A 57217-nucleotide genomic window follows, 5' to 3' on the forward strand; every position below is an offset into this window, starting at 1 on the left:
GACACAGAATTCAGCCCTTTTTACCCTTCCCTTCATGAATCTTGCTGTCTCACCCAGGTTGAAGTGCAGTGGCATGATCATAGCTCACTGTAGCCTCAACCTCTCGGGCTCAAGCAATCATCCTGCCTCAGCCTACCAAATAGCTAGGACAGTAGACACAGGTGTGCACCAGCATGCCTAGCTAATTTTTAAAATTTTTTTGTAGAGATGGGGTCTTGCTATTTTGCCCAGGCTGGTTTCAAACTGTTGGCTTCAAGCTATTCTCCTGCCTCAGCCTCCCAAAGTGCTGGGATTAAAGGTGGGGGCCACCATGCCCAGCCAAATTTACCTTCTTTGAAATATTTCTTTACCCAGTGTCAGGTATTACGTTATAGCAACCAGAACAGACTGAGACAAAGTCGGTGCTCACGTCCCTCCCATCCCCATGCTTAGGGGATCTCTCTCTCAGGCAGTGCTGCTTGGGGTTAGCGGAGGGGTGATGCAGATAATGTGAAACTGTTCTTTCTATCCTCTTCAATGCATCTTTTCTTATTTCTGTGCTATACTCAGGTGTTGTAATCTCTCATCTGGTTTCCCTGGCTCTTGTGAAGGTATTTTAATGAATGGATTGTTGTTTAAATTGATGTTTCTACGGAGGGTGGCTGCTGGAATGTCCTATTCTGCCATCTTGCTGATGTCAGCCTCAATAAATTGTAGTTATTCAAGAATGGAATACTACTCAGCAACAAATGATCTACTGATACACACAGCAACATGGAGGAACCTCTAGAATGAGCACATTTAATCTAGGTGGGTTTCTGTCAGAATAGTAATTGTTTTTATGGGGTCGAGGGGGGAATTTTCTTGAGGAAGGAGCACAGCTAACTTCTGGAGGGAAGGAAATGTTTTGTATCTTGATTTGAGTGGTGATTACAGGAGTGTATATATTTGTCAAAAAATCAAACTATACATTTAAAATCTATGCATTCATATTATACAAATGATACCTTAATAAAACAACACAAAACATGAAACAAAAACAATATATACTATACTGCCTCTATTGAGAGATGTTTTAGCAATCTCCAGGTTTTCACAACCAAAAATGACCCTGAAGTAAAGAAACACTTGGGCAAGAGCACTTATTTGCCTCCCTAAGTATTTCCTAAAGATAGATCCATAGATGGGAGACTAAATGTTCCAAATTCATGAGCACTTTTAAAGATCTTGATCTTATTTGCTTTTAGCGGATTTGTTAATACCTACCCCATCCTCTTTCCTTCCCTCCATCTCTCTTCCTTTCCTCTTTCCTGCCCTCTAGCTTCTTCTTCCTCCCACTCCTCATGTATATAATATACATTATATACATATATGTCTTTTTTGATGGATCACCCTTTGCAATAGCATTATTTTCTTTTGGTTTGTGTTTCTTTGTAACAACACCACACTGCTTTAAATACTATTGGTTTCTGGAAAGCTTTGATACCTGTAACACCTTTTAAATCAGATCAAAGTATCATATTACACTACTGAAGAGACCATTCGAAGTCTTGATTGCTATTTTTTAAAAATGGAAGTATAATAAGGTTTGTGAATAGCCCTAAAATTGTGCTTAAGGTTTGCCTGAAGCTTACAAATTTCGAAATGCTTCCAAAGATGTTAAATAATTGCACAAGTGTAGTGGAACATTATTTAAGCCTAAGTCCTTCCAGCACCAGCATGTGAAATGTGCATTTTCCATCTCACTTGGTCCATGCGACTTAGAGTGCATTCCATGAGCCAGTAATGTTGGCATCACCTGGAAGCTTGTTAGAAATGCAGAATCTCACACTGTACCCAGACTTACTGAATCAAGCTGGCATTTTTACAAGATTCCAAGATGATGCATATAAGTAGTAAAATTCAATACTTAAAGCCCTCTGTGGTTGCCAATTCTGTGTGCATTAAAAACCTCTGGAGATATTTCCAAAATGTAGAACAGGGATAAAGTGTGGATTTTTGGTGAGGCCAGGCAGGTAGATAGGATTCCACTATGACCAGGGAGAAAGTCCACACACAGGGAAGAGCTGAGGATGTCTAGATGCTAAATGTAGTATAGTACCTAGTAATAACTAATACAGTAGTCCAAAGAAGCAGGGAAGATTCCAACCTAGAACCCATGATCAAGTCAGAAGGAGGGAATATGACCCAAGAGAAGCGATTATGGGGAGGGAAATTGCCTTCTGAATATCTATCCATTTTCTGGTTGTTTGTGGTTGCTAACGAGATTGAAACATTCTCCTCTGAGTTCTGCACAATCAAGCAGCCTGCATGAGACTGGATCCTTATCATAAAAAATCTCCATATTTTCCTTTCCACCTTGCATCCTTCATTCACAGGTAATCCTTGCAAATTCTAACTCATCTAAAAGATAAATTCCCAATGAAAGGAATTAGGACAGCATAGTTAGTCTTCCTATATTATAGATGTGAAAACAAAAACACCAGAATTTTATTAGCTTCCTAATTTTAATAGAAAACTAGGCTATAAGGTTGACCCTAGTTTCTGAATTTATTGATCAAAATTCCAGGTACTTACGGTGAGTATACACTAGCAATCTTTTTTGAAGTTTAGAGTTTATATCAAACCAATATTCCTACAGCCTCTCATCACCAAGTAACCTTCAAAAGTGCTGTTCAAAATAACAATATTAGTTGGGTTGTTTTGGGCACATTGCATTGAATATAATTTTGATGGCATAATACTGCACCAAGTAAATGGCACAACTGAATTAAAATAATAAGCTGTGAGTGTGAATTGTGTTTGGCAATGGTAAGCTATAACAGCTCATGTGTTGATATATCATTAGTTTAAAATGATTAATTTTGCATTCCCTAAGGTAAAATGGCAAAATGATGCTGTATACAAACTCTTTATTTTTTACACCTACAGTTTGTACAAAGATTGAAAATATCAAGACAGGTGACCAGCAGAAGTTCAATGAGAAAACAGGACAAAACTTTACACTCTATTATTTGAAAAATGGCAATGCTAGAAGTGATTGCTAGAATACTAGAATGGCAATGCTAGATCCCGCCATAGCCTAGTGCTCCTAACCCACCCCAAAACATGGTGGAGGAATGAAGTTTTGTGGGAAAAAAATATTTAGAAATGTGCTCAAATTTTGAGAAGACTGAATAAGAAAGATGTGTAGGTAGTCCAGAAATAAATGAAACATCTGTGAAAATAAATGCTCCATCCACCCACTTTGAGGTCTCTACAGAGACAAAAAAAAATCTATCAATCTTTGCCATTTTGTTTCTCTCCTGCTGGGAGGAAAGGAGAAATAGGAGCCTAAATTACCCTAAACTGATTATTTCCAAATGTGAATAGGAAGCTAGCAGGGTAGAAAACTAAAGGGGAAATAAATATGCCAGAGGTGGGTAATCAGAACTCTGGGACAACTTTCCTTCACACTCTGGAAAACTCACAGTTCTCACCTGTACTTTCCCTACATATGTTGGAAGGATGTGAAATGGACTTAGAGAGAAGCGAGGGATACTGGGGAAGGGAACAACTGCAGCTCTTTGATGAAAGCGAAGGCCCTGAGGCCTGGTTTGAATTGGGAAAGGGATCTGAACTGTGCAGCTATCTATATATATCTCCTAGACCAGATTGAATGAACCTTGGCTCATAAAAGTTACAATTTCAAAAGAGAGAATAGAAACTAGAGTCTCCTACCCCCAACCCACTAAGCTATAGAAAAGTCCTCAATACACAGCCCTCCAACTGAAGGTCTGAGGGCAAGAGAAACCGGCCTCAGGGATCCAAGGAAAATTCACCAACATCATTTAAGAATAAATTGAAAGTTTTGATATAGGTTGAATTTGATCTCACTTGCAAAAATGATGAAAAAAGTCATAAATGAAAATAAAAGCCAATAGTCTATAAACACTTTAAAATCAAGACGTTCATCCCTAAAATACGAGTAGCTAAGAATTAATAAATCTATTACTATGACATATGCTACAATAAGAGTAAAATATGTATTGTATACATTATATACTATAAATAAACATGATACAAGTCAATATTAAATAGTAACAAAATAAGTCAATCAATTAAAGGAGAAAATTAAGCAAATTCAATGCCCATTTTTTGGAAAACCAAACAAAATTGCCTTATAACATACTTGACTATTACAAAATGATTTTAAAATGTATCAACCAATGCCAGGATTTTGCAAGGTAATATTTGTTAATTTAGGGGAACTTCATGTCTAGACGTTCTCCCTATTTGGGAAAATTTTCCTATTGAGTTAGTCAGTGAAAAGTTCCGTCCTTTCTCCCACATCAGAAATCCAGGGAATGAGATGTTCATTCCTTTTGCCGGTAGGTAGAGAGATTGCAGGTATATAGCCTAAGCTTAGCATTTTTTACACTTTTATCTAGGAATTTAAACCGTGAACCAGAGGCTGGGGCTGGGGCTCACACCTGTAATCCCAACACTTAGGGAGGCTCAGCCAGGTGGATAACTTGAGGTCAGGAATTAAAGACCAGCCTGGCCAATATGATGAAACCCCATCTCTACTAAAAACACCAAAATTAGCTGGGTGTGGTGCCGTGCGCCTGTAATTCAAGCTGCTCAAGAGGCTAGGGCATGAGAATCGCTTGAATCCAGAAGGTAGAGTTTGTAGTGAGCCAAGATGGTGCCACTGCACTCCAACTTGGGGACAGAGTGAGACTCTGAAATAAATAAATAAATAAATAAATAAACAATAAACCACGAGCAAGAGACAAACAGGAAAAAAAAAAAGAATGAACAATTATTTATTTTGGAAGAAACATCTGAGATGGTAGGTAGTGTCAAAGATAGCAGTGCCCAGTGGTGGAGGTCTCAGAAATGGTATAAAAGTCAGACAAATCTTGGTTTTGCATTCTCCAAGTCTGGTTTTTTAGCCTCTGCTGACTGCTGGAACTACTTGATAATCTTCCAAAAATTACTTCTTGACTAAGGTCACCAAGGCCAGTTTTTGTGGCTTGCACCTGGACTCTTGGCTGGCACTGGGACATGCTGCTTAATGGCGGGAAAACAATTAATAATTCCCATTTAAGTCAGGAAAAATACAAGATTGTATATCACCATTACTATTTTTAGCATTGTCCTGGAAGTAAAATGTAATTATACAAGAAGATTATGTTTGGTTTACATATTGAAAAGAAGGCAGAAAATTTATCATTATTTGTAGACCATCCTATTATCTACCCAGAAGATCCAGGAAAAAGAGAGGAACAAACAAAATATATCATAAGCAATAAGATAATTCAGAGAGGTTGCTGGTTACAAAATTAAAATGCAAAAATTAAAGTTCTCTAGCCACACATAGTAGCCAGCATATTTAGGACAGCAAAACAAATATACCTGTGGCCTGAGAAGATCATGTTCAGAGGTGAGCAATGCAGACACTAGTATGCTCTGTCTTATTGGGGAAGTTTCTATTGGTAAGAAATAAGAGGAGGTGATATACTGGGGGACGATCTGCTCTAACAAGCTTGAAAATATAATTGAAGTATAGATCTCATTTAAAAGAGAAACTTAGTTTTAAACTATAAGTAAACTTAATAGGATGCATAAAGTATTCTATTCTGAATAGAATGCATAAAAGTTATATTATGTGAAAATGCAGAAGAAATAGTGGAAAGTTTGCTAGAAATAATTGTCTTAATCCTCAGGTAGCATCCTCTAGAAGCACTAACTAACAACAAAATAAAACATAAACCTTTAAAATGGCAAGATCACCTGGACCAACTGCTGAAACTGAGTATCACTGGCACTGTAACAACCTGATGCCAACCTGAGCCAGTCTGAAGGAGACAGCATCTTCTATTAAGTGCTCTCACCAAAAATGGTGAGCCTAGCCAAGCCTTTTGACTTAACTTTAGGTTTACATGAAATAGCGATGAGAAAGTAAAACAACTCTTTGATAAAACAATCATATATTCCGCAGGAGACTTGGCCTGGTCTTTTCAAAAGTCAATGTCATAGACAATTTTTTTTTTTAATGGTGAGAAGCCTGTTTTGTATTAAAGAGATGGGAGGCATACAACAGTGAGTAAAATGAGTGTCTTTTGATTTGATTTTTCTTTTAAAACAAACCCAAATCTTCATCAATTGATGAATAACTAAATAAAATGTGGTATATATTCACACCGACTGATTCATGCTATAACATGGATGAACCTGGAAGATATTATGCTAAGTAAAAGAAGCCATACACAAAAGCTACATACTGTGTAGGATTCCATGGATAAAGAATGCTTAGAATAGGCAAATTCTTAGAGACAGTAAGTAGATTAGTGGTTGCCATGGATGAAGAAGGGGAAATGGGAGAGTCATTGCTAATGGGGATAGGATTTCCTTTTGTGTTAATGAAAATATTCTGGAATTAGAATTAGATAGCAGTGCTGGTTACACAACTGTGCTAAAAACCGCTAAACTGTACACCTTGAAAGGTTGACATTTACAGTGTACTTCAAAATAAATAAAAAAAGTAATGAAGCTGCAAACAATAACAAAACCCAAAAGGTTTATAAAAGGCATTTTTAAAATATGTGGGGAAATTTGAGCATAGATTGCATAGTTAACATTAAGGAAATTATGTAGGCGTGATAATGGTATTGTCGTTAATAGAACAATGTCTTTTTTAGGAGACACATGTTGATATATTTAGCACTTAAAGTATCATGATGCCTATAATTTGTTCTCAAATAGTTCAGCAAAAATATAAATGAATTAAATAAAAATTCATAAATATAAATAAAACATGGCAAATAACAATATATGTATTTAAATTGTGAGTATATGGCTTATTGTTGTACTCTTAATTTAACTTTTCAATATCTTTAAATTTTTTCATGAAGAAAGGTTTGGAGAGTGACTGAGGTACTTAAGACATCACTCAGGTTACTAGAAGGACACCCAGAAGGAACTGGTCATACGGAGATATCGAATCTATTGACATTATCTAGACTTTCAATGTCCTCCCTATGAGAATACTGTCAGCACTGTTTTTAGAACTTGAGCTTATGATAGGAAAGGTCAGCTGGAGAAATAAACATGTAAAAATAGCCAGAGAAATTTTAAAAATGAGAATGAAGAAAGTGGTCACCAACCTTATGAGCTATTAAAGCATTATATAGCTGGGTGTGGTGGCTTGCACCTGTAATACCAGCACTTTGGGAGGCTGAGGTGGGCAGATCACTTGAGGTCAGGAGTTAAAGACAAGACTGGCCAACATGGTGAAACCCTAACTCTACTAAAAATACAAAAATTAACCGGGCATGGTGACATGTGCCTGTAATCCCAGCTACTCGGGAGGCTGAAGCATGCATGAGAATCACTTGAACCCAGGAGGCAGAGGTTGCAGTGAGCCGAGATTGCATGACTGCACTCCAGCCTGGGGGACAGAGCAAGACTGTCTCACAGAAAAAAAAAAAAAGGAAAAGAAAAAAAGAAAAGAAAAACCACCATATAAATCAGTTTGATATCAGTGAAAATGGTCATTTTAGAGAATAAAATAGGAAGCTCAGAAACTGACCCAAATATATGTAGTTATCGCTTATATTTAAAGGTGGTTTTAAATATCAGTAGGAGAAGGATTATGTAATAACTTGCTCTGAACCAAATGGCTAGCTGTTTGTAAAAAGCACATGTGGATCTTTTATTCCTTATTCTAAATACATTCTAGATGCTGTAAATCTTTAAGAAATGAAACCATAAAAGATTAGCCTGCAGGTAATGGTATCATAGATTGTGTTTTCATAATTGAGTAGCAAAAACAGAGATTGAAAAATCACTACGTATCTGATATTTCCTCAGTGGAAATTGATACCATTGTTGCCATTGGGAAAACGAGTCGTGAGTCCCCAAGTTTAATGGTGCTGGGGATGTTCACTGCATTGCATTTGTTGAAGGCAGACTTTGTGGAGAAGTTTGCTGTTCTGAACATCATTGAATGAGGAACGTTACTGTTACTCCCTTGTTCAGAAAGAGAGAGAGAGTGTATTAGTCAGGGTTCTCTAAAGGGACAGAACTAAGAGGATAGATGAATATATGCAGGGGAGTCTATGAGGAGAATTGACTCACACAATCACATGGTAAAGTCCCACAATAGGCCATCTGCAAGATGAGGAGCCAGGAAGCTAGTCCGATTCCCAAAACCTCAAAAGTAGAGAAGCTGATAGTGTAGCCTTCAGTCTGTGGCCGAAGGCCTGAGAGCCCCTGGCAAACCACTGGTGTAAGTCCAAGAGTCCAAAAGCTGAAGAACTTGGAGCCTGATGCTTCAGGGCAGGAAGCATCCAGCACAGGAGACAGATGAAGACCGGAAGACTCAGCAAGTCTGCCCTTTCCGTTTTCTTCTGCCTGCTTTTATGCTGGTGGCTGATTAGGTGGTGCCCACCCAAATTGAGGGTGGGCCTGGCTCTCCCAGTCCACTGACTCAAATGTTAATCTCCTTTGGCAACACCCTCACAGACACACCCAGGAACAATACTTTGCATCCTTCAATCCAGTCAAGTTGACAGTCAATATTAACCATCACAGAGAAGGTCTCACTTTGGGCCAGGGGTAGGAAAGGGCAGCCTGTAGCTAGAGATGCTTGTCCAGATAGTTCAAGGTCAGCAGAGCTTTGTGAGCAAGTGTACGTGGTTTCAAAGGCAAAAATGAGTATCTGACACCCAGCATTTCGCAGCCTTCAAGGGACATGCTGGGGACCTGCATACTTAGGCGAGTTACAATAATAATGCCACTTTCTTACTTCTGAGTTGCACTGTGAACATGGAAATTGATCCTAAGAATGAGCCCTCTCTATCTTTGGTTTTAGGATAAATCCAATGTTTGTTCCAAAGGTTTCTCCAAATCCTGGAGAAGCTTATATTCTCTTGTCATTTCTGTGTCGGGCAGGCTTTACTGAAAACTTGGGAAGCAGAGGGATTTTAAATGCCCAAATAATTAATTGTCCTAACCCCAAGACTTGAAAGGTCACAAAAGTCACATCCCCCTGGTTGTTTCAGGTCTCTATCCTCTGACTTTCCTTGAAACTCAACTCCTCTCTTTCCAGTATGCAGCACAGTCTAGATAGGACAGCTCCTACTCAGCCTAAGGGTGACTTTTGCACATTCCAAACCTGATGTCCTGACCAAAAAACAGAAAGAAAGAAAGAAAGAAAGAAAGAAAGAAAGAAAGAAAGAAAGAAAGAAAGAAAGAAAGCCAGTTGCTAGCTTTTAGCAGTACCAAAAATAAAATTAGAGAAATCTTCAGAAACTTATTTTCTTTTCTTCCTGCTCCACACCCCTCCACCCCATTCTCTGTAAGTGAAAGGGAAGGGGAGAGGGAAAAACAGGTTCATTTTTTACCACACATTAAAATTTTGCCACAAACTTTTAGGAGGCAGAATTTTTGTTTTAAATAGATTTCTTTTTCTGTATCACATCACTATTCTCATTCACACACTTAGGGTTATTGAAACGGAAATAGATACTTCTGCCCCAATATCCATTCTTCCCTTCTTTCTCAAAAAGAGAAGCTCAACATTTTAGCTCAGCTTACCTACCAAGAATAAAAACATTTCTCTGGTCTACTTTAGAGTTGGGTGTTACTGTGTGACTGTTTTCCGGCAAATGGGACAAGCTACGCAAAAACACCTTGTGACTTCGGGGGAGTACATTTAATGGAAAGGATGAGCACTAATTTGCTCCTTTCTCCATCTGCTATTTAAAACATCACTGTGATGGCTGGAGATCTAGAAGCCATCTTGGAACATGAGTTGGAGTCAGCGTGCTGATGATGACAGCATAGCACAAAAAGGACTGAGTCCTTGGGAAACCATGAAGCTGCTTGCCCTGAAATGCTTCCCTCCAGACTCTATCTTTATGGAATAGAAACAAATTCTATTTTGCTTATGTCACTGTCATGTTGCATTTTCTGTCATTTGCAACCAATTTATTAATAATTTATATGTCTTTAACTATGCTGGTTTGTTTGTTGTTTTGGCCTGCAAGTCTTTATTTTCTCACGAATACATTGTATCCTACCAAGACTCTTACAGAAAAGTAACCTCCATACTGAAGGTTGCCCTTCTTATAGCTCTAAGAGGACATTCATTTCCAAGCTCCTAAAGCAATTACAGTATACACATCAGTAGGTGTTCAGCTGCAAGCAAGAAAATTCCTCACTCAAACTACCCGAACCAAAAAACAACTTGGTCATAAGTTGATGTGAAATTCAGATGCCCAGCAGGTTGCTCAATTCAGTGGCTCCATTATGTCCAGATGGACCCAGGTTCTTTTCCTCTCTTTATTCTCCCATATTCATTGTCAGCCTCAGCCTCAAGATGGTGCCCAGATGCACTTCTAGGCATCATATCTAGTCACTGTCATGTCCATAGAAGTAGAGAGACTTTGTGTTTCTTTCACGAAACAAGGTTCCTCCAGTTGACCAAATTGGGTCACATACCAGAAACTCATTGTCAAAGATAAGGGATTATCCCTAGAGGATCTGGAACTAGGGCAGTGACAAAGGGTTGCATATGAAGAACTAGATAAAGTCCCATCTGGATGAAATTTGGGTATCTAAGCAATTTAGGACTCTTTCAGTAAAGGATGGATGTCAGGCAGACAATCAAGGGCAGCCACCAGAAATATGAACCAACTACACAATTATATTACTTCTTGATCATTAATATAAAATCTTTATGTTAAGTCCAAAGATAGGAAGAGAAATACAACTCTACTTCACCTATTATTCATCTTATAAAGTAACCTTCAGTAATACAGTTGAGACCCTCTCTCTAATTGCATCCACTTTCCCTTCCTCATACACAGATGCCTACTCTTCAATATTTAATGTTTATAATGTCTATGTATTTATATAAGAATTAAGTATATGCTTGTATCTCTAAGAAACATTTGGGATTACCTAGCAAACATAAAGATTAGCATACCCTAGGACACAGCAATTTTATTCTTAGGCACATAGTATTTTGCATGTTCTAAAAATGTACATAAAAGCATAAAACCATTATATATTTTTTGCAACTTGTTTTTTTCTCAATATTATGTTTGTAAGACTTTGCCATATTGTTATGTGCAGCTTCAGCTTATGTATTCTCATTGCTGGCATTGTATTTCATTGTATAAATATGCCACAGTAGATTTACCCGTACCCCGGATGATGGAATTATGCTATTTCCAAATGTTTGCTATTATAAAATTCTCTTATGAACATATTGTATATATCTTCTTGATCAACATGTGCAAGAGTTTCTCCAGATATATTCCTAGGAGTAAAATTGCTAGGTCATCAGATAGATATACCTTTTCAGTTTTACTAAATGCTGCCAAATTCTTCTCCAAAATGTTGGTGCCAATTTACTCACCCAGCAGCAATGAATGAGAGCTCTTGTTGCTCTGCATGTTTTCCAAAGCTTGATAGCCTCAGATTTCTCATTTTAGCCAGTTGATGGTTAGGAAATGCTACTGTACTGTTTGAATTTTCATTTCCTGGATTAGTAGCAAGATTGAGTGTCTTTTCACATATTTACTGTTCTTTGCTGTTCTCTCTTCTGTAACTTTTCCTTTCATATACTTTATTCATTTTGCTGTTAAGTAGTTTGTCTTACTGATTTGTAGAAGTTATTTATATATTCTGGATTGTACGTTCTTCCTTTGTTACATGAGCTGCAGATATATTATTTCTGGCTGTGGCTTGCCCTTTCACTTTCTAATGGGATTATTAATGAACCGAAATTATAGATTCTGGTATATTCATGTTTTCTTTCAAAGTTTGCACTCTTTTTCATAAGAAATTGTTTCCTGCTTTGAGGTTGAGAGACTGTTTTATTATATGTTTCCTTCTAAAGTGTTAAGGATTTAAAACACCACGTTATCCTTATCTGTTATGTTACAGAGAGTTTTTATGATTCAGTTCTAAGATTTTGATTTCTTCTTTTACTTCTAAGAAAGTTAGAATTTTAAAAAATTTACAAATATGTGGGGCTTTTATGTGGCTTAATTTTTTAAAAAAGTATAGTAAACATAAACATAACAAAATTTATTATCTTAACCATTTTAGGTGTATAGTTCAGTACATTTACATTGTATGCAACCATCATCACCATTTCCATAATTCTTTTTATCTAGAAAAACTGAAGCTGTTCTCATTAAACAACTCCCATTCCCTAGCCTCTTACATTCTCCATTCCCCTACTCTCCATCCCCCATTCCCTAGCCTCTTACGTTCTCCATTCTCCTTTCTGTATCTATGAATTTGACTACACTAGGTACTTCATATAAGCAGAATCCTACAATATTTGTACTTTTGTGACTGGCTTATTTCACATAGCATAGCTGTCTTCTGGTTCATCCATGTTGTAGCACGTATCAGACTTTTCTTCCTTTTCGAAACTAAATAATAGTCCATTGTAGGGTAGAAATTTTGTCCATTCATCCGTTAGTGGACATTTGGTTGTTTCCACCAAAATGAATAAGGGCTGTTGTGAATAATGCTGCTATGAACATGGACGTACAGGCATCTGTTTGAGCCTCTGATTTCAATTTTTTGGAGCATATGCCTAAGAGTGAAGTTGCTGGATGATAAATGGTAATTTTATTTTTAATTTTTTTAGAATCTGCCCTACTGTTTTCCATAGTGGCAACATCATTTTACGACTCCACCAACAGTGCACAAGGATTCCAATTTGTCCACATCCTCACTAATATTTGTAATTTCTGTTTAACAGTAGTCATCCTAATGTGTGTGAGGTGGCATCTCCTTGTGGTTTTGATGCGATTCTCTAATGATTATTGATGTTGATGATTTTTTCATGTGCTTATTCATCATTTATATGACTTCCTGGGAAAAAAGCACCAAATCATGTCCTTTGACCATTTTTTAATTGGGTTGTTGAGTTGTAGGAGTTTTTTAAAAAAACATTCTGGACGGTAATTTCTGTCACGTGCATCCATGTGAAGAGACCACCAAACAGGCTTTGTGTGAACAATAAAGCTTTTTAGTCACCTGGGTACAGACAGTCTGAGTCCAAAAAAGGAGTCAGCAAAGGGAGATGGGGTGGGGCAGTTTTTACAGGATTTGGGTAAGTAGCGGAAAGTTACAGTCAAAGGGGGTTGTTCTCTGGCGGGCAGGGGCGGGGGTCACAAGGTACTCGGTGGCAGGAACCTGCCATTTTCACTTCTTTTGTAGTTCTTCAGTTGCCTCAGGCCATCTGGATGATTACAAGGAGGCTTGGGCTCAGAGGCCTGACAATTTCTTATCAGATATAAAGTTTGCAAATATTTTCTCCCTTTTTATAGGTAACCTTTCCACTCTGTTGATTGTGTCCTTTAATGCACAGAGGTTTATTAATTCTTACGATGTTCAACTTTTTTCTCTTGTTGCCTATGCTCTTGGTGCCATATGAAAAAAAAAAATATATATATATATATAGCCAAATCCAATGTCTGAATCTTTTCTCTCCTTGAAGAGGCGATGGTAACAATACTTGCTTGTATGAGTCTGTTTGGGCTGCCGTAACACCACCACAGGCTAGATGGCTTAAACAACAGGAATGAATTTTCTCACAGTTCTAGGGGCAGGAAGTTCAAGCTCAAGGTGCCGACAGTGTTGGTTTCTTGTGAGGGCTCTCTCTTTGGCTCATAGCGGCTGCCTTCTTGCTGTGTCCTCTCATGACCTTTCCTCTGCACGTGCACATTCCTGGCACCTCTTCCTCTTTAGGAAGACACCAGTCTTTTTGGATTAGGGCCTCACCTTTCTGAGTTTATTTAACCTTAATTACCTCCTTAAAGGCCCTGTCTCCAAATGCAGTCACATTAGGGTTAGGGCTTCCATCTATCAATTTTGAGAGGACACAATTCATTTCACAGCACTGACTCAAAATTCTGTGAGATAATAAAAGTGACTCATTTAGCACAGTGCTGCTATACATTTTATAGTCAATTAATGTTACCAGTGGGTATTTACACCACCACTATTATTGTTTAAGAATACAATCAAGGGTGTGCGAAAACTGAACTGAGAAGTTCAGTATGACTAAAAGTTTATGTCACTTTTAAATGCTTGAAACTCAACTTAATTCTACCTCTTAATAGCTATGTGAACTTATGCAAATTACTTAGTTCTTCTGAAACTTAGCATCTTCCACTGTAACATGGGATAATAGCAGCAGCCTCATTTCAGGCTTTTTTGGGGGATGAGGGTGTGAATTAAATAAAATAATGCATTTAAGGTGCTAAGCACATGCCTGGCAGATAGAAATCACTAAATAAATGGTAGCCACTATAGCACCCAAGATAGAGTGGATTTATAATAAATGAAATATCTGAGGCAACTGATAATTACATGTAGTGAAAATGACAGAGCCAGGATAGTATGAAAACTTCCAGACACACAGTTTATCCATTTGCCAGAGATGAGCCACTAACACAGTTTTAAACCTTCTAGGAACCATCCCAATAAAGGAAACATGAGCAGTTAAAAATTTCACAACATCTACAAGGCAAAAACCAACCAACTATTCGTAAGAGGCACAACTATTTATGATTTTACAAATGGATAGCATTTTATACTGTGAATCCTCAAGAGGCTCTCCATCTCCTTCTGCTGTCTGGGTTCTCACCGTTGCTGGGTTCCTGACCCTCCCCAGGCTATCAAGTTCTGTGAGCTTCTTTCCATTAAGTTGCCTTTTCTGCTCAATTTAGGAAAAGTAGATTTCTCTTGCATGGAACCAAAGATACCTGTTTGATCTAAATACCATTATGGGGCACACATTTTGCCTCAACTCTGTGAGAGCTACTATCCCAGGTAATTGACATATGTTAACTTTTAATCATATAAAGTAATTACTTGAAGTAGGTACCACTGGGGCTCAGAAAAGTTACATGAAGTAAATACTATTTGGGTTTGGAAAACAATGCCCTAAAGTATGGCGGTTTGGAATGCTGAATGCTTTGATCTAAAGGAGAGCCATTCTCTCTCTGACCTTCTCCCACCCCCTGTCTCTCACCCCTCTTTCCCTTTCAAAGTGCAGGGAGGGGCTTTCTCTGAAGTTCCCTTATCTGACTACAGGAAGTTCCTCCAGAGGCATGTAATTTTCATGAGCCTTCCCACTAGAATGTCATCAAACAGAGTAGATAACTCATAGGAAAGGAGACTTCTGAGGACTACTATCTGAGGGACTTTGTCAGTAGAATAAGACAGGCTATGCTCATCATGCATTTCCTCCCTTAACCCACCCATAGCTTGAGTCACCACCTCCTCACCAGAAGCCTCAAGATCCTATTTCTTTCTGTAGCTCAAAAAGCTATTTAAGCTTAACTGCCTTGCCCATCTTTAAGTCTTTTGATATTTGTCAGGCTCCTGTGTATATGCATGTTAAATCTGTGTGCCTTTTTCCTATTAACCTGTCAGCTGTCAAGTCTATACTACAGGCTCAAATTACTAAGACTTCAGAAGGTGGAAAGAAACTTCCCCTCACCCCATAGTTCAGTCAACACCTGCATTTTACAGATGAGGAAATTGAATCACAGAAAGGTTAAAACTTTGTCCAAGCTCACCCAGCTATAAGTGACAGAGCAAGCATACAAATAATACTGTCCATGACCTTGACCACTGCCTTTCCATCCTGGAAATCAAGATCAGTGCCCCCAGGCTCTTTCTGACAACATCCCTCAATGCAGGCTTAAGGCATCATGCCACAGCACACTTAAGAATAAGCAGTCTTTGTGGGGAGCAAAGTGATCTGGATCAGGTGTGTGGCTGTTTATAAATCTACCTTAATCCAGGGATACTTCAAAGTATCTAGAGGAATGAAAGGATTTCATATCCATCATGCATTTCTAATTAAATCCTGTTTTTTTTTTTTGTCGAACATTTGAAGATGTTGAGCCGCTGAGCATTCCAAATTATACACCCCATCAAGTACCAGGGAGCCAGAGGAGAGTGAGTATTAGTGCAGGTCGGCCTAGTTAAAATCACAACTCCATCATTTCCCAGCTCGGATATCTAGAAAGGGTTATTTAAGCTCCCTAATTTTCTCACCTGTAAAATAATATCTATCTTACAGGGCTGTTGTAATAATTAAATAAGAAGAAAATTTTGAGTAAGCATAGCTCCTGACAAACAGCAAGTGCCTAATGCACATGAGCTCCTGTTACTGTTGTCCATGTGTGCTACTGTTACCTGCAGGGCAGCCATCCTGTGGTGTTAGTTAACTACAGGACCATTGATTAAATGACTCAAGAGCTTGGGGGTAGGATTGTTATCGTCTAAAAGACAAGGAAAATGACATGTTTCTGGATGAACGTCTTCTCCATTTCCCCTTAAAATTGATCAGAGGAAGCATTTGTCATCCGATCCGCAAGTTCCCCAGAGAATAATCTTTGGTTGGTTTAACCACATGGAAAACCAGGCAAACTATATCTTCCAAGCATGGTTACAGAAAAATTCTAAAGCTGATCTAACCAGCAGTCACTTTGGCCATATAAAAAGTAAAATAAAGCTCAACAAATTCATAAATAGAAAGTCCAATTTTGGAAAGTCAACTTCTTCCAAAAGTAACTAACTGCAGAGTGCACACTTGAATAGGTGGTTAGTTTCATAGGGATGTTAAATATGCAGAGCTTGAAGGAAGGTAGGTAGAGATGGAGTGGTTTGACAAACCAAAGACTTTGGCTATAAATGATTGCTCTGTAGCCCTTTATCCTTATAATAACCTGTATAGGTGGTAATAATAAAACCTTGCCATCTGGAGATAATAGAATGCTAATCCTTTTATATTTACATTACCACCAAACGGCATGCACTCAGTCTAGCCAAGTATTTATGTAATATTACTAAATTGAATAAGCACCTAGGAGATGTTTCCCCAGTAAATATAGGTGGATCACAAGCATAAAGTAGACATGTGGAGCAATTAGAACCCTCACACGCTGCTGTTGAAAATGTAAAATAGGGCAGCTACTGGAAAACTATTTGGGAGTTATTAAAAAATTTAAACATAGAGTTAAATTTGACCCAGTAATTCTACACCTGGGTATATCCCCAAGAGAAATTAAAACACACATGCATGCAAAAAAACGTTGTGCATGCATGTTTAAAACACCATTATTCATTATTGAAAAAAAAACACCCTGGAAATGACTCAAATATCCATGAACTAATGAATGGATAAACAAAATGGTACGTCTACACAATGAAATATTATTCAATAATAAAAAGGTGTGAAGTATTGACATACGCTACAAAATGAATGAGCCTTGAAAGTATTATGCTGAATGAAAGAAGGCAATCACAAAAGATCACATATTGTATGATTCTAAATATGCGACAATTCCAGAATAGGCAAATCTATGGAGATAGAAGTAAAGTAGTGAATGCCTAGGGCTGAGGAGAGGGTGGAGTAGGGAGTGAATACTAATGGGTAAGAAGTTTATTTTTGAAGTGATAAAAATATTCTAAACTTACATCGTGGTGATGATTGTACGACTCTGTGAATGTACTGAAACCATTGAGCCGTACACTTTGGATTAATTCTGTGGTATGTAAATTATATATCAATAAAGATTTAAAAAGAAAGGATTAACTAGGTAGTTTGGTGGAGACTAGGGAGGGAAACATTACCCTAAAAGTAGCTATTGGGATGAATCACAGATGGAATATCCAGGCCAATAAACTCCAGAGCAGTGCCTCCCATCTGGGAGTGACGCTGCCCACCAGGGGACATTTGGCAGTGTCTGGAGACATTTGTGTTATCACACGAGAGAGGGTTTCTGCTGGCACCTAGTGTGTGGAGGCCAAGGATGCTGCTAAATAATCCTACAATGCACACAGGACAGCTCCCAACAACAAAGGCTTCTCAGCCCAAGATGTCAACAGTGCTGAAGTTGAGAAACCCTGCTTAAGGTGAAAGGAGTTAGGCAAAGCACCTGCTTCATAGGGTTGTTCTTCTCACCTCCACCCCACCAAAGGAGTCTGGGTTAAGTAGAGGTAGGAAGCTGTCACCTAATGTATCATTTATACTAAGAATTTCACAGTCTAACTGTCTACAGTCTGATTTTTAGAGTTGCTTACCACCCGGGGTCTGCCTTGTTAGAAATTGACCACCATTTGATCAGTTTCCAAGAGCTGGTAGTTTAGAAATAAATAGAAAATAGTTTATTATTCATCTGCTCCAACCAGCGTGTTCTGTGTTTAGTGCATCTTTCATACATTCTCAGTAACAAAGAAAAGTTATTGGTCATTTATTGCTAAAGACTGGAAAATAAATCTGTAATAGTTTACAAATAATCAGAATCCACTGTCTCTGTGTTATTTCTGAATCCAACTTCACAGGATCATAAGAAATTGGCAAAGTGGAGGAAGGGATTTTTAGCCATTAGGTAGACCAGAAATATTTATTTGATAGAAAATCTATACTGAAGCCAATAAAAACACATGGCAGCTGGAAGACATCTCATAGTACTTCTAGAGATACTTTATAATTAGCCACACTTAGAGACAAGCCAAGCAGCCAGTCAATCAAGCAAATTAGTGGCAAGGAATTTGGGAAAAGGATATGTTATAAAACTGGGCACATAACAAGCACATGCAGAGAATTCTCCCAGAACTTGAGAACATTAAATTGAACTCAGTTTGCCTGTCAAATATAAATAAATTGCCAGGGGGTCAGGAGGTTTGGTTCACTTATCTCCTAGAAACTTTAGGATCTCATTTTCTTTATGGTTAAAATAAAAGGGTTGAAGTAAATGAGCAGCTCTCAAAATTAGTGGAGCTTATTAAATATGTCCAGATTTTCAAATGGAATTCCTAGGAAGTCTGAATCCACTGGTCTGGAATCAGGCATAGGCACCCATGCTTCAAGTTATGAATGATTTTCATGTACATCCTGGTTGAGGAATAACAGGACATAGTCATCATATTGATCCTGGATGCTTTACCTACCCAGAGGTCCAGGGCTTAGCATAGTGAGGCAGGAATAGTCCCCTGCAGGTAAATCATAAAGGAAAATTAAAGAAATCTGCCAGGGAAGATGAGGGCCTGGCATAGAGGGTGCTAAGGGGAGGGAGGATTCCCGAGTGCTGGATGCTGTTGCTATGGCAACCCCATCTTTTCCCAGCATGTGTTCTGAAAGGCTGCCTGTGCTGTGCGGGGCGGTGGGTGGGGGAGGCTCCAGGTCTGACGGGATGCACATTGTTCATGTCATAAATTTGGAGATGAGGACTTGTGAATAGAGCAGGATAATCAAATAAAAGCACGTCTTAATATTAAGAACCAACAGCATTTCTTAGTAATCTTAAATGTTTGGATGTTTGGTTCATGTTCGTTGCAGGTAACCCAAATAGAAACCTGTTTTCTACTTTGATTTGTTTTCTAGAGATTTTTCTGAGTTTGAAACTTTAATGCTTCTCTCCACCCCAAGCCCCCACCTCACGGAGGTTCATTGTATCCTTATTTAGAAGAACAACAAAAATGACCCAAAAAGTTTAAACTAATTGGAGTGAAGCAGCATGCCTGCCCTCATAGTGAGCCTCAGGAGGACAGACTCCTCTTCCACTCTGAGTCAGTCCTTCTGCATCATTTGCTTTCCCCTCATGCTCCTTGTAAGATGGCAATGACAGGAAGGGAGGAAATTAGCTGTGGAATGGAATACTAAGTGTGGGGAATGAAGGTCCCTGGGAGATCCTGACCTACTCAGAGTTGTTTCCTCACTGATGGATCAGCAGTACAAGGTGATGGGCAGGAGGATGTCTGAAATGCACATTGCAGTCACAGCTTCTCTACTGACCCATGAAGTCTAGTGTTTATTACAGCCTGCATTATACTGAATGCTGAACTCAGCATTTTACATGAATTACTTGTTTAGTCCTCAGAAAAACCCTCTGGTTTATGTTCTATTTTTTATCCCATTTTACAGAAGGAATGTTGAGATTTAGAGGGTTGAAATTTAGAGGGTTTCCATGACTTGTTCGAGATCTCGCTGCTAAGTGTGTGATATAACAGGCCCAGACACGTGTCTGTCAAAGCCTCTGTTCTTGACTACCACTGTCTTCTAATGAGCCACACAGTTTTTCTTGTGTCTACATGAAAGGGTTGGCTTAGACAATGGCATCTTGGAGTAGGTGTCACTTGAAATAAGTTTGGGGAGTACACAGGGAAATAAATTAAATATTTTTTACAGGACTTCTCAAAGCCTATATATTATGCTGATATGTACTGATAAAACATTCATCCATTTCTCACATTTATTTGATCTTGGAATAGTTTGCTCTCATCTTACAGGACTATTGTTGAACACAACTCACTTTAGGAAATACAGAATTTGGTGATTTTTAAGAGTCCGATTAGTATTAAAGTAAAGGCTCTTCTTTCTCTGCTCATTCTGGCTGTGTTCTTAATCTGTCAAGCTTTCTCTATCCTTATCCCCTCACCTTTTTTTTATGACAACTTTATGAGGTACTTTTTGGTAATAGCCATTCTTACATGTGTGAAGTGACATCTCATTATGGTTTTGATTTGTATTCCCTGATGGTTAGTGGTGTTGAGCATTTTTCCATATGCCTACTGGACATTTCTATGTCTCTCCCACCCCAATGTCCCAAAATAGACATTTTGAGGAATGTCTATTTAGGAACTTTGCCAATTTAAAAATTTTTTGTGCTGTTCTATTGTTATAGTCCCTGACATATTGTGGATATTAAACCTTTATCAGATGTATGTATGGTTTGCCAATATTTTCTCTTACTCTGTAGGTTGTCTCTTCACTCTGTTGATTGTTTCTTTTGCTGTGCAGAAGCTTTTTAGTTTGATGCAATCTAATTTGTATATTTTTGCTTTTTTTCCTGGGCTTTGGGGTCACGTCCAAAATCATCATTGCTGAGACCAATGCTAAGAAAGTTTTTCATGTTTTTTCTTCTAGTAGTTTTATAGTAGTTTCAGGTCTTACATTTAAATCTTTTTAAGTTGATTTTTTATATGGGGTGACATGAAGTTTAAATTCCATTCTTCCGCATGTGGATGTCCTAGTTTGCCCAACACCATTTATTAAAACTCTTTCCCTCATTGTATATTCTTGGCACCTTTACCAATGATCAATTGACTGTAAAGGCATGGCCTTATTTTGGGCCTTCTATTCTATTCTATTGGCCTATATGTCTGCTTTGTTCCAGTACCATGCTGCTTTGATTAGTATAGCTTTGTAGTGCATTTTGAAGTCAAATAGTGTGAGGCCTCCAGCTTTGTTCTTATTCCTACAGATTGCTTCAGCTATTATGGATTGTTTCTGGTTCCAAACAAATTTTAGGATTTTTTTTATTTAATTTCTATGAAAAATGTTATTTGAATTTTCTTAGGGATTGCATTGATTCCATAGATCACTTTGTACTATGGACATTTCAATAATATTGATTTTTCTGATCCATGAACAAGGCATGTATTTCCATTTATTTGTGTCTCCAACTTATTTCATTTTTTTTTTTTACAGTTTCAGTACACAGGTCTGTATATTGGCTAAAGTTATTTCTAAGTTTTTTTTGGATGCAACTATAAATGGAATTGATTTTTTAAATTTCTTTTTTCAAGTAATTCATTGTTTATAGAAAGTCCATTTCACATACACACACATGTGCACACACACATACATACACATACATTGTGTATTGAAACTTTGTTGTATATAGACAGCTCATTCGTGTATAGAAAGGCAACTTATTTTTGTATGTTGATTTTGTATCCTGCAACTTTACTGAATTCATTCATTAGTTCTACTGATTTTTGGTGGACTCTTAGGGGGTTTCTATGTATAAGATCATGTCATCTTCAAACAAAGACAATTTTGTTTCTCCCTTTCTGAATTAAATGCCTTTTATTTCTTTTTCTAGCCTGAATACTCTAGCTAGAACTTCCAGTGCTATGTTGAATAGAAGTGGTGGGCCTGGAGCTCAGGACCATGGGGGCCAGCCTCACATTCACTGGGGACAGGCCTGTGCTGGGGTCCATGGTGAAGTCAGGTGCTCACTCTACCCCCATGAAGAAGGCATCTCCTTGTGCTCTGCTGCATGAGCTTGAGACAGAGGTGATGTGGGTAACATGAAACCATCCTTCCTACCCTCTTCAAAGCATCCTTCCTCATTTGTGCTCCGCCAAGGTGTTTTAATCTCTCACCTGAATTCCTTAGCTCTCCCGAAGGTATTTTAACTGTGAATGGTTGTTTAAATGGATGTTTTTGTGAGGGAATAAGCTCTGGAAACTCCTATTTCACAATGTTGGTAACATCACTTCTGTCCCTCCAGTTTTAAAGTCAGTATTCTGACTTCTGATCAAATTGAGATTTATTCCTGGGGAGGGTCAAATGTCACATGGTTTCTCAGTTGTTTTACCAGCCAATAAGAAGCTTTTTGTATTGAATTAATTTCCAGGCCTTTTTTTTTCATTTCCCTTTCAATTTCACTAACACAAAATAATGTACAACCCAGACCGCACCAGACATGTAAGTGAATTTGGCATGAGAGCTGTCATTTTGCCTGTCACTGTGACAGGTAGTTCATCAATACTCTGACCTGCAGAGGGTAAATCTAAAGCTTCCAATTTGAGGGAATTAGGGAATGTTCATCATCATTAGCAATAGTAAAGAAATTGGAGATAATTCACTGAATTCTTAAAAAAGATGCTTAGCATTTCACAGATATTTATGTAAAGATAATTAATTGTGCACTCTCCTTTTCTTTGTAGAGAAACAAGAATTTGAGAATCTGTGTCATTCTGATGAGCTGTGTGGCCTGGAGAATGTTCCTCAATTAATTCAAGAATTATCTGTGGGCTTCTATTTTGGAATTAGCACTTTGCTAGATCCTGGGGAGATGGAAACAATAAAGTAGTCCCAGCTACCAAGGAGTTCAGGTCTAATGTCTTCACATTATTAATTTTCATCTCACCATTTACAGTTTCTAGTTTTCTAGAGAGAAATGAATACAGAGGAGGTTTTACTTACCAAGTTTTCTTTTATGACAGAGCCAAATGTTTAGAGATCATTTAAACTAATACTATTAAATATCTCCTCCAGTAAGTCTGATAAAACTGATCCCTTTGAAAATAGTTTTGTCAAAAATGTCTTATTTTGATGTTGTATAGTAATATCAATATCTTCAACAGCCTTTGGCATGAATTAGCTTATGTCAATCCCCAGATAACCTGGTCCTAGGTAGCGCAGGTGTTACAATTACAAACCAGTGGGTATCTTAGAAAAATCTCCGAAGAGATAGAGGGAACTTTTCTAATGCTGGTTGAAGGATTGCACCTTACAGCTCTACAGCACCGGGAGGTAGCTGTGATCATCTCCACATGACAAAGATAAATGGTGTGTTTTGCCTAGGATCACATAGCAGGTTAGTGCTAGAGTAAAGCAAGAATTTATCACTGGAAATGAAGCAAAATATTAATATAAATTTGCTGCTCTGGGGTAGGATGGAATCAAACACCGTAAAAATAGAGGGCATGAATCAACATTAGAGGAGCCAACCCCACACCCAGAAAGGAGTGAATCTGCGTGGGCTGACCCCCTGGTTATTCCCCCACCACATTCCACCAGGCCTTCAGAGAGTGCCTCAGAGAGTGCCTGTCTGGCTTTCAAGGTGCCAGAAACCATGCTTGTTCCCCTTTTAGATTTTGACTTTTAGGCAGCATGTGGCTAGACAGAGCACTCATGCAGAACCAAGGGAAACTAAAAGGGGTCGACTGTGCCATGAATTATATGCGGCATTAAGGGAGGTTCATCTCCAGTATTTTAGTTCCAGATATCTCTACTTAACCATTTTCATTGTATTATTCTTTACTTTATTAATTCACTCACTTCACTCCCTTATTTATTTACTTTTTCATTCATTCATTCATTTACTCATTTATCCACTGTCTCCTTATTTTTGAATTCCCATATATACATAGCAAGAATAACTTCAGTATTAGTATAATGAATCAAGTTGCCTAATATTGCTCCATTTGTCAACTAACTAAAATTTTTCCACCGTGGGTCTTTTGGCTGTTACACAATATTTTTGAAAGGTTGAGGATATTTATTTTGAATGTGAACTCTAAAATTTAAATATATATGTTTTATCTGAGGTTTTCTCAGATTTAAACTATATCTTTTTCCCACACTGTCTGTTTCACTTGAACATTTAGATATCTTGAAATTGGCTTCCATTGGTTTTATTATTAGTTCTGCTTCCACACTTAAAAAATATCCTGAGCTGCTGGCTCTAATATGGTTGCGCCCCAAATATATTCTAGTTATTTGGAAGAATGTTGGTCAAAACTCAGACATCAAGGCAGTAGGTGACTTCAAAAGAAGCCAGCCAGTGAGCCGTTAGAGCACCTTTTCCCATTAAAAGCATATTGTTTGTTCCTAATCAAATTACCGTAGGCTTGTCAGGTTGTTTCTTTCACACAACTGTTTCTAGTATTTTCTTATGAATGATGTTAAGCTGGCTAGCATGTAATTAGTTACTCCAGCTTATATTCTGGTTTAAAGTAATGATATTTCTTTTATATATATATATATATTTTATTATACTTTAAATTCTAGGGTACATGTGCACAACGTGCAGGTTTGTTACATATGTATACATGTGCCATGTTGGTGTGCTGCACCCATTGGCACATATACACCATGGAATACTATGCAGCCATAAAAAAGGATGAGTTCATGTCCTTTGTAGGGACATGGATGAAGCTGGAAACCATCATTCTCAGCAAACTATCACAAGGACGAAAAACCAAACACTGCATGTTCTCACTCATAGGTAGGAATTGAACAATGAGAACACTTGGACACAGGAAGGAGAACATCACACACCGGGGCCTGTTGTGGGGTTGGGGGAGGGGGGAGGGATAGCATTAGGAGATATACCTAATGTAGAGTAATGATATTTCAAAAATTTTAGAGCCAGATAGTGTCTGTTATGAGACACATGGTTATTTAGCATTCGGGCTGCAAGACTGTGTTTTCTTCATCATCCTTGGTTCTCTAGAACCCAGCAAGTGCTGTGAATATAGTGCACACACACTTATGATGGAAAAATTATATTATTTTCATCATATTTTAGTTCTGTGATGTCATTTTCTTTGTCCCCTGGCTCTCACCATAATGGAGGTGAACTCCAAGATTTGCTTCAGGTGTGTTAGACTGGCTTTGCCTCTCAAAATGTCTTCTACACCTTCCCGCTGGCCCCATTTCCAATCCTGGGACCCCAGTAGCCATCTTATAGTTTCCTTCTAGGAGGGAAGGATATGGATGAACAGCTACAAGGTTATGTATGGTATCTCATTTTATCTTCCCAGCTGGTGCTTAGAAATAAGTCCCCTTATTGCCTTTTTACAGATGAGGAAACCACAGAGCTGAAGGAGCTGGCCTGATTTGACTCCAATAGGCAGTGGGAGACCCAGGGTCTCAGTACAGTTGTCTGACTCTGAAACTTATGCTCTTTATTTTACATAATTCTGCCTCATTTTCCAAGGATAACTTCTTCAATTTTAGAGATCAGAAGCTAGCTTTCTCTGTTCCTTTACTTCCAAACCTCTAACACTGCCACTGCTAATAAATTTCTTTCTCCAATCTCTTTATCTAGATCTACCAGACTTGTTCCTTGAGCCCCCATACCCATGTAAGTTGCTGGCTGAATATCCCACCTCTACCCAACCTCTTCTGCCTGTTGCCTCCTCCCATCTACCTTCCATTCTGTCCAACAGTCCATTGCTTTTCCTACCAGAGGTGAAGGCTACTCTCTCCATCTAGTCATGCTGAAGGCAAAAGTTGCCTCAAAGAACTTCCAAAACTGGATAAAGAGACAAGGATGCTATATACAGAAAGTTAAAATATGATTCAAGATCTCAACTGTCATTGAAGATTATCATGTGAGAATGACCACGTGAATAGGTATGATAACTATCTTTTGAATGGACCATTTGTGCTATGGAAGGTGGTCAGGGAAGAACACCTGGAGGAAAAAAATTTAGCTGGACTGTGGAGGAATACAGGACCAAAATAGGCAGAGGACAGTGTCAGGGGCATGCCAGTCAGGGACAATGGCAGGAGGAAATGTGCCAAGGCCCAGGTGAACACAGCGAGTTCAAAGAATGAGTGGGGAGCTTGAGTCAAAAGAGCTTCAGGATCTTACTATGGGAAATGATGCTTTCTTTTGAAGAACAGACTTAAAGACCATTGAGGTTTCAAGGATAATGTTCTGTTTTATTATTTTCATTATTCAGTTCAATCTTTTTTTGCAGATTGTTTAGAACATTGCTTTAGCATCTCAGAGGACAGATAAATTTAGAAACTATGATTTAAATGCTGACTTAGGTATTTATCTGGTTCTGTAGAAATGTACCTTGCATTTCTGTAACAATTATTATTTTTCCTTCAATTATCTGTAGTTTCAGCTTTGCCTCTGCTGATTCTTTTTTAGCAATGACTGAGTTGTATATATTAAAATGAAATTCTTCTCTGTCCTTTTGTAATAAATTCAGCTGCAGCCTGAGTATTCTAACTGAATAGCCTGACTGTAGCTGTGACCTGACTTCATTTTTGAGGCTGTCAAAAGTAATTAGGGACAGACAGATTTTCCCACTCAGCATCTGGAAATGCAAAGATATGGAGAAGGAGTTTCAAGTATCATTAACATCTCCTTTCTGCCTGCTTTTTATATCTCCATGTGAAATAGTCTATTTCACAGTTGGCAAGATCTATTATGGGAGCTGTCCTTCCCCCTATGGAGCATCAGATTTTCCCTCGATTGGGAAGAAGGAAATGGGTGCACATCTTTAGAAAATAGGATGGGTTTTTTTGTCACATTGGCCTGCCACTGAAAGCTGTGTGACACTGGGCAATTTGCTCATTCTTGCCTGTGTTAGTTTCCTCATCAGGGATTAGTTACTTCTATAGATTTTGTGAGGATCCCATGAAGTAACACATGTAAAACAACTTGCAAAGTAATAGTTTCCTTTAATAAATTGGACAGAAATTGTATTTCAGAAAGACTTCTTTGCCCCCAGGAACAATATGATTAGGAGTAGCAATATTTTTGGATGAGAAGAGGTGAGACACAGAATGTCAGAAAAGTGAAAAGGTATATGGGTCACTGTTGGAAACTATCTTTCATTCAATAATAAAGTCAAAGTATATTTAAATTTTTTATTTTTTAATGATTTAAATCTTACAGAAAAGTTGAAATTTGCAGTGCACCTCAAAACTCAATCAGGTAAGGGTAAAAGATGAAAAAGGAGGCTGAGGACAAAGATTATCTTTTGTGAATTCACAAATTTGCCAAGGGCTGTTCCTTCTCACCATCCTCTTCTTCAATTACTTTGCAGACATTTATTGGATAAATAGCCATACATTTGCAGGACAGTTTTGGCTAGTGGAATCCAGCAATGCACGCTCAGCTAAGCTTTGCCTCTGGGGTGCAAGATAATCCAGCTTCTCAGGATTTAAGATGGACTCTTTTAATCACAAATCCCTTTTTGTTGAAAAGGACTTAATAACAAAGCTATTCCTCCCTGTAAAACCCAACTAACTGGGCTAACCTCAGGCTAACACTATTAACTGTATTTTCTTTAGGGGCATTCCATTTTTAGAAGAAGGGACCAAATGACAAGAAGAAAGTTTAAGTTATTCTAAATGGCATTTGATTACAAGGATTCTTCATCTGAGAGTCATGATGTCTCATGGACTCATGTAATCAAACACAAAAAATTTTTGGTTACTGATATAACCCTATACAAGATAAATCAGTGTAAATTGAGCCATGAAGTACATAAAGGAGTATTTAGTTTTGGCAGGAAGCAGCATCGGATAAGACACACCTCAGCCAATGGAAAAAGTGGTTGCCATGGTGACACTGGCCAAGATTGGCAGATGTCAATCATCAGGGTAAGCTGATGGTTACCAGGGCTGCAAAGAGAGCTCACAGTGAGGAAATCCCAAGGTCTTAGGAGGATTCTGGGAGGTTGACATCTAGACAGAGTAACTGATTCATATGCCCTTATATTCTCCCTGTCTCAAAATTACCTTTATTTTATTCTGCATCTAAAAACCCTTGAAAGTTAAAGGTACATTTCCAGTTTGGCTGGACCCACCATCATGTGTCCGGACTGATCTTTTTTTCCTTTACCTAGAAAGATCTGCAAACGTTGTCCAAGAGAGACAGTCCTGTCTTCTGGGAGGATTTGAAGCCAGTTAGGGGCTCTGTATTTCTGAATTGGATTAAATGCCACCTTCCAAAATAAAGTAGGATAATCAGGTGTGCTATCACCTTCCATCCCCAAGTCTTCCTCGGTTTGCCTAGAAAATTAGAAACAGCTGAGGCTGTGGTGGTGAAAACTGAAAAATAAGCCCATTTATAGAAGACAATGTAGGATCAGCACACACACACACACACACACACACACACACACACACACACACACGGCTCTGTGATTCAGTCTTTAAATTTAAATTCTCTAAATTTGCATGTAGAAATACAAATTCTCAGGCCTCACCGCAGATTTCCAAAATCAGAAAGTCCAGAGTGAAGCTCTGCAATTTGTGTTTCAATGAGAACTCTAGGGCAGGAGCCTCCAACCCCTGGGGTGCGGACTGGTACTTGTCCGCGGTCTGCTAGAAACCGGGCCGCACAGGAGGCGAGTGTCAGCTGAGCAAGCATTGCAGCCTGAGCTCCACCCCCTGTCAAATCAGCAGTGGCATTAGATTCTCAAAGGAGCAGGAACCTTATTATGAACTGTGCATGCGAGAGATCTAGATTGTGCACTTCTTATGAGAATCTAACTAACTAATGCTTGATGATCTGAGGTGGAACAGTTTTACCCCAAAATCATTCCCCTCACCCCCGACCCCATTCCTGAAAAAAATTGTCTTCTACAAAACCCGTCCCTAGTGCCAAAAAAGTTGGGGACCACTGCTCTGGGACATTCTGATGTGTGTGGGGGTTGGAGAATTACCGTGTTAAAAAAAACTGTAAGTGCTATGAGCCAGTCCCCAGAAGGGTTCTCTTCTTTAGTTTTAGTTATCCAGGAAATTAAAGTAACGTTGGCATTATAGTTAATTGTTGTGCCTTGGGGAATGAAGGCTTGGATGTTTATTTTCATGTAGAAATGAGGCTCATATTCTCTTTCAGGTGACTTCAAGAGGAAAAAATGTTATAACCTGAAAAGTTTACATTAATCCTTTTTAACTCCCATACTCTGAGATTCCAACTTCTGTGTAGAGTAGAACTGTGGGCTCCTGTCCACTGCATGCCCTTTCTGTGAGTCAGAGGACATGCTCTCCTTGACTCCTCCCATGGAGGGGCTCTTCCATTAGCATACCACAACAGAGAAAAGAATCTGCACAATCATGCAGTCTCTCCAGGGTTCAAAGAAAGCGGCATTGTGCTGAAGTATGGAGGTGAAATTCTCATTCTCTTAGTAACTGCTACTAGAATGTTTCTTATTTGGGAAATTAACCTTTGATCTGGTAGCTGAGATCGTGAGGATAAAAACGTGCTATCTGAAGGAGGTGGAACTATAAAATAGAACCAAAGGACTTTGCATGATTCCAGAGGCGGAAACCCTGCTGTGCCCGAGGGAGGAGAGGAGACCAGAGAAAGCAGAAGAAGGTGGGAGGGGTGATGCTGAAAGTGATGCACAGGGTGATGCCAAAGCTCATCTTCAGGAAAGAGGCAGTGGTGAATCCTCTGTGGTTGGGTGGGTGAAGGAAATTTCTAGATGCCTAAAATTAAATTAAAGAACATTTGTGTTACTGCACTAGAAATACTCCTTCTCTCCCCCACTCTACTTGTAAACATTTTCTGTGTGCAGGATATTTTGTGTGTGGAAGACAAAGTGAAGAGGTCGGTTGGATTCTGAGGCAGGAAAGCAGCAGCCAGGAGACAGAGGTTGCCACGAACGTAAACATGCCGTGAATATGTCCAGAAATCCTGGGCAGGACTTTAAACTTCCACAGAGTGTGGAAGTGGGATTTGGACTGTGATTTATTCAGGTTTCTAAGGCAAAGATACCTCAGTGGATGACAAATTTGCATTTATTTGTGATGGTATTTGTTCATAGTCATCATTCCAGGCAACAATTTTACACTGACAAGTGCAGAGAGAATTTGCTGTATTGCCCTTGACAAATGAAAGGAACAACAGTCTTCTTACCACCCTGGACTTCCCTCCTCTAGGTCAATATTTGTGCTGTCTTGTCTCTAAAAATGTAGTCAAATCCACTGTGGCCCTAATTTAAACCATGATCAGAGAGCTCATATAAAGAAGACCTGGGCTCAGTGTACTCAGAACCTGTCTTCAAAATCTCTGTACATCTTGCTACTTTGACCTTGAACATTTTATACAATCCATATGCTCTTGATCCCAAGGACCTCTAAAAGCAAGTCATGAATATCCAGTGATAACTATCTTGGACCCCCTACAGTCTATTTCCAATGGCCACCATTCTGCTCAGCTTCTGACCCCTGAATTCCTTTCCTATTTATGCGTATTCTTCACTTTGATCCTTGAGCCAGGGGCTTACAAACTCACTACCTCAATGGTACAAAGTAGATAACACAAATGAGTGAAATGAGTTGGGAGTAAGCAATACAGAGTGGGAGGGACTGTGGCAAACTGGAGAGTTCATGCACCATCTAACAGGTAGTGGTTACCAGCTCCAGCAATGTGTTCCCATAGGGGAAATGCAGACCCAGGCTGATAGATCTTCCAATCTTTAAATGCTGACAACTCATTCCAAATTATTACGAATTAGTGCTTGAGCAAAAAAAAAAAAAAAAGAAAAAAAAAGAAAAAAAGAAGAAGCTGTAGAACTTAGGATCCCAAGCTTCAGAGACTTTCTGGGTTCAATTTCTGAGTCCTTCACTTCCTTACTGAGTGACCTTGGCCAAATGGCTTAACCTCCATGTGCTTCAGCTCCCTCATCAGCAAAATGTGGAGAGTAATAATCTTCACCCCTCAACGTGGTAATGAAGATGAAGTACATTAATAGGTAATATATGTGAATTCCTTAGAGGCATGCCTGGCAAACAGAGGCATGATATAGTTGCTGGCTGTTGTTATTAAGCCTAGGGGCTGGTTTGATCTATGGCATTTATGACCTCTCATGTGGAGGCTTTGGCTCTACACTTTGTAATGCCCCTGGCTGCCCTGGAAATACACTCCGCATGCCTGGCGCTCCAGCCAGAGTGGAAATGTTGGTCATCTGCTATGAATCACTCTGCAGCTGGATCCTGATGCCATTGTTCAGGCCTCTTGTGTCCTGATCCTGCAGTATCTGGACACTGACTCCACTCTTCAGTTACTTAGGACCCAAGTTTCTGCCCCCATACCCCAGGTCCTTAGCAGGGCTTCCTTAACTTTGTGACATTTCACATTCCCTCTGCTCCATTGTGCTGCTGTCCCAGACTTGAAACCTCATTTCCTGAATGGACTTGACCAGGCTGCATGGCCTTGTGCCTCTCTGCCCTGTGTCTCCCATGTTGACCTACTCTAGCCTACTTCTGCCTAAACCATGGCTAAAGAAAAAAGAAATAATAAGCTGCTAAGAAGGTAAGCTCAGCCACTGATTTTTCTACACCTACAGTTTAGTGTTGCGGGAAGTCAGGGGCCCCGAATGGAGGGACCTGATGAAGCCATGGCAGAAGAACATAAATTGTGAAGATTTCATGGACATTTATTAGTTCCCCAAATTAATACTTTTATAATTCCTTATGCCTGTCTTTACTGCAATCTCTGAATATAAATTGTGAAGATTTCATGGACATTTATCACTTCCCCAATCAATACTCTTGTGATTTCCTATGTCTGTCTTTACTTTAATCTCTTAATCCCATCATCTTCGTAAGCTGAGGAGGATGTATGTCACCTCAGGACACTGTGATGATTGCATTAACTGCACAAATTGTTTGTAGAGCCTGTGTGTTTGAACAATATCAAATCTGGGCATCTTAAGAACAGGATAACAGTGATGTTCAGGGGACAAGGGAGAAGTCTGGCTGCCTGTGGGCCGGGCAGAACAGAGCCATATTTCTCTTCTTTCAAAAGCAAATAGGAGAAATATCGCTGAATTCTTTTTCTCCGCAAGGAACAGCCCTGAGAAAGCGAATGGGTGCCTAGGGGCAGGCCTCTAAAATGGCCGCTCTGGGGACGTCTGTCTTTTATGATTGTAGATAAAGGATGAAATAAGCCCTGGTCTCCTGTAGTGCTCCCAGGCTTATTGGGACGAGGAAATTCCCACCTAATAAATTTTGGTCAGACTGGTTGTCTGCTCTCAAACCCTGTCTCCTGATAAGATGTTATCAATGACAATGTGTGCTGGAAACTTCATTAGCAATTTTAATTTCACCCCAGTCCTGTGATCTTGCCCTGCCTCCATTTGCCTTGTGATATTTTATTACCTTGTGAAGCATGTGATCTCTGCGACCCACACCCTATTCGTACACTCCCTCCCCTTTTGAAAATTACTAATAAAAACTTGCTGGTTTTACGGCTCAGGGGGCATCATGTGATGTGGGAACCCGCCGACATGTAATGTCTCCCCCAGACACCTAGCTTTAAAATTTCTCTCTTCTGTACTCTTTCCCTTTATTTCTCAGACTGGCCGACACTTAGGAAAAACAGAAAAGGACCCACGTGAAATATCAGGGGCTGAATTTCCCCTAATAGTTTAGGAGCTTTGATCCCAAGTAAGAGAACATTTTCAACTTTCTAACATTTTCAACATAACATTTAACATAAGACCTCCTGGCCACCTCCCAACACACACATATACACACACATAATATTAGACAAACCTCAAGGAAAATAAAACAGCCAAAAATAAGATACACAGTGACAAGATATTTATAAATATGAGAAAGGCAAACACATGTAGGAAGAAAAGCTGGATAGGGAAGACAGAGAGAAGTTGGTAGCTTTAGTATCTAAAGAAGTAATAACCAAACTGCCGTACAGCACCAAGTCTCCAACAGCTAAGAATAGAACTCTGTGAATGCACGATTACATTGAATATTGGACCCCAAAGATTATGAACAGTATGGCTGAAGGTAAAAGCAGTGAGAGGAAACTTTGAAAGCTAGACTTGAGGCCATACACAGTAACATTTATATTTCATTTTGCAGGTTATAAAGCAGTGTCCCCTCATGAAATTATAGTCATCTATTTCCACATCTGTCTGCTAAATCAGACCATTTGCTCTTTGAAAGCCAGAACCATGCCTTTCCGATTTTGATCTCTGTGCCAAGTGCATAGCACATCTTCCACATAATTGTTTCCTTCTGCCTTCACAATAATCCCACAAGACAGGCAAAGCTGCAGTTATACCAGGTGTTGACTTTGTTATCATTAAACTTCCTTCATGCATTGTGCCTTGTGGAAAGAAATATGGTTTCTGATCCCACAGAAAATGAGTTAGGACAGCGTAGAAACAGAGAAACAAGATGTCTTCATCCAGAAGAACCTTCAAGTTCGCTATTTATCCTCCAGTTCGGTTGCTTTAGAGGGTGTTGAGCAAAGCAAAAGTTGGGCAACAGGAATAAAACATGCTGTTAGAACAAGACAAATGAAATCAACGTTCTGTCCTGTTCTTTTGTATGCTTTGGGCTGTCTTGGAAAATACCCTATCTGCCGAGGGTCCTGGTAAGGGCCCTTCTTGCCATTCTCCTTGAGGAATGGAGAGACTGAACACCTTTATGGATCACTCTGTAGCACCAAAATATGACTCTAAATAAGTCACCCCAAATAAACCAATAGTAAACTCATGGGAAATGAGCAATCCACCTATGGTCATGCTCACCTTCTCTACTTCTCTTGAACTTCTATAGGCCTCCACTGTTTTTCCATCCATGTTTCTCCACCGAAGTCTCCACAATGATGAAGGAAGGCAGAGGAATGAGAATTCATTGGAACTTGAAGCTTGCCTTAGCAGAGATACTCAAAGTCTCATTTGAATTGTCAAAATGAGGTGGTTGTGCTGTTTATTTATTTTGTCAGCAGATTTAAATTATTAGCACTTCTTCCATCCCATGGGTAATTTAAATTTGGCCATAGAAAACAGTAAGTACATAGAACAGTTTTTGTCTTAGAGTGGTAAAGAAGGATAAATATTAAAAAGTGGACAGGGTTATTTTACGAAGGTGGAATGAATTGATCTTAACTGCATATATACTTTCCAATTGCTTCATCCCTTGGGCCTTCCATTTGCTTTTTATAATTTATAACTCACAACTTAAACATTTAGCCATGAAATTAAAATGGTCTAAAAATAAAGCAGTACATTTTGGAGCCAAATAAATCCACTGCCATTAGCGCACAGAAATTTGTATGCTGCTAATTGCTAATTATTCATATGGCTAACATAATCCAAGCAGAAAGAAAACAAAGACAAAAAGAAGGAGATCTGGGGAGGACTGAAAAAATAAGCCCCGAGTCAAGCAGAGCAACTTCATCAAATTTCCTGACAATAAATTAACAGAGCTACCTTGCCTACTCCCAGTTTCTCTTGAGAAGCCAAACTGGTTGTGTAATCTAAAGACAAACAACAGGCAGGAGAGGAGGGCACCGGATGAGAGCTCTTCTTTTAGCCTTTTCTGGGCCCAGTTGTGAAGAGGTGCGAGTTTCAGGGCCCCCCCAGATGAGCAATAAGTTGGTGTCTTTATCAGGTTGTCATTAGGGAGCACTTTTTCTCCTTTCATGTCTTTGGGCTCATCGTTGGCAAATGGAATGACTCAGCATGCATCACTAATTATCTTTGGAAGAAATTTGTGTCCAAGGAAGAAGCCAGGCCGAAGTAGGGAAGTGATGTCTCCTCCTACCTTTCTACTCAGGGGCTCCTGTATGCTTTTGTTCTTGGAGTGAGTGTCCCCAGCCTCCCATTGAATGAGGTAGACTTTCAGAGCTGAGTGGGAATTAAGAAAGCATCCACTTCAATTCTCACAAACAAACTGAAGACCAGAGAAGGGTGATGATTTACCCAGGGCCACATGGCTACTAGGAAGCAGAACAGGGATTTCAAGCCAGATTCGCTGATGTCTGGACCAAGGCTCTTTCAAGAAACCCCTGTGCCTGCCCCACCTCCCAATAAAAACATGTTTCTGTCCAATGCCATGAGGTCTTTGATACACTTTCTGTGTTTTAATGGGTGACAGTTTGTATGAAAAAATAATCTGTACTGCCATGTGAATATGGACACGTGCATTTTTTTCTTTTGAATAACAAGCATTGTTTGTCTAAATATTGCAAAGCACAAACAATGTGGTCTGAGAGCTCTACTCCTAGATAACTCCTGCAGATTTTTAAAGTACATGTACATTTTTGGTAATAATAAATATAACATTTATTAAATTATTATTATGTGCCAGACATATATTCATATAGTTCTAAAAACAGCATTCTGAAGTAAAAGTTATTATTCCTGTTTTATAAATAAGAGAACTGAGGCATGCGGAAATCACACAGCTGTTGATGGAACCTGGATTTAATTCCAGAAAGTTTGGCTTTAAGGCTTATGCACTCATTGATCGGATGTACCAAAAGTTATAAAATGTATATCAAAGCCTTCTACCATGCCCTGCTGGCTTTCTTCCCAAAAGTTAGCCAATTTTTAGTCTCTTACCAGGAAAGAAAGTAATGCTTGTACCAACATGCTATATTAATACACAGACGCACACACTACCGTATTAGGAGGTCCTCTTCTGCATGGCTGACCTCTGCCTCGTGGTCCTCCGGCCTTTGTCTCTCTCTCTGGATCACCACAGTGCCTGGCCCTGGAGTCTGGAGATTTCCCAAGCTGCAATCCCTTAGGCTGTATGAGTAGGGGTGGGAGGGGGTGGTATTCATTCCCTCTCTGAGTCAGTCAGGGGCTCCATGAGAAACAGAAGGCAGACTCGTTGCATTTGCCCGGAGAGAGTTTAATGAAGTGAGCAGGACTAAGGACCCCAGAAAGGCAGGGTGAAGCCCTCAAAGACCAGCAGCAGTAGGAAGCCGTTACCATCTCAAGGGTGGAAGGAGCAAGGGGAGAGATCATGTTATTGGAACTTCTTCCAAGGAAAATCCTTGGAAGACGGGGTTCTGGACAGGAGCAGTGGCCACAGAGGGATGCAGACAAATCTCAAAGAAGCTACACGGAAATAGGGGGAAGGAGTATAAGGACTGTTCTCTTCATCTCCACCCTCCAGTTTCCCGAGGAAGGTTCCTCTCACTGGCTAATCCAACTAACGCCAGGGGGCAAAGAAGCCCAGGAGATGCCGCCCTAGAGGTCAGCCACCCTGGGACTAGAGGAGGATGGAGATAAGCAACGAATAGAAGGGGAGCAAGTGAATAAGAACTAGCCATGGAGCCCCACGATGATGGGGAGGGCCAGGAAACCCCAGCTTTCTCTATGGAGACCTTCAGCCAATCTCCACGAGCTCAGCTGCGTCCAGCCCTGATCCCTGCTCTGCCAGATTCCTCTTTGTTGAGAGTCTGAGCAGCTCTTGAAGGCCTTTCGGCCATGCCCTACAGTGTAGATGGCGTTTCTGCTCCTCTCCCATCTGCTTCTTTCCTCCTACACTCAGTGGACACTTCTCATCCAATGAATGTTGTTTCTCTCTCATTCTCTTTGAATTTGTGGGTTTAAAGAGTCATCTTTTTTTAAAATGCCATTTTAGTAAGGTCTTGAGAAGGAGAGAATTAAAACGCATGAGGTCAAACCACTAAGTTTAACTGAAAAGTTTAATAGAGCCTTGAATCTTTAAATATATGTTTTTCTGGATAAGTTTATTTCTAGGTATTGTATATTTTAGGTTGATAATTAATTGATTTTTTAAAATTTATTTTCAAGCTAAATTCTTAGTTTTCAGATAAGGATAAGATTTTTAATATTAATATTTAATATAATATTTTGTACATTAACTTAGTTACTAGTCATCTTACTAAATGAGTTTATTTTTTAAATTGTAATTTATTTGGCTAGAGTAATCTAGGTATATGTTTTCTATCAGAGCAAATGATACATGTTGCATGCTTCTTTCACACACACACACTATATATACATGTATATATGTATATATACACATACACACATGTCTATGTATATATACACATATACACACATGTCTATGTATATATACACATATACACACATGTCTATGTATATATACACATATACACACATGTCTATGTATATATACACATATACACACATGTCTATGTATATATACACATATACACACATGTCTATGTATATATACACATATACACACATGTCTATGTATATATACACATATACACACATGTATATGTATATATACACATATACACATGTGTATGTATATATACACATATACATGTATGTATATATGTGTATATATACATATATGTATATATATACATATGTTTGTGTATATATATACACATATATGTGTGTGTGTATATATATATATATATACTTAGTATATTTTTCTTGTTTAACTTCTTTGGTTAGTACTTCCAGAATAATGTTAAATAAGTTTTAATAGCATTCTTGTCCTATTTATAAAATAGAAATATTTCTATTTTTTACCTTTAAATATGGTAATTCATATTCTATATGTGATTATTCCACTTCATGACTCATATGCCATCTATTCTTATTATACTGTTTTTCCTTTTAAATGAGAGGGAAATGTAGGATATTTGCAACTGCCTTTTTAAATTTAATGAGCTAATCTTATGTTTTATATCATTTGATTTACATTATACTATGTTAACAAGTTATGCATTATATTAGATTTTTGAATTCCTGGAATAAATATTTGATTACAATTCCCTGTTATTAACAATATGCTCCTGAGTTTTATTTGCTAATATTTCATTAAGATATTGACTTTAGTAACCATTTTCTTAGAAAACAGTTATCTTAATCTAGGCTTTCGATTTTATTTCTAAAGTTGTTATACATGTTCTGTTTTGTGATTATTTTAATTTTGTCTGTATCAATTAGTGTTTCCTTTTTTACATTTTTTTTACTTCTTGTGTGTTTCCACATTCTTGCCCCTTTTTTTCCTAGTTAAGTTTTTCATTTTCATAGTTTATTATTGCTATTATTTAAATATAGTTTTTCTTTTAAGTTTGTTTTGGTTTTGTGTATAATCTCTCCTTCCCACACCCCTGCTCCAACATTTTCTAACTCCTTATTTTATTCTATTTTCATTATTTCCTCGCTTCTGTTTTCTTTAGATTATTTTATTCTTCTTTGTCTTTTTTATTTAGATGCTACATTTATTTAATTTTGTATTTCCTAATGATTATATAGCATTTAAGACTTTAAAATGTGTTAGGAATTAAGCTTTAGCTATAATAAGTTGTGCTGATTCTTAAACATTTCTTGCTCTTTCATTCACTGAAGTTTTTTCCCCAAAACTGCCATAGTTTTGACCCTTTAATAATTTATGATGGCATCCTCTTTGTTATTATAATGTTTACTCTTTTATTCTTGGGAGTACTGTTATTATTTTGTGTGGCAAAAAAAAAAAAAAAAAAAAAAAAGAGTTTTAGCAACATGCTCTCAAACTGCCCCTGTGAGCCTCAAGTCCTGGGCATGTGACTTTTTGACATGAGTAATTTGATCTGCCACCAAGTCAAAAGTTTTTTGTTGTTGTTGTTGTTTTGTTTTGTTTTTTAACATGAGGACATGGTGACAAGTGCAAAAGAATTAAAAGATTTAAAAATATACACTGGATTGTGAGCCAGAGTCTCAAACACAGATGTGTCATATAGGTAGTGTTCTCTGATTTTGTAACTGAAAAACTTTGTGGCTCTCCACCTGTCTCTCTAGTACCATTTGATCTAGCCTATTCCTGATCTTCTCCTTGTTGAATCCAGTGATTTCTTTTCATTTACTTTTGTGTACAAGTCACAGAGTAGAACTCAGAATTTCTAGCCACCTAGATGGCTCTCATATCCCAAGGAAATTAACAGGGGCATCAGTAGGGACTGGACTGTGTCCACTGCTCCTTGGCTGAAGTGATCTTCTTGAAGCCAGTAGTGCACATGTCTTTCTCAGGAAGAGTTTCATGCTCACTCTGGCTTCTGGCTGTACTCAGTCTTGGAGCTCTAACTACATTTACCCCTGGCTTCTATTATGACATATGCAGCATGAACTTTTGATGAAATAATACATATCGTGTTGCTTAACCAAATGACCCCAGGAGCAGGCACACAGCTACTTGCTCTCTCTCTCTCCCTCTCTCTGCCAACCTCATACCAGACTTGGGGTCATGATAAACTATAGGAACCTTGTGCACACCACTCAAATCCAAGCGAAGTAGAGGTGTCTTTGACACCAAGAGGTGCCATAATGTCATCTCTCTAATGCCCTCCTTCATAAGGATGAATTGGGCAGAAAATGCAGTGTTTCCATCCACCAAAGGCCCAGACAAGAAACAGAAGCAGAGCAGTGGTTCTCTTCCACTTTTGCTTCCCCCAGCATCAAGGTGTGAGTTCACTTTGCCCACTTCCTTTTTCTAAGCCTTTCCTCTCCTTTTGTCTTTGAAACTCCCTTTTGTCTAGTAGACTGTGCCCTACAGTAGAAGGGATTTCAAATCACCATGCAAATCTGCACAACCCTACATGTGAGAATGATGGATCACTGAAAGATGGATGTAGTATCTCTGCATTAGCTATAAATTATAACTGCAGCTACCTCTTACTTCTCTGTAGAGGGCAAGTAGGAGAGAACCTATAACTACACCATGTAGGTTGAAAATTGAGCATCAGTGGATACTTCGAAATATCCTACTATGCAAAGTAATATGCTAAACAAACTCCCCCCAACCTTAAACTTTTACTGTTCCTTATCACAGACTCTTAGATTTATGTTAGGGATAGGGCTGTGTAATCTCAGAGTGGGGAATGGTACAGATTTGGTCCAGAGACTGGGGTAAAAGTTCAGAAATGGAATTAGGTTGGAATTAAAGTGGTGTCGTTGCCTTGGGTAAAAATACCTGGGTTTCATTGTCTCACTCCAAGAAGATTAAAAGAAGATCTCCCAAATAGGAGATCCAGCTTGTGGCAAGAGAACCAGATATTATAGGCAGGCTTGAGGAGGCGGTGTCTGATTTATGTAAGGCCCACAGATTGGTTGGACCAGGTGTGACGTTTACATAGCCAGCAGGGAAGGCTGCCCACCCCACCCTAATCTTATTATGCAAATGAGCTTTCCACTTGGCCAGTGTCATCTTGTCTGCTCTTTAAAGGTACACATGGCTGGCAAAGAAGGGAAGATGGAGCTGCCATGTTTGATATGGCTAGCCCCAGGTAGCCTTTTCCTATTGGCACAACTGCCATCATTCACCCTTACAAGCTTCTAGCTTGCTTGCCTATGTCTGCAGCTAAATTTTACAGGCTGCTCTTTGTTACAGAATGATTTGGGGACTGCTTTTCATTAAAAGGAAAACCTTACTGAGGACTCCTATACTTTCACCATCTGCCTAAGATTTCATCTTAACTCTTACATCAGAATTAGGTTGCACCCGAAAAGTGTGTGATGTAGAGTCATCTGTTTACCACACTTGAGGGTCTCAGGAATGGTCCTCAAGTGCCATGTTTGTTTATTCTCTGAGCATTTACAAGAATCTTGAATCATCTGCATCTCTTTTGAAACTACAATAGGTGTCTTCATTTGATTTCTGCTAATAAATAGACTTAGCTACTTATTATTAATTGAATTCATTTTATTTTCCACTTGAAGTTTGCAGAGTGTACACAACATTCTTTTCAAAGACTTTCTGGTTATGCCAACCTTATTTGGTATAGTATTTTTAGACTGTGAGGGCATTGGAGGAGTTAGTTCACAGTGGGATCTCTTATTCTCAGCTCCAGGGTAGATCTTTATCTTTTTAATCACAAAAAACACAAATTGTAAATCATTTAACCAGTACAGGAATGAATAAATAAAGGTCTTTATACTTGGATTTGGAGTTAAGATTGGGGTAAGAGACAGGCACAGAGTAATATTCAGGTACATCAACCATGTGCATTAACAGGTAATAAGAAACAGTGATTTCACATTTTAACTGGACTGAAAATGCAGCAAGTAAATGACTGCACTAACCTAACCCATCATCAAACAGGAATGCTTTTCTTGGAAACTTGGTTGTGAAGGTGAGAAGGGCAGTAATTACATGGGTCTGCATGGTCAAAAGAGTTTAACTTTTTTGTTGTTATTGTCAATTAAAGGCAACTCTTGGGATTTGTAAAAGCTGATAAGAGGAGAGATTCTTCCAACACAACTGGGACTAAATCTGCAGATGGCACACCAAGCAGAGCCAAACCCACTCCCACCCTTCTGTTGTATAGGGCTGATGTTCCTGGCTTTCCTTCAGGTACCAGATGGAAAACACTCTCGAGCAACCCTCCTTGGTGACTCACTGGCTCATTATCCTACAACCAGCTCAAGTATTTATACACATTGTCATTTGATCTGGTGAATTCTTCAGAACATTTGGACTTGATTGGTCATTTTATTGACCCCATTATTGACTATCATGTGTGGTATTTAACTGAAGAGGTATTTTTGAACACTCACATATACTTTTCCTACATAAAGGCAAGCATTTGTCCAAGGCAGCCAGTCATAGGTAAGGTAGTAAAGACTTTTGCTTCTATTCTCTCTAGAGTTCTTGCAATAAGCAGTCCCTTAATGAAGCCAGATGCATCCACTTGTACTTGGCTACAGCATGATCAGTGAAAATGACTCAGAGCTGTAATTTTAATATGCCAATTATTTTCTAAAGAAAAATATAGGACTGCTTTATATACAAAAAGTCATTTGTGTCTATTTCACACATTGTAAGTTCTTTGCACTGGGTTTGAATGTTTACTCTAGAATAAAGCCATCATATTTATAAGGTTTAGTGTTGCTGTAAAATTTCTGGCTCCAAAAATATTTGTAAAGTCTTTGTCATAAATCATTTTTAACTTTGTAAATTTGTCAATTGTATAACATATGTCAGGTAAACTGCACATGACCAGACAGTTTTATGAACATAAGCTGAGGCCAGCCTATTGTATCATGCCAGCTTATGCACAGGTTGGCAGTAGACACCTTCATAAAGAAAGAGATAAATCTGATTCAAGCTTTAAAATAGATTACTCATTTATTGGCCCCTTTTACTACCATTTATAAGCTCACAATTTTTGAAATAAAAGGGAATCAATCTGTCATTTAAAACTACATGTTTTATTTATTTATTTAAAATATCATTTCTTAGGTTTTGGGAAAAGTTTCTAAGTAAAAATCACTCAAAAATCCACCCTTCTAAAGATAACACTGATAGCATTTTTATTTTTCTTATGGTTTAGTAGTAAGAATTGGACGTGGAATCATTGTGTTAGGGGAGGGTAATGTATTTGCTTAAGAATAAACATAAAATATAACTGGTAGATTGAATTGGGTTTAGGTATGTTTCAATATGCTCTAAATGTGGTGCAACTAGAAATGATATGCGTCAAGAAAAGGACACACTGGGAGGAACAGACTGGCAAAAAGGGACTGCGCAATATTTACATTTTTGAAACAATAAAGAAGTAAGCCAAGAATTCATTCTGGAGTTCAAACAAATAAAGCAGAGGTCTTGCTAACATGCAACTGAGTAGGAACGACCCCTTTTTGTCCCAATTATGGGGGACCGCTTCTTAGGGTAATGATATTATTAGGCTGGTGCAAACATAATTGCAGCTTTTGCCATTACTTTTAAATGGCAAAAGCTGAAATTATGTTTGTACCATCCTAACACAATGAGAAATGCTGCATGCAATTGAAGTAAGCAGTAATTAGGGACAAAGGTATGTGTGTTCTAGAAAGCTCTACCAAGGGAAGGTCAGGAAAGGAGTTTGAGAGGTTTGCTCAATGGGAAAAAGAAGAGATCATGAGGGGAATGGACTGGGATTCTAAGTAGAAAAAAATGTTATGGGGCCCTCAGGTCAGAGAGGCAGATTCAGACGGTGTTTAAGTGGGTGGGCTTTGAGTTCAGACTCCCTGGGTTCAAATCGTGGTTGAGCAAGCAACCTAGCCTCTTAGTTTCCTTGATAGAAAAATGAGACTGGTAATGGCTGTGGTGAAGATTGTGAGAATTAAAGGATGTAGAATGCTTAAAACAGCACTTTATTTGGCTCATAGTAAAGTAACTGGATAAATATTAGCTATTATTATCCCACAGTGACTTGATCGTGTGCTTAGTGTAAACAAGCTGAGGTGTTGAAGCATTTCTTGGCCATTGCTGCATGGAAGAAACCTGAGGATTAAGACATGGCCAAATGGGTTTTCCTGCAGGGTTTATGAAACGGCTTGCATTAGTAACAAGGGGAGGGGGCTTTTTCTATTTCAATAACATTCTCTGCACTTTAGAAAATGTATTCTGCTCTATTTTCTACCTAGAGATTTAGGACTGGGAGATGAGAGTCAACATTTGTATATTTTTACATTTGTGGTGCCCTAACATGTGATTTGCCTTTTGATTTTTTATTTAATATTGTCATAAGCCTTTTCCAGTTAGATCTTTTTATACTGTTAATGCTTAACTAATATTAATATTATAATATTAACATGCTTATTATTAATGTCCACATGATAGAGTATTATATGATTGTATTATGATGTACTTAACTATTGTTTACTATTAGAAATTTTATGAATTCTGATATTTTCCTGTTATAAATGATGTGGCAATGAGCCTTTCTTACTCATTCATTTCCTTAGGAACTACTTATTGAACACCCACTATATCCCAAGCTCTCTGGGAGGCACTGGGAAGAGCAGTAAACTTGAAATAAATCTTGGTACATCTCTGATGTTCTTTAGGGTAGATTGCTGGAAGCAAAATTGCTGTTCAGAAGAAATGAACATTTTAAGGCTCTTGATATCTATTGCCACATACTCCTTAGAAACATGCTGATTTACAGGTCTGTAGTAATAGATCCTACAATTCATCTTGAATCAAATATAATGTTTGTCTCTCTTTTCCTTTCTTTCTTTCTTTCTTTCTTTCTTTCTTTCTTTCTTTCTTTCTTTCTTTCTTTCTTTCTTTCTTTCTTTCCACTTCCTTCCTTCCTTCTTTCCTTCCTTCCTTTCTTTCTTCCTTCCTTTTTTGAGTCAGGGTCTTACTCTGTCTCCCAGGCTGGAATGCAGTGGCTCAATCATGGCTCACTGCAGACTCAAGATCCTGGGCTCAAGCAGCCCTCCTGCCTCAGCCTCCTGAGTATCTAGAACCACCAGTGTATGCCATCGAGCCTGAATAATTTTTTAATGTTTTTTTAAGGTAGGGTCACTATATTGCCCAGGTTGGTCTTGAACTTCTGGCCTCAAATGATCCTCTTGCCTCAGTCTCCCAAAGTGCTGGGATTACAGGCATGAGCCACCACACCTGGCTAAATAAAATGGTTTTTTAGGTATTCACATAAGTTTAAAAACATCTCCACCCACTTCAGAAAGCAGATGGAAACTCAATTCTGAGAAATGGTTTTCCCTTTCTACATCAGGACTTTCAGTATAGTGAATAAACTACAGCAACTCATTTAACTTGGTGAAATCATTTTAAAAGAATGGAAATAAGAATGAGAAAGATGGAGAAAGAATAAAACATTTGCTATTGATTAACCAAGGAATATACTTTTATAAAACACATGTTTCCACATTTTGAAAGCAAAGGGACATGATTTGAGGATAAGTGTTCAAAAGATTATGACAAAAACAATACTATAGTGAGATTCTAAATGATTTCAATTTTCCCCTTTATTTTAAACTATTGGATATGTGGAAATAGGATGCATCAAAGATTGGCCACATGGAAAAGGGAAAAATGGAGTGATGGGGCAGAACACATTAGGTGCCAGCAACGCAATGAAACTCAATAGGCATTAAAAACAAATGCAAAACTTGGTCCACTGATCAAGCTATAAGCCTTGTTTCAATGTGCTTTTTATTAAAATGAAAATCTTCCTTTACATCAATGGAACCATAGATTAATTCCTGTCTTTATTCTTGTGGATTAAGGAGCTACCTGCTCAGGATTTTAAAACAAGATCACAAAAAACAGTTTCCTTTGAAAAATTTTTGTTGGAGAACATTTTCTTGGTGTTAAATTTAGAGCCTTATCAGTGGCAGAATAGGTGAAAATGACCCCTAGGCTCACAGCACATAATCAGTGTAGGTTCCAGGAGAAGACAATGAGTTGGTACCCTCCTTAGAGGTCCAGAAAGAGGTCACTGGCTCATTTCCTGAGAGGGGAAAGTCTGATACCTGCAAAAGACTACCTACAAGGCTTGGCTCAGAAGCAGGATTCCTGTTTCTGAAATGGTTAAGTGTTCAGAATCACCATACTCTCAGGAATACTGCTACCACTACCGCAGCTACCATTTAAGCTGTTACCGTATGCTGAATACTCTAACGACTTTCGTACACAAACTTGTTATACCTTCCCAAAAGCCAGGGAAAGATATTCTATTGACCTCTATAAGGCAAAGAAAGTGAGCCATGGAAGGGTTTGATTGCATGTGTAAGATCATACAACTCCCATAAAAGGGTTTGAACTCAGAACTTACTTTAAAAACTTTGAATGGAGGATTGCTCAAAGAATGTACTTGGAAAACAACGTAAGAGTCCAGTTTCCCGACCTGAAATACAGGGTGAATAGGAGCACCAACAAGGTAACTTAATGCTAAATGGATGAGATCTAGAATCCTGAAATCCCTACCAACTCAGAAGAAGGTCAGTCTCCGACCCTAGGGAATTTGTAAGGATTAGATCTTAGTTGTAATGGTTAAAATACATCATAGGGAAACCTGAGGTCATTCTTGAAACTATAAGCCTGTGCCTGTGTTCTCCCAAAAGAGTTGACGTGCCAGGCACAGTTTTCCTAATCAAAATCCCCTTCATCTTAGCTGAGTTTAAAATGATACTTCTTGGTCACTCAAACCACTAAAAAGAAACTAAAACAGGCCAAATTTGTCCTGAAGTCCTCTCCAAGTAACAAATCTTAGAGTGAAACTTCAGAAAGCAAAGAAAGGAAGCCCCTTTGAGTTGATAGTATAGAGGATACCCCCTGCAGATTCTAGTCATTTCTATAACATGCAAGGCTCAGTACAGAGAGGCTCAAAGAAAGCTCAGGTAAAGGCAACGCTCATCTCTCTCTCCTTTTCTAAGTCTTGCCTGGATTCTGTATAAGCAGATAAGCTGATCTCACTCAAAGTGGAAGTCAGTGCTTATTAACGGCACACAGTGAGAGAAGTACAAAAACTGAGAGTGTTTTGACATTTTTATGGAAATTTGCCATTGCCATGTGTTCTGGTTAACAATTGCTGTTTAACAAACATCCAAAATAAAACAAAGTGGTCTAAAACAAAAATGTATTATCACATTTCATGGTTATGTGGGTTGATTGGGCTCAGCTGGGCATTTCTCATGTGATGTCTGTCTTGTGTTTGCTTTTAGAAGGCAGCTGGAGCTGGAGTTAACTAACGACTCAGTTGAACAAGGTCTCCAGAATGGTTCCTTCATTCACATACTGGGCACCTCTTCTGAATGGCTAGAACAGCTGGAGGCTGGGTGGGCATGTGTCTCCATGCAGCCTCTCCATTTGGATAGGTTGGGCTTCCTCTCACCGTGGTGGTCTCAGAATAGTCCTACCTCTTAACTGGTAGGTGGCTTCTCCTAGAGAACACACAGCAAGAGACCAGGGCTGGGAACTGCAAGACTTCTGGTGAACTAGCCTGGAAGTCACACAGCATCACTTCTACCACATTCTGTTGCTCACACCCACAGGCACAGCCCAGATGTAAGAGGAAGAAGGGGACATATAGGGATAGGAATACCAGAAAGTGTTCTTCATCAGGGTTGTCTTTGGAAACTAGCTACCACAACATGATATCCAAGTGCATGATGACCAAACTCATCTTGTTGAGCTCTGCATAAACTGGTTCAGGAGTACAACTCACATGGCAATTTGCACATGACACGTGCTGCCTACTGGTCATATAGATTGGATTCAAGCATTACCACAAACAGTTTGAGAACTCTAACCTCTTAATCTTTGCTTCTGCCCAATCTGTCCTTATTTCTACAACTACACTCAACATTGGTTTTCAACCTCAGTATATTCCTTTGATTCTCACATATTAAATTAACTTTTTCTTCAGCAACTCCCTGGAAGCAGTTTTTTTTTTCTAGCCACATACATTTGATCTCAAGCTCTCCTCCTGCTCAACCCTCTTCTTACTTTGGCTCTGCTGTATTTTTCTTCAACCAAGCCTTGCTTTATAGCATGAGCAGCTCAGTACTACCAAACAACACTTGCAGACTTATGTGATGTTCACTTTTGCCTCATGAAATTTACATTATAAAAAAGAAAACCTTTACAGATTGACAAGAGTAAAGAAGCAGGCTTCTTTAATATCATTAATGTCATTTTTCTCTCTTGTCAGGGATTTGGAGATGCAGAGATTTCCATTAAAAAATTATTTTGAAAATGTCAGAACACCCAATAGCAGAAGAGTAAAAACACCTTTCCCCATTATCCATATTCAGCAGTCCTCAAGACAATTGATTTTTAAGAAAACCCGTTGATTTATTAGAAGACTCCATAGTCAATTTCTGTTGGGTTGGAGGAGAGAGCACATTCAAAAGTTCTGAACTATTCTGGCCTTATTCAAGGACAGAAATTTCATCTCTTGAACTTTTGGGTAATTTATCTTTCATCATATCTGGTTACCGCACAGCAAAATGTTTTGAGAAACACACCCCTAGAAAGGAGCAAAATTCCTTCCCAAGGATCAATTCAGCAGATAGAGTCCTGAATATGGGTTTTTATAAAGGTGTTAATGTAATGGCGTTGTCAGGGATGGTCAGTGTTGCAGAGAACAACTTCTGGCATCCTCAGATAGGACACACCAGAATCAGTAGAAGCATGGCTTAATCTCACACTGGCTGTACTAGTTGTATTTCTAGATGTAGACAGATTTGGTAGAGTTAAACAAAAAAATACTTGAAATGTGAAACTATTATAGATCCTCTTGCACAGTGAAATGACTTTGCGTAAATGATTCTTAGATCAAAACATGTTTAAACAGTCTTGTTTTCTAAGGCAAACATTCGCGTTGTAGTGCATAAAGAGAACACTTGGGGAGAACACAATGTTGCTCTTCAAATATTTCAGAGTCTGTCCTACAGGAAAGGAATTACACTTACCCACTCTTATTCCTGAGGTCAGAACTAGGACAAGTGGGTAGATATTGCGGGGAGGTGGACTTCACATCAACTTAACAAAACTATATTTAAAATTAACCTTTTTTTCAAAGTCGAGAGAGCTTCCATGTAAGATAGTGAGCTTCCAGTCATGGACAAAGTTAAGCACACATTGGGTAACTGCCTTCGGGGGAGGCTGAAGAGGGATTTTTATAATACAAGCGTTTATTTTTAATTATAATACCTGTGTGTGTCCAGGTTATGTACATGTAATTGTGTATTCATGGCAAACTTTGAAAACTAGAATTTTTGGTAGTCCCAGAAGAGATTAAAAGACTCAAAACAGCTTTAAACACATCGGTGATAATTATAGTACTATCATCACTGTGGCACAGTAATATCCCAAAAGCTCTATAAAAGTTAGACACAGTTTGTATGTTACTCTCTTCACTTTTCTTCTAGTACTGTGTTGAACTTTTGATTGTCACAAGAGACTCTCGTCTGTATTCACAAGCAAATTTTTAGCATGTTGTGGTATTTTAGTAAAAGCTTCATTTATCTCTAGTGTTGGGCTGATGCTACTCCATACCTTGTCAAAAACTCAGTTGATCTTAACTTTCCATCAGTGGCATTGCTATAATTATAATTTAAAATTTTTGGCAGTACACATGAAGGTTTCCAGTACACTGGTATGCCTTACCACACCAGTTGCTATGGAAGGTACATTGGGCCTGGTCATTTCTAAGGGTTTGAAGTTACTTCTCTCACTTTGTGTTACATTTGTTTTTAGAAAGTAAACTAGTAATGAGCAAATAGTACCAACATCTTATGAAAGGTGGGAGATTTTTCTCCTGCAAAGATAGGTTTATTTTAAAATTAACAAAGGGAATCCAAGAAAGCCTTCTAATTTCTTTCCTTTTTCTTCCCCCAGAGGCCTAGAATGTTATTGAGTGCCAGAATCTCAAACACATGTTTTACAAATAAAATAACATCTGTACATAAACCATTAATCATTATATTAATCATTACATGATTTGCCTTGTTTTGAAGGGTAGACGGTACAGCTTTCATGAGCAAATAGTCATAAAAGAATCATATTTGCTATGCCCATGCCACTCTCTTGAGTTGAATGCACGTGTCCTTAGAAAACTGCAGAGAATTAGCCCATTGTATTTGATGCTTTTTATGTGACTGCCTGACAAGTTTAATTTTTTTCTAATGACAGAAGAGATAAATCATCAGTGCATAAAATTTGAAAAAAATACAGATAAATGCAAAAAGGAATCACTACTAACCCAGATAATTTTTGTTAACATGTTAGTAAATTTTCTTAGGTATTGCAGCTAAATTTCCCTGGGACTGTAGGAATAGATCACATGAAGGAAAAAGAGTCACTAATAAGTCAGAAAGCCAAATCTTCTGCATATATGATCACTGTTACTATGGAAACCAACACTTTCCTGGATGTGACAAGCAAGCATGCTGAGGAAATGTGAGCTGATAGCATCATAGTAGGAAGCTGGGAGGAGGAGGCCTGTCCCTGTTGGAAAGCTGTGCCCGAAATTAGGACACCAACAGGAACATGCAGTGCACATTGGTGTCACCACCAGGCTAAAAGAACCTCCAAGGCCTGGACGTGACAGGAGACAAACCTGTCTGACCTCTCACAATACCCAAGCCCTAGCGGCAACCCAACCACAGGGGACTCTTCACTGTTGTATCTCAGCACCCAGAGCAAGGCATGGCAACAGACAGGCAGGGAAGATGCTCCCCAAGTATCTGTCAAATGTATGAGCAAAAAAGTTATGGTGCTCAGCACGGAGGTGGTCTTTCTCCACACCTTTTCGTTCACTCATAAATGAGCCATAGTGAGTATGTGTTTGTTATCATAAATACAAAAGACAATATAACAAGCTGGTTTTGTTTTTCCTAAAAACATATCTCCTTGGCTCCAGGAAAGCCCCTAGAACCAGGAACTTTGAGCACAGTGGAATTTTGCACTGAGATGCCAGTTAGAGAATCACTAGGCATGGATAACCTTCCTACTGGAAAAGTAATTTAATCATAGCATGCTCTGGCTTTGGGCTATTTGCTGTAATCCGAATAGAGAAAGCATTTTAGAAACTGAGTGACAGTCTCCTATATTTATCCTGGATCCCTCTTTCTATGAAGCTGCAGGTAAAACTACTAACTACAATTGTAATAAGACCCTCCGTGTGGTCTCTGTCACTGACAAATACAAAATTTCTATTCGAAGAGAAGAGAATGAGTTTTTACATATCCCTCCAATTTTCAAAAACTACAGCATCTCTTATAGTCTTTTTTCTCAGTTTTTTCTCCAGTTGAAGGTGATCTGTTGATGAAGTCCAGATAACAAGGCCCACAATTTTACCATAATGTTCCAAAACAAGTGAAACAACTCTTTTTAAAAACAATTTATTCATTAATTTTTATTGTCCTCAGCTTTATTAAGGTATAGCTGACAAAAGTTGTATATATTTACAGTATAGAGTATGATGTTTTCATATATGTATACATTGTGAAATGATTAAATCAAGTTATATACTAATTATTTTATAAATTAGAGCAATGAGTTTCCTAGAGATTAAGAAAATGCAGTTAATAGGAAAATGTGAGCTACTGATAAAGACAGTAACCTGAATAAAACATATTATGGTCAGATCTATAAGCTTTCATGGCTGGTTATTAGGAATTTGGGAGCCACCAGTTCTACGTTCAAGATGAGATCCAGCCTCACTTGTCTTACTTCATCTGTACTGTGGGAGTTACAGCTCTTTTTCTTCTCATTGAAAGGATCCACCCATGGTCTTGACAATTATTTTCAAGGTTCTCCCAGTCATCTACAGGTCAGGATTTACAAGTAAGATTCTCCTTGTGCATTTTCCAAAGCAGTAAATAAAATTCTAACTCTAACTGACCCTTCTCCATGATTATGTGGATCTGAATAAAACACTCACTGTAGTCAGCATCCATGTGTATTTGAGTCCCTGTTGAAGGGGAATGGCCCATTTCATGTTTTATACTATATCCGGAGCAGACATCACAATGTCACATGACAACGTTATGATCCAGATGTCAATTATATTTAAATACAGCCCTTTGAACTCAACAATTCTCTTTATTAGGAAGTTAATAATTTTGTGGGGTTTTTTTTCTGTTCTTCTCGCATGGTAGGCAGAATTCTAAGATAGCCTCCAATATTCCTGATTCCTGGTGTAAACAACTTGTATAATCTCCCCAGCCTTGAGTGTGAGCAGAACCTGTGAGTATGGTAAAATATTACTCCTATAAATAGATATATTCTATGGCAAATGTGGAGAAATTTAGAATATATAACTAAGGTCACTAATCAATTGACTTTGGGTTAATCAAAGGAAAATCATCCAGGATAAACCAGATTTCATCAGCTGATCTCTTAAAAGCAAGGTTAGAGGTCAGAGACAGGAAATCAGGAGACCTGCTTTTGCTGGCCTTAAATAAGATGAAATCTGCCATAAGTTCTATAGGCAAAAGGAACTGAATTCAGTTAACTTAAATGATCTTGGAAGAAGATCCTACACATGGCAGTCTTGACTGACACTGCAGTTTTTTGAGACCTAACTGGCGGATTCAGCTAAGCTGTGCCTGGACTCCTGACCCATGGAAATTGTGAAATCATAAATGGGTCTTGTTTTAAGCCACTGAATTTGTAGTAATTTGTTAAACAGCAATAGAACAGCCTCCTCTCTCTCTTTTTTTTTTTTTTTTTTTGAGATGGAGTCTCGCTCTGTCGCCCAGGCTGGAGTGCAGAGGCGCTGCAAGCTCTGCCTCCCAGGTTCACGCCATTCTCCCGCCTCAGCCTCCCGAGTAGCTGGGACTACAGGCGCCAACCACCACGCCATGCTAATTTTTTTGAATTTTTAGTAGAGACGGGGTTTCACCATGTTAGCCAGGATGGTCTCGATCTCATGACCTCGTGATCCGCCCACCTCAGCCTCCCAAAGTGCTGGTATCGCAGGCGTGAGCCACCGTGCCTGGCCAATGTCTCCTCTCTTACACATGTGCACGAGAACATACAGACACACACACCAATGTCTAAGCTGGCCCCTGGCCCCTTTTATTTTTAAGGAAACGTTTGTTTGGTAGGGAACTTTTCCTTAGAAGATTCCCTAAACTTCCCATGTCTACTAGGGAAAGGCTCTCTCTCTCTCCTGCTGTAGGCACCTCTGTCCCAGTCGCAACTATGAGCAGGGTGCACCTCTGTTCTCTGTGATGTCTTAGGGCTCTAGACACACACCTGGGAGCCAATGTGAGCCAAAGAGGTCCCCTGCAGGAAACACAAAAGAGGATGATAAGGAATGCAGGGTTGCACTGGAGTTTAGTCTTTTATGTCTTCCTCCTTGGAATCCAGGCTGCTCTCAGAACTTCCAGATGCTCGCCCTTGTTTAGACCTTATATACGTGTCTGACCCTTCTGCCTCAGTCTGACACCTGGAAGATTTGGTTGATAAAACTGCCTAACCCTGATGTCCTTGTTTGTTTTTCTGCCATTGCTCCAGGGCCCTGCCCTTTGACTAAGTTTGTGACTGTATTGCCTTCAAAAAATAAAACATCCCCTGGTAAGGCCATCCTACCAGGTAGATTTGCAACAAGTGAAGCCCTGGGTGAGTGGGGAAAGAAACCCCACTCATCACAAGATAGTGTAGGAGTTATAAATAAGAGCCTTGGAGTCAGACAACATTGAATTTGTGCTAAGTCTCTTCCTGAGAAATTGGAATTATTTTCTGTGCTCCAGTCTCCTCATCTGCAAAATGAGATGCCTACCTCATCTGGTGGATGGAGAATTGAGTGGAGAATGCTTGTGTGACTCTTACACAGAGATGACGAGCCATTTAGGAAGTCTTCATCAACTACTGCTGGTTCCACTTCAGCCCTGACTTGGTTTGGAGGCCACATTCCTCTCAACCTCAGTCTTCTAGAGCTTAGTCATGGCAGGACTTAGTGCCTGGATCTTTCTGACACTGGCCATTGACTGCCTCAAAATTAGAGTCAGGAAACCATTGCTTCAATAGCTTTTTGTCCAAATAGACAATAAAGTCCTGAGGATGAAAATATGGAAGCTATATTTGTCAATGTGAGTTGTATGAGGAAAAAAAATATGGATACACACACACACACACACACACACACACACACACACACACACAAGAGAATATCCCACGGAAGTAGTCAAATATCAGGTGAGTCATTGACATAGCCTCATAGTCTCAATCACTCTGCTCTATCATGGACTTACATGTGAACAATCTGGGGCCATTCCATGAAAAATCATCTAACTGGAGTCATTTTTCCAAAGTTTCTAGGGAAAATGAAATCATTTGTAGTAATAACTTTTAACATATAATTTGTTAATTTTAGCCATCTGTAACTATCAGTAGCTATAGAGAAGGGTTCTTAACTAGGGGTCTCCAGATCCCTAAGGCATCCACAGATAGAAATTGGTAGGGAAGTCGGTAGACTTGGATAGAAAGAAAGTCTTAAAAATCTTTGTTTTCCTAGCTGACATTTTCCATTTGCTTCCAATTTAAATCTAGGCCACAGTCCATAGCACTACTAGCAGTATCCCTGACTTGTCACCAACAGAAGTCATAGATATTTTCACACCATGTTTCAGTTGTTGCAGTTCACAAATCATCATTTTTACCCATCACTGCTTCAAACTTAGGGTGGTTATATATCAGGGTAGGCAGTTATTTAATACATTAAATGGGTAGTTATTTACTGCATTTATTAGGGCAGCTAGTTATTAAATGCATGTATAAGGAAACATATTTTTGCAAAAAATGTATAACCACAACCTAATCATAAGAAAAATGCCAGGTAGACCCAAACTGAAGGACATTCTAAGACCAGAACTCTTCAAAAGTAACAAGATTGTGAAAGACTAAGGAGACACAACAGCTACATGCAGTGTCAAACCCTGGATTGAATCCTGGGACAGAGAAAGAACACTAGTAGAAAAAACTGTTGAAATCCAAATAAAGTGTACAATTTTGTTCAGAGTATTGCCTCAACATTAATTTCCTAGTCCCTAAATGCGCCATGGTTATCTAAGTTGTTAACCTCAGGAGAATCTGGGTGAAGAGTGTACTGAAGCACTCTATATTATTTTTGCCACTTTTCTATAAGTCTACGTTTATTTCAAAATTAAAAATTAAAGTATTACATTCGGGAACTGAAAAAATAAAGAATCACACATATTACCCTATCATATATTTTTATAATATTTTGGTAAAGTATTTCAAAATAATTATTTTCATTTGAAATCCTGTGTATTTTATGATTTTAAAAAGCTATCCTAAGAAGGGGCACACCCACCGGCTTCCTCAGACTGCCAGAGGAATCATGGCAGATAAAGATGAAGAATCACTGATTGAAGGCAATTGAAAGTTGCAGATACCAAATGCCAAGGCTACTGGATTAAGATCTATGAGGAATGCATTGACAGAGGAAACTCATCACTTTGGCTTTAGTTTGGAATGAGTTGGTCTTTTCTTTAGCATCCTTCAATGTCATTCAACATACGTGTCCTGGAGGGAAGTCTACCTAGAATGACAGGCGAGACCAACCCACTGAAAGCTTCTGGCCATGAGTCACATACCCCATGCACTGGACACTAGCATCCCACTACTCTCCCTGCACAGCGGTGCAGAGGCTCATCTTTCTCTGTGATAACACATTTGTTTTGCACTTGGGTTAGGGTTATAAGATTAATTACTTCCTGGGATGTTTGTTTCTCAGATATGTTTCCAAACCACTAACGTGCACACACAGGCTCTATCCTTCTGCCATGCAGTTATGAAAAAACAAATGAACAAACAAACCTTGTAGATGTTACTGGCCACCTCTGCAGGTGCTGGTGATGAAGTCAAATCAATAGCAGAATCTCACTGAAAGCAACATGTTAAGAGGCATTTAGCAATGGATATTTATCCGAATTGCTGTATGATACAAGAGGCAGAGAGGAGAAAAGAGGGGTGCCAATAAAGAAAGTGGGATAAGGAATTTGGCTGCATCATCAGGTCTACTCCAAAGAGAGCCACAAAGTCTGCCTCCAAATAAGGGACGAACACCTGAAAACCAAACCTACTTCCTTCTTTCCTCTTCTGACCTAAAGAGGCCATGGAGCCCTACTGGAATAAACTTCAGTGGCTGAAAATGGAAACATAGGTTTGCTCTATTTCATGCTAAAACCTCTCTTTAGAAATAATCTAATAAAATGGAATGAAAAAGTACAAGCTGTTTTGGTGGCAGTGAATTATGTTTTGGTCAGCTTGAATGGAAGTAGGGCAATATTAAAGCACTATGTCAAGAGACATGGGGATGTTTACTGTCCTTCTGCACTTAGAGTAGGCGCTCCCACTCAGACCTCTGGAGCAGAGATGCCACAGAATTTTGCCTGTGTCTGGCCAGTTAAATGTTTTGATGCTGCCCATGTAAGGGCCATTATTAAATGTGAGAGCTAGCAATGTTCAGACAGATTTGGAACTCAGAATGGCAGAGGGAAATCTTAAAATCATAATTGAGTGTAAATGTTCACTGAGGGTTTGGAAACATCTCATTGGGGGATCTTGAAGAAAGTATTTGGAGGAACTCCTGGTAATTTTATTTAGGGATGAACAGAGGTTTAGGACATTTCTAGGCCCTCAGCAATCTTTCATAAATACCATAAGGCTGTATAATCTAGCTATGAGCTTTCTCTATTGACCAGAATTAAAAACAAGGCAAGTGTATCTTTGATTCCCTCCAAGAACTTCCTGAACTACTAAATAGAAAGTGACTTTGAACACCTACTATGTACCAGATGATATTCTAAATGCTTTTACTTCCTTTAATCCTTGCTATATTCTTAAGAGTTGAGTACTACTGGTCCTATTTTACATTTGTGAATTCTTTGTGGAATAAGGGTTTTTTGTTGTTGTTGTTGCTGTTGTTTGGTTTTTGAGACAGGGTCTCACTCTGTTGCCCAGGTTGGAGTGCAGTGCTGTGATCAGAGCTCACTGCAACCTTTACCTCCTAGGCTCAATGATTCTCCTAACTCAGCCTCCCAAGTAGCTGGGACTACAGGCACACACCACTATACCTAGTTAATTTTGAAAAATTCTTTGTAGGGATGGGGGTCTCACCATATTGCCCAGGCTAGTCTTGAACTGTTGGGCTCAAGCAATCTTTCCATCTCAGCCTCCCAAACCACTGGGATTACAGGAATGAGCCACGGTGCCCAGTTAATTTAGCAGCAAGCTACAGGACCCTGAGTATTGCTTCCTAGGCTCTGTCTTCAAGAACAGAAATTGTTCATCTGGTTGGAAATTGTGAATTTCGTTTCATGGAAATCCATGCTACTTTTCCCTAAGAAAATAATAAAGTTAGTATTTTTGGAGAGGAGGAACCATAAAATTTATGTTATATTTAAAAGCCTATCAGGATTGCCTTCCTGATTTGGCTCTTGACTTGGCTGTTGTTGCTGTATAGGAATGCAAGTGATTTTTGTACATTGATTTTGTACTCTGAAATTTTGCTGAAGTTGTTTATCAACTGAAGGAGGTTTTGGGCCAAGACTGTGGTTTTCTGGATATAGAATCATGTCATATGCAAACAGGCATCATTTGACTTCCTCTCTTCCTATTTGGATGCTCTTTATTTCTTTTTCTTGCCTGATTGCTCTGGCTAGGACTTCCAATACTATGTTGAATAGGAGTGGTGAGCAAGGATATCTTTGTCTTGTGCTGGTTTTCAAGGGAAATGCTGCTAGCTTTGGCCTATTAGATATGATGTTGACTGTGGGTTTGTCATAGATGGCTCTTATTATTTTGAGGTATGTTCCTTCAGTACCTAGTTTATTGAGAGTTTTTAATGTGAAAGGGTTTTGAATTTTTTCAAAAGCCCTTTTCTGCATCTATTGA

At 38.8% G+C, this 57217-nt stretch overlaps 2 annotated features.

Annotated features, from left to right (window-relative positions):
- Positions 28928-30127: an enhancer, noted in NCBI's record as "BRD4-independent group 4 enhancer chr20:17004880-17006079 (GRCh37/hg19 assembly coordinates)". NCBI's record gives its function as "activates an origin of replication core promoter dependent on BRD2, P300/CBP, MED14 and CDK7 cofactors, and independent of BRD4, by STARR-seq in HCT116 cells {active_cell/tissue: HCT116}" and the evidence as "EXISTENCE:reporter gene assay evidence [ECO:0000049][PMID:35650434]".
- Positions 29309-29896: an enhancer, noted in NCBI's record as "OCT4-NANOG-H3K27ac hESC enhancer chr20:17005261-17005848 (GRCh37/hg19 assembly coordinates)". NCBI's record gives its function as "activates a minimal SCP1, AML or CMV promoter by ChIP-STARR-seq in naive H9 embryonic stem cells {active_cell/tissue: H9 hESC(naive)}" and the evidence as "EXISTENCE:reporter gene assay evidence [ECO:0000049][PMID:30033119]".

Source organism: Homo sapiens, chromosome 20 (genome assembly GCF_000001405.40).
Source record: "Homo sapiens chromosome 20, GRCh38.p14 Primary Assembly".
Taxonomy (NCBI): domain Eukaryota; kingdom Metazoa; phylum Chordata; class Mammalia; order Primates; family Hominidae; genus Homo; species Homo sapiens.